Source organism: Gadus morhua, chromosome 3 (genome assembly GCF_902167405.1).
Source record: "Gadus morhua chromosome 3, gadMor3.0, whole genome shotgun sequence".
NCBI lineage: Eukaryota > Metazoa > Chordata > Actinopteri > Gadiformes > Gadidae > Gadus > Gadus morhua.
Genome location: NC_044050.1, coordinates 5,690,233 through 5,762,321, shown reverse-complemented (window position 1 = coordinate 5,762,321; position 72,089 = coordinate 5,690,233). Strand labels below are relative to the sequence as shown.

The following is a 72,089-nucleotide window of genomic DNA, read 5'->3' as shown; positions in this document are numbered from 1 at the left end:
GTGTCCTTATGGCTGACGGCAGCGCAGGGCAAGCCACTGACCCAACTAGGGTATGTGCTAACTGGACTGCGTTCCTTGCCCCGTTTATCCTTCACTTCTCTCTGTGTGTATGAGAAACAGTGAAATAACTTCCTGCATTTAAAGTGGACTGGTCGGATCATGGTGTAGGATTGATCGATAGGACAGAGAAAAGTACATTTGATTGTAGTCTTCGTGCAATTTTGTGTAACAAAAACGATAACAGGACTGTTATTAAAAGGTGTGTTTAAAATATAAATATGAAATGATAGACCAGCATTGTTTTTCGGTATCTATCCCAGAATTACATTCTCACCGTGACCATGTTGCAGGAAAGAAATGTGAATAACAAAAGTATTTTTTATAAAATCGAAATCCAATTCATGAATGGTTTCAGGCAGCATTATCCTCTCATTAGATAACAATATTGTCTAAATTGACTTATTTTCATCTTTACATTTATACATTCAGTTCACCCAGTTTATGTTTAGTCACAAATATAAAAATAAATGTTTATTAATAGTGATCAGTACATGAGCCATTTGTTCAACTTCATGTGTGGTGATATGGCTGTGCAAAAACCACAGCAATACTTAAGCAATATAATAAATTGTGTAGTGACACCGACAAGACAAATGTATGCTTGAGGGAGACCAAACCTCTCACCCATCCTCACTGCAACAAGGCCTCCAGAACTTCAAGCTCCCAACTTGTACTTGTATATTACTGTATGCACTATAACTGAGGAGTGGGTGCCTTTTTGCATTAACTGAAAGTCAGGGAGCTGCAGGCTTACTCTGACCATAGGGTGGTAAATACAGACTGCAGGTCAGGCTCCCTCACCACCACCACCACCGCCACCACCACCACCATTACCCTCACTCTCTCTCTGTCGCTCAGGGTTAGGAATGCCTGTGCCTGTGATAATTAACGTCGGTGGTCGGCAGTGGAATCTGTCATCTCCAACTGCAAGGTTTGCTGTCGCATTAGGCCTAGTAGGACTACCTTATGTGTATTTCTGTCGCAGGGTCCAACACCTCAGCGTTTCAAACTGCCAGATGCATCCGTACTCATTCTCAATTTACATTATGGAAGTACTCGGGTGGCCCTCAAGGCTGCAGCTTGCATTATGCCACAGGCCTGTCGTCGATTCTGTCTCCAAATCCGTTCGATCCCCAACAATCAAATAGATATAGGCCTAGGTTAAGCAATATTTATAGGAGCAAGGTCGTCGACAATAAAGGACTGGCCTTCGACTCAATCGGCTTCAGTAGGCCTACCGATAACCATCTATTGATCCATCGAAATGTGGCATATTCATATAATTTGCATTGTGTGCTCCATGATTAAACCAGCGAACATGTCGGACAAGAACCTGTTCTTACAGCAGCACCTGTTCTTACAACATCGCGGATTCCGGGTCCTAATCCAAGGCAATCTATTACATAACCGGATGACATTTCCTACAATATCGATGATGCCCTAATGATGCAAATGAAATAAAAACACAAAAAATCATGCGTGCTTACTTTCCCAGTTCCTCGAAGAGCTGATATTCATCAGTAAATCTTGTGCAGATCGTTAATGCCATCCTGATAGCAAAGCTCGGGGTGCTCGGAGACGCGTTTAAGGTGCTCACAGAATCCCCTTCTTCAACGCCGCCCGATTTGTCCTGAACCTGCAAGCCAGAACGGAGGGATTCATGCAAAGCTAAATCGCATTGACAGGAGTACTTGGCAAGATGATGTTGAGGGAAGAGGTGTCGGTTTTATGGCTTCTAGCCGGACAGAGGATTTCCAGTGTTCTGCCGTGTATGGGGTTTTGTCTTCACATGCGGTGATTTGTCACAGATCAGTCGCGTAGTATTTGGTTCATTTCCATATCTATCGTATGTACATCCCAGAAGCTCGACTAGTCTCTGTGCGCTCATCAGACGCCGCACCGCCGCATCTCACCCTTGCTGCGAGACAGGCCCCGCCCCCTCTGGAAGCCTCCTCCACATTATAATATTAGGATTCTTATCAATCTTATCATTATCATTATTATTAGGATGTCAAGATCCGGTGAAACGGCGAGCAACCTATTGTAATGGTTTTATTTTTTATTATTATATTACATGCAATCATTGTCCGGTTCTATTTGAAGATTGGTATCCCGTTATTGCGTGGTTTGTTTTGGTTTTTAACTTAAATTGTAGTGGCACTCGCTTTGGATTAAACCAGCTAAGAAATGTCTATGTATGTCAGTTTATTTGTTGGTTTTGTGTCAGTGAAGATTGTCCTAGAAACCAAGTACATTCATCGTATTATGGCATCTCCTTAACACTGAATGTTCACGGTTGGATCAGAACGTTAGCCACAGCTGCAGGTGTATTCTTGGGGAGTTCCATAGTTGTGGTCACTGCCACCGTGCCTCATTTAAACCCAACCTTTGAGACACCTGCAGCCAGTGCCTAATCCAAACTTTTTTAATGGGGCTTCAATCCCCCAAAATGATTGGAAAGTCAACAATTTCAGTTTCAGTGATCGATCAACATGTCGATAGCTCTGGCTTAATAACAATGACAGAATAACTTGATCACAGTATTTTTGTGCGGTTATCAGATCAGATGTTAGTTTTTTTAGGACGACCATCATGAAAGTCATGGTAAGGCGATTACTGTGAAATAACATGACACAACTGATATGTGTCAACTTTTTCTCAATGTCTGAAACATGAATCTGGGACATTTTGGTTATGGGCAGATAAACACAGATGAATACATATAGTTAGTGTGGTTGCAAAGCTAGCCACACTAGTAATCATGTGCCTTATTATATATTTTATAATCTTCCTATTCTTCCCCCTCATTTTGCATTATTATCTAATCCTACATTTTGGAGTTATAAAAATGGAGATCCTACAATTAAGAAAATGTGCATACTTTTTTAATTAGTATTTACAACATTATTATTTAATATTAAAAGAGAAATGGGCAAAAGCACTAAAATCAATCACTCCAACGTGAAAACTGAGTTGTCAAATTAAATAGGCAGATGTAGGACCGGAAGTAAGGAGGTCTCCAAAAATGTTTGTACTTCTGTTACCAGGGGGGCCTCTATAACCGAAGACCAAACCTTAAAGGCTGCACTGCCTTATTTGACATGCTGAAACTTTTTGTCTCAAGGACCCAAGTTTTTTCTGTACCCTTAAACTTTTGGAAAATCTTGAAAGAATAATTTTTTTTGACCCGTACACTCAAGATTTGGTAAACGTACTACCTAATACTGCCTGACCTTGTAGTATATTATCGGCTGAGTTATGGCCGATTTATGTGAACATATGATTATGCAAATGAGATTCAGAGAATCCCAGAGGCATTGTGATGTGCCCATCAAGGACATACCCCTTAGGTAATGTGTAAAGTTTGGTTTGATAGCTAACAAAGTTTCGTCGCAGGGTCAATCTCAAATTATCACTTTTGCAGGTGCTCATTGAGCTATGTTTTCAAATCGGAAGTCAATGGGGATAAAACGCTGACTTTAACAATTCTGACGGGGAGCAATTCAGAGTTGTCAAAGTTGGTATACTTATAGAAACGGAACTTAAACTGGCCTCCAAAAAGTAAAGTAGGCCTACCTCATTGGCGACAGGGGCGCCATAGCTCACAATCAAACACAAACAATCGGCCCCATTATTAAATCAATCACAAGTCTGCTTCAAAGCAGCCCAGGGACTTGAAACTTGGCTTGCTTTTTAGCCTCGCTAGCATTAGTAGGCCTACGTCAGCACTCTCTCAGAATATCGCGTGAACGAGTTCACTTTCTTTTCAAAATAAATCATTTTTTATTTAAAGTAACACCTTCCTGATTATTTACAAAATACAAAGTTAATTTTCTAAGGCCATCTGTCGACTCATTGCATGTATTACTGAACCTATTACTGCAGTATCACTTTGTTCAGGTCAACAGAACTTCCCTCCTCTTCTTTTTAATTGCATATCAAGCGTATGTGCTGGTTAGGCTAATTATCATCTGCAAAGTAATTCCAGTAATTTGTCTTGTGCTGATGGAAGATATGTCACACATTTACATGGAATTCTCATCCCAAAGATGACAGGATAAGTGGCAGTTGCCGTCAGCTTAAACAGATTTAGATTTAATTTCATTAATTCAGTGTTGGATATAAATGAAGTACTATTTAACCATATGTAGGCCTATCTAGACCCCGTTTGACTAGACTGAAGGAGATGGGCACATATCATCGACAGCTGTCTCATTTCCAGGCAAGGTAGTAGGCTGCTACTAGAAATGTAGGTATTTGGTTGTGCCCGCCTGACACCTCAGTAAATCTTTGCTCGAAAATGTGATAAAACTACTGATTAAGTCGTTATGTAGGTCTACTTAATGTTCACAACTGTAGCGCAACTTCACAATCAGCAAACCCCTCCGCAGTTGGCCATTTACATCTTATAGCACGTCACCACCAATATCATCCAGAGGGCGGCAGTATTTCATTTAGATAGAAGAGAAAGAGATGTTGTGTCAATGTGTTCTACATAATGGAATTAATGAATTACTATAGCACAATAAGGAAGGGATAATCACGGAGAGGCAGGGCAATATACAGCTTGATATGCCCGGCTCGTGGACGGCTTACCGCCCGAGAGGAGCCGGGCATATCAAACTGCTAATTGCCCTGCCTTGAGGTGATTATCCCGTTTATTCTACTTCTTCCTTGCCAACATAATAAAACAATTTCAATGCTTCAATAATTATGCTTTTTCTAATTCGTATCGCATGCTTATTAAATGTATACTCTGTTTGAGTTCATCTCCCTCAAAAGTAGTCACATTTAATTACGATCGATCAAACATGTTTTGGACACCTCGAAGGGCATAATCCCGCTTACACAATGGTCACTTGCCAAAGAAGAATTAGATCATTCATTTATATTTTCATGCGTTTTACAATCCAAATATAAAGTTTTTCACATGCCATAATTTAGTTTCCCTGGTAACGCCTGAAGGTTTGACTAAATCCTGGAACGGCCACACCAAACGCGTTACTCACGTTGGATAACGAGTGTAACGAGCCTAACTTGATGCTTGATCATTGTGTGTCACAAAAATGGTTAAACGGGCCTGAAGGTACGGCGGGTAGTGATGCGCGGGTTACCCAATTCCCCCCGGGCACCCGCGGGCCGGGTGGGTTGGGTAGCAGTTTTCTCTAAGTATCGCGGGTTCGGGTGGGCGGGTCAAAAAAGTCAAAACCCGCAACCACGCATTTGTTAACAGTTCTTCAATAAATAATTGCGTAAAGCTGTCATTGTTGTTGTTGTTTGATGTAGACCTGCCGTTGAAGTTTCACAATAATGCGAATTTAGCGCAAATCCTTCTCATTTAGTTACGTGTTAAATTAGGCATAAGCCTCAGCCCAAGGCTTTTTATTTTATTTGTTGTTATTATTATTTTTATTTTTTTGCGGGTCAAATTGGGAGGGTCGGGCGGGCCGCTTCAGAATTCCCCACGGGTCGGGCGGGGCGGTTTGGAAAATGTCTTGGGTCGGGTTGGGGCGGGTGTTAAAAAAACGCCCTCTCGCGCATCACTAACGGCGGGGGCATCGAAAATCTGCATTTTTGCATAGGGAACCATTGGTACAGGCGCGTAGACGCGTTACACACGTTGAAGCGTCGCGTTAGGGGCGTTACGCCTCGTTTCCACATAGCCTACGTATGTTTTTCGTATCCGTGCTTCCGTAAATTTACGGAAGGGGGCGCTAGTGTTTTACGTACGGACATGAATTTATTTACGGTCAGCCAAAAAGATTGGGGAACGTATGATAATGGCCGTTTTTAAAAGACCGGTACTTTGGAACATGAGGATCGACATATAGGCCTACAGAGATAAAAACAAAACCAACCAGGCTTGGAAAGAGATCGGCGAGGAGTTTGGCCTGCCAGGTAGGCTACTTACATGTTTTGTGAAAAACATAAAAACTTTCATACGGTATCTCCGTAAAACGACGGCGAAAGTTACATTTTTTGAACGTGTATTACGGACATACCGGACAGAAATTTTACGGAGGGGAGGAAAAACGGAGGAAAAACTGACATTACGGAGAATCACATAGGAATGAATGGACTTTCGGTCGGAGACGGTTGGATCGCATACGAGGTTTTCAGACCGTAACGCCTCGTTTCCACATACGTATGTTTTTCGTGTCCGTGCTTCCGTAAATTTACGGAAGGAGTCGCTAGTGTTTTACGTACGGGCATGAATTTATTTACGGACAAAAGATGTTAGGAGAAATCAGCGGATTGTTTACTCTGGGTAGGAAATGAGTGCCCAAATGAAGGAGTTCAAGTACCTCGGGGTCTTGTTCGCGAGTGAGGGTACTATGGAGCGTGAGATTGGCCGGAGAATCGGAGCAGCGGGGGCGGTATTGCGTTCGCTTTACCGCACCGTTGTGACGAAAAGAGAGCTGATCCGCAAGGCAAAGCTCTCGATCTACCGGTCGATCTTCGTTCCTATCCTCACCTATGGTCATGAGGGCTGGGTGATGACCGAAAGGACGAGATCGCGGGTACAAGCGGCCGAGATGAGTTTTCTCAGAAGGGTGGCTGGCGTCTCCCTAACTCGGATTAGAGCCGCTGCTCCTTTACTTAGAAAGGAGTCAGCTGAGGTGGTTCGGGTATCTGGTAAGGATGCCCACTGGGCGCCTTCCTTGGGAGGTGTTTCAGGCACGTCCAGTGGGGAGGAGACCTCGGGGAAGACCCAGGACTAGTTGGAGAGATTATATCTCAACACTGGCCTGGGATCGCCTCGGCCCGGGAAAGGGAAGTCTGGGGCCCCCTGCATGAGCTGCTCCCCCCGCGACCCGACCCCGGATAAGCGGATAGGAGACCGGTACTTTGGAACATGAGGATCGACATATACAGAGATAAAAACAAAACCAACAGGCTTGGAAAGAGATCGCTGAGGAGTTTGGCCTGCAAGGTACTTAGCCTACAAGTTTTGTGAAAAACATAAAAACTTTCATACGGTATCTCCGTAAAACGACGGCGAAAGTTAAATTTTTTGAACGTATATTACGGACATACCGGACAGAAATTTTACGGAGGGGAGGAGTCTCGGAGGAAAAACGGACATTACGGAGAATCACATAGGAATGAATGGACTTTCGGTCGGAGACGGTTGGATCGCATACGAGAATGTACGTATGTGGAAACGATGCGTAACGTTACAGATGTTGGGATTGATTACACAGTTAACTTGGTTTTTTGCTATTTAAGCTGCTTTTGTTTGGTAGTGTAAAGCAAAACAAATTCTAACATATGGTTTTGGGAGCCAGCAGCATACTGCTCGATTTATTCTATTGAGGGGGGAGAACGATGAGCTGTTGACCGGGGTGAAATACTCAGCAAGTGTGGCTTGCAGACATGCAAACGGCGCGCTTTTTGGCGCGAGTCGCTTTTTTTATCATACATTCTGGGGACCTGTGGTTCGTGCAGATCCGAAGAGTTTTTCTTTTGGGGGGGGAGGGGGGGTCGATCGGTGCGTCGATCGGTGCTCTGATTGACTGACCCCCGTGCCTTCGAGGTAAAGAAAAGTGATTCCGGAAATGATTTTGTTAGGGGACCAATCACAGTCCTTGCCGTCGCGTCAAAATATTGGATGCGCATGCGCACGGTAGAGCTTGGATCGGGCTCAGAAAAATCAAGCCCGACCCCGAGCCCGTGCACGTTCTGTCCGAGCCCGGCCCGACCCGACACATTAACTGTAATTAGGAGCCCTAGCCCGATTCAACTCGACAATTATTTTAACATATATGTAACTTTGTACACATTTGTTACTAGGCTTACTCAGCTAAATATATATGTAAGGGATAATATGTATAGAACGCCGGTCATTATCGGGAAAATAAGACCCGACAGGGCGAACAGTACACCGACGCGCAGCGGAGGCGTCTTGCTTCGCCCTGAAGGGGCTTATTTTCGATAATGACCGGCAAAGTTCTATACATGATCCCGCTTATTACACGGCTACTTGCCAAAACTAAAAAAATAACTTCACATGGTGCGCCTTTTTACAATTTATTCGTTACCAGCATTCATTCATCATTTTTTCACAATGTCTTGTTTTTAAAAGATTTATGATGACTTTATGCTCTGTAAGGTGACTTTGGGTGCCTTGAAAGGCGCCTCTAAATTAAATGTATTATTATTATTATTCGTAGTGTTGATCAGCAGAGCAATAATAAATTGTCCCCAAAGATGCTGACGTCACTTAGCAACGGAAGACACTGGGGTTAACAAGTCACCGGACTAGCTTCCAAAGTGAACGGAGCGTTCCACGGCATTGAGAAGACCTGTGTAATAAAGGCCTTTATACCACGGTCTGCGGGAATACTCGATTCTGATTGGATGCAGGGTGTGCATTAACTCCTGATACACGGACACCTGGACAAGTAGTTCCGTCAAATTGTCTGTTTACCGTTCTCAATTAATGCGCTAGCTGGCGTATCGTCTCTAAAATAGTAGTAACCATAGCAACGGGAAACAAAACAAAGCTCAGCGGTGTTAAGAGTGGGGTACGGAAAGTGGAGACCCAAGCGCAGACACAGGCACAGACGAGGTGAAAGGGAACGGGGTTTATTGGAATGTAGAAGCGTCAGACAGGCGGGGAGTCAGGAACCAGAGGGAGCGTCAGAACAGGCGGGGGATCAGGAGCCAGAAGGAGCGTCAGAACAGGCGGGGGATCAGGAGCCAGAAGGAGCGTCAGAACAGGCGGGGGATCAGGAGCCAGAAGGAGCGTCAGAACAGGCGGGGGATCAGGAACCAGAAGGAGAGTCCGACAGGCAGGGGTTCGATAACGGGCAAGCAGGGCGAAGGCAGGCGGGTAGTCGGGCAAGCAGGAGTTCGGCGACCGGAGAGTTCTGGGAAAGGAAGGAGAGTGTTACCACGGGGACGGACTGTAGGTAAGCTCGAGAATGCTGGTTGAACCGATACTGACAATGCAGGAGTAACGACGAACTGGCGCCGACTGGCAGGAGATCTCCGACTGAAGAAGGAACTGGTGATGAGCTGACAGCACACAGGTGTGGAAGGAGAGGAACCACCGGCGCCAAGTGGCCACTAGGTGGAGGTAGTGGACCGCGTAGCAGGACGCTGCGTGACAAGCGGACAATAATGCCTCCCGCTACCTCCCGTTCTAAAGTCGTAGCTATGGTCCGTCCTAATTACTGGAGGAGTGAACAACGTTTCCGTTGCATGAGAACCCAACGGGCGTGTAATGGTGGTTAGAGGTATTAATCGGACCCACTTCGCGGAGGCAACCGTCCGACGCGAACGCCTCCACGTCGTCCATTAATTCCTAATAATGGACACCTCGTCGGGCATTATCCCTTACATAATATTTCTGTTTATGGCATAGATTTCTCCTCAGATTAGGCCAATAAACCAATGATACAAATAAAAATCAAAACGCTCGATCAAAGGCCCGGCCTGACCCGGCCCGAGGATAGTGGTGGGAAATATCGGAGAAAGATGCACTTATTGTACAGCAGGACGCAGGGTGCAAGTGCAGTTGGAAGTGGCTAATATTAGAAGGCACGATTAAGGTGAATACAGTGAAGCATAACTTTCCACTGTCTGACTTTTTCAAAAAAATTTAGGAAAAAGGATGTGCTAAATGCACACTCTGCATTAAAGAAATTAATTATGCCAGCAGGGGTGTACATGCCCTGTATGCACACTGTAAGGTAGACATTCATCGGAGGAAAGTGACAACAACAATAAGTACACAAAGTGTTGCACAGCTTCTCCGAAACCCTCTTCCAGAAACCCCCTAAGCAGCAGATAAGATCAGGGACAGTGCCAGGCCTACACTGCCAGTACCTGTACCTGTGATCACATATCCAATGCAGAGGTGTGTGTTTGTGAAAATAAATTAACTTAGTTTAAAAAGTCACTTTAACTGAGTAACTAATATATTTTTTATCTTTCTAGGCATATAACATATAGCATATGTGACCGGTTCGTTCTGCGTTGTGTTTCTTTCTAATTATGAATGACGTGACCCACGATGTGTCTGGACTCGGGCACTCCGACGTCCATTTATTCGATCTGAATACACACATATACAAATAGCTTCCTTAGCCCTTGTGCCCTTACTCCAACTCTCTTCTCAAGGGGATCAGAACAAAGGGCCGACTACATACAATATTACAACAGAAATGATTGAAATAAAAGGAATAAAAGACATACCTGAATACACACATATACAAATAGCTTCCTTAGCCCTTGTGCCCTTACTCCAACTCTACGAAACACACAGGGGGGGAAGGGGAACTAGCATGACTACACGAGAGTCAGTTATATGCTAGTACATCGCAACAAAACACAAAGTTCCCCATAACACAGAAATCTATCTAATAACTATGGATAGATTATAAACCCCAGACTTCCAATTAAACAATATATAATCAAATTAAGAGCACCCAGAGGTTAGCTAAGCCCCTGGGAACACTATAGACAACGTGAAGTGCCATTTACACCACACATACATAGGCCATACTCGGACCGGGCAAATAATAACAAATAAAACAAATAAACAAATAAATAAAAACACTAATAATTCACTCGCCATGAGTAATACCAGGAGACACCTGCAACATAAGCTCAAACATGGATCACAGTGGATACTGGCCGAACACCCAGAATCGTTTCCAGTTGTGCCATGGACTCTATCAACCTAAAGACCGGCTTGATAACTCTCCCAAATCTTGAAGTGAGGCGATCACTTGTCTGAGAACCCTGAGGATGAGCATCAATTACCGGAGACACATGGGGCTCAGAGGAGGGGGATGACAACGGGGTAACACCAACAGCACCAGCAAGCCCATCCAATGCAGGAGGGACCATCAGAATGGTTAAGTCATGGTTAAGTGCCATTGTCATCCTCATCCCTGACTGGGGACTGTTCATGGACCCACGAAGCTGTATGGTCATCACTACCGTCACTGACCCAGGAGAGCGAATCAGCCATAGTGGGATCAGCTGAACCACAGTCCGTCTCAATTGCTGATTCCTCACACTCAGGTAAGTCTGACTTGGGGCAGCCATCATTCAGACTGCCGACGCCCAGGGCATCCAGACTCTCATCCAAGGGGAGGAAGCTGACCTGGAGCAGGAGATTCCGGTGCACCACCCTCTCATGTCCGTCTCGATCCCTGATCTTATAGACGTGGAGAGAAGGCTTGGATGCCACAACCGTGTGAACAACCGGCTCCCATTTGTCAGCAAGCTTACGCTTCCCTCTGCCACCCTTGTTTGCTACAAGAACCTGGTCACCGACGGAGAGAGGCAGACCCTTAACCTTTTTGTTACACTGGTCAGACTGGTGTTTCTGCTCAATAGCAGAGTTCTTCTGAGCCAGGAGTATAGCAGAGTGGAGGTCGCTCGCCAGAGACTTCACATAGGCATCATAGTCACAGACTGTCTCGTCACGGAGGACATTCTTGAACAGGAGGTCAACCGGCAGCCGAGGGACCCTCCCAAACATCAAATAGAATGGCGCAAAGCCAGTTGTCTCATGTGCTGTGCAATTATAGACAAACGTCATCGTCTGAACCATTTGGGGCCACTTCTGTTTGGATCTGGGAGGGAGAGACCGTAGCATGTTGCCCAGAGTGCGGTTGAACCTCTCTGTGCCGCCGTTCCCCATGGGATGGTATGGGGAGGTCCGAGACTTGTTGACATCAGCCAGCTCCAGAAGCTCAGCGATGAGCTCGCTCTCAAAGTTCGCACCCTGGTCAGAGTGGAGACGCTGAGGGAAGCCGTAGACACAGAAGAAGTTGTCCCGGGCGAGAGAGAGAGAACGAGGCTGACCCTGGTGACCAGCCAGGTCATGAACACCAGACAATGCCTGTGACTTCAGGGACTCAGGCAGGATGTATTGGAACCTCTTGTGTTTTGTCAGTGGATCCCTGGTAACCCTGTAGAGGACTCCATGCAGTATAGTGAGCTTTTCCCACTGTTTCAGAACCCTCAGAGTACACTGGCTCTCGTTGCAGCGCTCACGCCTGGAGGGTCTCTGCTTCCTATCTACATAGATGAATACTCTCGAAACGACCGAATCCTGCTGCTGATGGTCTTGCAGGTCTGCCAGTGAGAGAGAGGAGAACAAATCCTGGCCAGGAGGGATCAATGAGCTCAAGCGGTCACTCATAGAAGCAGCCCTCTGCCTCGGTGCTGAGTCCCAGTCATCACAAGAGGAGAGGAGAGAGGAGACGTCATCCTCTGACATGGACACATCGACGGCCGCACAAGGAGCAACGCTCCCTAATGATTGAGGCTGACATGTCAGGCGGAATGAGTCCTGCACACATCCCTCCTCCACTTCACACACCTGTTCCAGCAGCCCGGAGTATGGCTCAGACAGAAGACGTTGGCTCAGAGGCTTCACAAAGGGGTCCCTGCTGAGGTCATCAGCCACCACATTCAGTCTCCCTGGAATATGTTTGATCTCGAAAAAGTATGGTGCAAGCTTAGAGACCCAGCGCTGCTCGCAGGCGTCTAGCTTCGGTTTGGTCATGATGTACGTGAGAGGATTGTTATCAGTCCAGACAGTGAACTTGTGACCTTTGAGCCAGTGGCTGAACTTGTCACACACAGACCACTTCAGAGCCAAGAATTCTAGTCGATGGGCAGGATAATTTGCTTGGCTTCGACTGAGGGACATGCTGGCAAACGCTATGGGCCTGGCCTTCTCCTCGCCAGCAGGAACTTGCGAAAGGACTGCACCTAGGCCATCCAATGAAGCATCGGTGGAGAGGATGAATGGCCTATCGAAATCTGGGTGAGCCAACACCACACAATCGAGGAGCACCCTCTTCAAATCATCAAACGCCTTCTCACAGACAGGGGTCCAGTCCTGTGGAGTCAGCTCACGGAAGGTGCCAGCTCTCCTGGTACCACCAGTGCCTCTCCCCTTGCGTTTCTGGCCCGCTGTCAGGGCAAAGAGGGGCTTTGCGATGGAGGAACACCCAGGGATGAAGTGTTGGTAGTACAAGACCATTCCGAGGAAAGATCTCACCCTCTTCTGTGATGGTGTGCAGCCATCAGCTTTCATCAGATCTTCCCTACTGAAACCAGAGATAACTCTGACTTTCTCCTGGTCAACTGAGATGCCACTGCTGTCCACCATATGGCCAAGAAATTTCACAGACTTCCTTAGAAAGTGACACTTCTTTTGAGCCAGCTTCAGATTGTTGGCCCTCAGCCGGGAGAAGACCTCCCCCAGACGACTCAGGGCCTCGCCTTCAGAGGGAGCAACGACTAACAGGTCATCCAGGTAACAAAGGAGGCTGGAGAAGTTCAGGTCCCCGAAGATGCTAAGCATCATCCGCATGAAGGACGCTGGACTGTTGCACAGGCCCTGGGGAAGCCTATTGTATTCATACAAGCCCAGAGGTGTCGTAAAGGCTGTGAATCTCCTGTCAGACTCATGGAGAGGGACGTTATAGAACCCTGATGTCAGATCCATGGTACTGAAAAAGGCATTTCCCCCAAGGGCGGCAAGGCAGTCACCCTGATGGGGCAGTGGGTGGGCGTCCTTGACGGTCTTTGCATTGAGCAAGCGAAAGTCAGTGCAGATTCTCAGGTCCCCGTTCTTCTTCCACACCATGACTGGTGGAGAGGCGTACTCACTCAGAGACTTGCTGATGATACCTTTCATCTCCATCTCAGACAGTACTTCTCTCAGGTGGTGGTAATGAGCAGGAGGGACTCTACGGTAGGGCAGTCGGAAGGGACGGTCGTCAGAAAGGTGGATACGGTGGACGAAGTCTTTTGCCTCCCCACAGTCTAGCTTAGCCTTGGAAAAGACATCCTGAAATTTTAACAACAGCTCAGCCAGCTCCTTCTTCCAATCAGCAGACACTTCACAGCCACCAATGTCTATGTCTGCTAACCCATGATCCTTCAGCAGCTTCACAGGATCAAGCATGGACTTCGAAGGAGTAGGAGAACCAGAAACATCAGACTGTGTCTGGCACAGACCTTGAGTGATGGGCAGGTCCTCAACAGCCAGACAGGGAGAGACGTCAGCCAGCTTGGCATTGCGGCGGAGCGTCACAAGGCTGTGTGTGGGGTTCAGGACCTTGACAGGAATCCAACGATCCCCCCACATGGGTGTCACGAGACGCCCCACCAGAATATTCTTTGGGGTTGACCGCGCCGAGGTGGGCTCCACGATCACAGTGCTCCCTGGGGACACAGGAGCGTTGCTCGGCAACTTCCCCCAGACCACATATTCCTGCTGAGGAAGGAGAGTGACGGCCTGCCTCAGCCTCACTGTGCCTATCTTACTCGGCAGCTCAGGGCCCGACCACCGTGAAACGCAGCTCAGGAGCTGGAGGAATTGCTCACACTCTGGGTCACTGCTACTGGAGGAGATGAGCTCCCAGTACCTCTCAGTGGACTTCATCTCCTGTACGATAGGTCTGATTACATTGCTCCCAAGTATGAACTCATCTCTCTGTCCAGGAACAAGAATGTCGGCACAATGAACTTAAATCCATAGACATCAACATCCAGATCGTAGATACACTTTGGCCGTGTAGTGAGGCCACCACAACCGATCAGCACCACATTACCAGGCACAGGATGAGGACAAGGGAGAACACCGGCAGCTCTCAATTTGGATTCTGCCTCCTCATTAAGCGTGCATGACATGCTGCCCGAATCTAACATTCCTTTCAATATAGACTGGCCACCGACTGACACTGGAGCATAAAACAACTCACTAGCTCTGTCCACTCTCTGCGACCCCACCATTATGACCGTCTTGTCTTCAGAAAGCTGGCTGCAACTATTTACATAGACAGATTGCAAATCTCGTTCTCCAATGAGGGTTACTCCATCACTGCCCACGCTATCCCTCTCTCTACGTGGGCTGGCTAGTTTAAAGGTGCGCTGGAAGGACGGCTTGTCGACACAGCTGGAGATTGGGAGGCATTGGGGCATTCATGCCTGAAGTGACCCGGTCTGAGGCAGTTGAGACACAGCCTATGAAACCTGCAGTGCGCATTGGTTGTGTGATCCCCAGAGCTACATACTCTACACAGAGAACTCTGCTGATTCTGTGGCCGGGCGTTCTGACGAGGACCCCTCTGACCAGTGGCAAGAGAAGCAGTACACATAGAGAGGACTCTGTCAAACATAGCGACCACCTGCTGAGGACCAAGCGCAACACCAGAGGAACTGGCAGTGACGGGAACAGGGACAGTAGCTGGAGCAGGATAGAGGGGGGACACAGGAGGGGCCTGGGGCGGGTTCATTATCATGTGGGCTGACTGAGGCTGGCAATGGGCAGAGACAGGAGCGATAGAGACAGGGATTGGTGTATCACCGAAGGGGCCTGATGTGGTTCCCTATGCTGGGGACGATGAGAAGACACAGCCACAGGACTCTGGCTGCACACCGACACATTCACTGCATTTTGGGCATGAGCTGTATTTCTTCTCAGACACGTCATGTGATCATCCAGTCTCTCCTGAACCTCCGCTGCGGTCCACAGTTCAGGGGACTTAAACTTAAACGACATGGCGAGACCGGGGTCAGAGCAGTGGGTAATGAACATCATGACCACCTCAGTACTAGGATCCTCAACGCCCTTTCCACGCCTACGGAGGCACTCATCAGCGACATCAACAGCCTTGTTAAGGCGGATCCAGTAATCCATCATGTCCTCACCAGCCCTCGGGGCAGTGCTGTAAAAGTCTTTCATAGGGAGGCTTGAGAACGTAAGCTCACTGAAGTTGCGCTTTAGAATGTCGAATACAGCTGTTGGGAATTCACTAGAATCTAACTCAGGGTGGCTGCGAAGAGATACCTTCACCACGTCTCTCGCTTTACCAGTCAGTCTCGCCATAATCAAATCCACCACCTCAGTGTGCGTATTGCACTTCATCCTACCCAGATAACACTTCATCATGTCTTCCCATTCATGAATGGAGAATGTATCCGTGTGGTCACCCCTGAAGTATGGTGGAGCTCTAGGGTCACAGCTGAACAATCACCTTCAGCTGTGATGGATCAGTAATCCCAAGGGATTGGTGGCCCGGGGACTGGGGCAGAGTGCTACTGGGCTGGTGCATGGTGTTAAGGCTGGCTATGATGCTATCGCCTATCTGTTTGGCCAAATCAGCTACTAGGCCACCCAATGACTCTACGGTAACAACCTGGGTAGGCTGAGGGGCTATGGGTGCCATGGGTGTAGAGCTGGCGGCGGGACCTACTGGTAAACTAAACTCTGACTGGTCAACAGAGTACTCCTGATTACCAGGGGCTACCGGCCTACCCCTCCCAAACCCAAATGGAGTGACCCTCTGGCCCCTCCCCAACCCAAAAGTGACGTTACGCCCAACAGGGCCCTGACCAGCCAAAATATCTGCACTGAAAGAATCCCCACTGGACATCTTACAAAACGAGATATTTGACCCTCTGACAAAAAAAAATCAATAAAATAAATCGAACAGAAAATAATAGTTTTGGTGACTAAAACAACTGCACAAAACACATAACAAAATAAAAAAATAAATAAAAACCTCTACAATCAATACCCTTCCCCAATACACACAGTAAGAGAGACTAAACACGACAATACACTTCCAAAGAATAACCCCAATGTAAAACAGAAGACAGAAAAAGAATATATATATATAAAAATATATAATTATTTATTTCTTACGCACCCAACTATAGCAAAATAGCGCAGTATTTACTTCCCCTTTAAGCACTCTTAACGACTACCGTGTACCTCACGCGCACTCAGCGCTTATAATACCAGGGGCAGGGGCAGGGCAGACAGCGGCGACCACGGCGAGGAGACGATGGGGATAGGGCCGAGCAGCAGAGCAGGGCAGGGGGCGCGGGAAACTTATCGGGTTCTCTGGAATGTGGGCGGGAGTATAGAAGGAGGTGGAGCCAAATCAAAAAAATAAATAAAATAGAGCTTAAGGCGGCATGGAAAGCTAAACTTCAGGTAATACAGAAAAACAAAGGCAATTGTGTAATTATAATTTAAAGGATATAACACACCCTGTTACACATAGGCCTTCTCATGATAATAGGATATCATGCCGTCATATTTTTTCAGACTTCGGGTAGCTCTCTTTTTTTGTCATACATGTGTTTGCATCCCTGGGCTTGGGGGTAAGGAAACAATTGTTTATTTATATCGTAAGTTAGTTTATAAAAATTATTATAGGCCATTTATCTATCTACATTTGACCATCTTGTAAAGGTTGGTTAAATTAGCCCTCATTAAACAGCAGGACAGATACAACATCCCCAGAAATCGTTTACTACGATGTCCTATTTTGGGTTATTAAAGAAAGAGAGACAAAAAAAGTCACAGCTCGCATCAGTACTAGACAGCACTAGAAAAACACACAAAGAAAAAGTGTGTTTTGACTTCTACTGGTTGTCTTATTATTATGGGCTTCATATAGGATGAGGGCTAATTTAAATGTAACCTTTACAAGATGGTCAAATATATATATTATAAATGGCCTATTGTTAACATGGACTATTAACATGATTGATAAATGTGTCTCTCGTTTTCTCTGATTAATAATGTCTCTGTGTTTAGGACAATTCTGGAGAAAATAGGCCTGCAGGAGAAGGTGACTCCCCTGCAGGCAAAGAAAAAATGGGACAATTTAAAAACATATTGAAAGTATGTGCATGTCATTTTAAATATACATTATTTGTTTTAACCATGCAAGTTAACCATGCTGAAATTTGTTTTGATACTGCTGTTGTTAACTGCCATGATTGATTTCCTCTGCCTTAGGATTGCAAGTATCCAGGGTCAGGAGAGGGGGTAGGTGGGAAACCCACTGCTGCCACTTGGCCCTGGTTTGTCCCCATGGATAAGGTATTGGGACAGAGGCATTCCACCAACCCCCCTGTCCTAATTGCCTCCATCCCTGAGAACACACCAGAGCCATTTCTTTCTCCTAAAATAGAAACCTGGATTAGAATCATAATTTTAAGACTGCATCAATTTAGTTTACATCAGTAAACAATCTGCTAGAGAGCAGTGTTCTGTTGTTCTCCTCATGCCTCTTCCTTTCTTGATCTCTACAGTCGGACCTTGATGCTGTGACAACGGACAAGTCTTCTTCCTCTGTCCTTTTCCCCTGCCTCTGTTCAGTATGTTCAGTGTTGTTAAATCATTTCTTTTTTTTTTATTAGTTACTGTTCTTATTGTGTTCTTGTTAGTGTGATGTTTGAATAAACTTGCCTGTTGCAATGTTGGTATAATGTTTGTATAATTACTGTTATACAACTGTTACTGTTTCAATGTGACCCAGACCATATTTCTCATTTAACAAACATGTGTATCTTATAATGTGTTGCATGGCAGAGCAATTACGGTATATTCAATGGCTTAAAACAAACCCATCTGTAAAGATCAGTGAATGCATAGAAATCAATGACAAGTGGTGTAGATGGTTTTCCCTCTGTGCAAGGTCATTAGCCCAAGTCCTACAAAAAAATAACGACTGTAATAGCAGATGTTGAAGTTGTTAAATCGTTAACTAACCATTTGTATGGAACAATCGGTTAAGGTAGTTTAAGTGCTTGAGTCTCGACACTTTAGAGAATGTCTAGCGCGCAACTTGAATAAGCCATGTGCGATATTACCCGGGCTCCAGCGCAACTTTCCTTACCAGGTGAAGCCTCAGGTAGCTAGGACCATTCATACAGGAGCAAGCAAGAACGTTACATTTTTCTGTCCTTGGTAAACGAAAAGACGGACAATCCGTTTCCACTGTAAGTGCAGTTTATCATTGCACATTTACGAGGCATTTCTTTTTTAAACTATCTTTATTTTCGAAAAATAGACAATGACAGATTAAATGATATTGAGCGGGATATTGACTGTATTATTTAAGGTGGTCATACCGTACCTACCATGTATATAACACATTGAACATTGAACACAAGAAATGGAAGAAATTCCATTTATGCCCATGTACTTTAACCATACTTTAAAAGCATATGTTTTGCATTGCAAACTGCACCGCAATGAACCCCGACATATTTTTAAATGTGTTGGAGCAAGTTGTAAGCAGGTGTTTTCAGGCTATACAGCTCTAAAGTCGCACTTCTATCGCCAATTCGCCACCACAACAGTACATCAACCGTTGCTCAGAATGTGACCGTAACGCCATTAAAATGCACCGTCTCACTTTGTGAACGCCAGTGTGAGGGAACTAAACTGTTGGTTGCTCACTTAAAGGAGCACATAGCAGAAGGGCGTCATGTCGCTTGCCCAGTGAGAGGATGTAAAAGTGTGTTCACTGGAAAAACGTCTTTTACCTCTCACATGTCCAGAAAGCACAGACATTGGACAGAAAATGTGATTTGTGCATCAATCCAAGCTACACACTGTGAGACTCCCACTACAACTGCTACCATACAGGAACCTGCCAGTGTGTCAGATGCTGATGACACTGTAGGGGATGGGTCTAATTTCTGTGACCTGTATCTGAAAAAAATATATGCATGTTTTACATGAAACTACAGGGACAGCATCTTCTTCCAGTGTCTACCATTCAAAACATTGTTGAAGAAATACAGAATATACATGAGTTGGGACAGACATATACTTTGAATCGTCTAAACTTGCTTCTAAAAGATATGTCAGTTTCAGATGAAGACATTGTAAAAATTAGTGACACAATCAAACAATCTGACCTGTTTACAGCTTGCCACACAGGGCCAATGAGAACTGCTTACTCAAGAACCCAGTGCTTTAAAGACATGTTCAAATATGTGGAGCCCAAAAAAATCTTGTTGGGCAGAGATGAGAACAGGATAGAGAGGTGTGCCTATTATATTCCTGTGCTTAAGACTTTAAAGGGTATGCAGGAGTCCAATTTTTGGCAGGGCCTCATGTCATTGGATCATAATAATGTTTCCAAAACAGATGTTCTCTCTGACTGTTGTGATGGTAAGGTGTTTATGTCAAACACATTTTTTCAGGAAAACCCAAGTTGTCTCAAGCTGGTTTTGTACCAGGATGCATTCGAAGTTGTGAACCCATTGGGATCTGCAAAAAAGAAGCACAAGGTTTTAGCTTTGTACTTCTCTCTTCTCAACATGCCCCCCCATGTACGATCAAATGTTGACCACATGCTGCTGGTTTTATTGTGTAGAGAGAAGGATTTTAAGGAATTTGGCCAGGCCAAGGTTTTTTCTGAACTCCTTACTGATCTGAAAGAACTGGAGGAAAATGGGATAACAATGGGAGATGAATATGTGGTAAAGGGAGCTCTCTACTGCATTGCTGGAGACAACCTGGGCTCTCACGCCCAGGTTGTCTTCTGCAGATATTGTTTGATTTCTCGAACTGAACTTCAGGGTGCTGATCCTAACATCTGTGGACTGGATCAGACTCCAGAAACGTACAGTTCTGCCATTGAACAGCTGGAGACAGAGGATTCTCCACAAGTACAAGGGATAAAGTTTAGGTCACTGTTTAATGCTCTACAAAACTTTGATGTTTGTTCACCTGGCCTGCCCCCCTGTCTCGGTCATGACATCTTTGAGGGTGTCCTCTCATACGATGTTGCTCTTTACCTCAAGTATTCCATCAAAAAAAAGAAATGGTTCACCTACACAATTTTGAACAGGCGAATCAAGCAGTTAAAATACAAAGCAACAGATGCTTCCTCCAAACCTTGTGAGGTCAGTCCTCACACACTGAAACTGAGTGGACATGCTGTCCAAAATTGGAACTTCTTGAGACTGTTGCCTCTGATAATTGGAGACAAAGTGCAGGACCCCGAAGATAATGTGTGGCAGTTACTTTTGCAGCTTAAGGACATTGTTGACCTGATTTGTGCTCAGCAAATTTCCAAGGCTCAGGTTGCCTATCTAGATGTTCTCATCCAAGAATATTTGGAAACCAGGAAGGCACTATTTCCAGAAATCAACTTGAGACCTAAACACCATTTTTTGCGGCATTATCCAGGACTGATCCTGAAATTTGGCCCACTCATGAGGGTATGGGCTATGCGTTTTGAGAGCAAACATAGTTACTTCAAAAGATGTACAAGGCATCTGAAGAATTTCAAAAATCTGTGTTTGACTCTTTCAGAGAGGCATCAAATGTTTCAGGCCTTTCTTTCCGCTGGGTCAGTGAGTCCTCCAGCCTTGCAAATTAAAGATGGATCACCATTTTACTCAGAGCTTTACAGTGAGCAAGTTAAAGGCACAATTCTCCATTTTGGCTTCACTGAAAGAAATACAAAAAATCCTGGTGATGTGCAGTATAATGGGATAATTTACAGAAAGGGCCAATTTGTTGTCACTAAGAATGATGATTCAGTGGAGTTTGGTGAAATCATCCTCATTCTTGTGAAAGATGATTTTGCACTTCATTTTCTGATGAGAGTGTATGATGGGGAATTTCTTTCACACTACCACATGTACTGTGTAAAAAACACTGGAAGATTAGAATGCAGACTTGTTAGTGAACTAATTGACATGTGGCCTTTATCATATTACATAAACAATGGATACCATATTGTCCCATTGAAGCACAGTCTCTTGTCACACTGAATCAGCAGGCCAGATTATTTTGTCTGTCTTTACAGATATGGCTGAATCACTTCAGATAAGCAATGCCATAGCAGCAGTGCTTCCAGATCTTCCTGATCAAGTTGTCAAGTCAGTAGAAGATGCTTTGAAGACACTTGGTGCAGTAACAACAGATGATTTGAAGTACATTGCAGAGGGAGACTTGCTGCCAGTATTAAAGCCCATACAAGCCAGAAGACTGGTTGCTGCCTGGGCCCAAAAGGGTGAGTGTAAAACATTGACACCACTACACAGCACACTTCTCTTACAGGACTGCACAAGTAATGCAATAGTTTAATAATTTCTTTAAGAATAGAAAAACATTAAAGGTTTAATGATTTCTCTTTTGTCTCTTTTGTTGTACTTTTACAGACTCATTCACTCCAACTCCAGCCCCGGCATGTTCCCCTCCAGTGTCTCTCCAATCCTCTCTGTCTTCAGTCACTCCCTCACCAACATCATCCACAGCTACATCATCACCCTCAGGAAGTTATCGACCTGCGCCAAACTGGATAGACAATTTTCAGATACCATGGCAGAAGCTCTCTGAAGAGATATTACAGAGTTTGGAAAGAGAGAAAAGACCAAGTCCAAAACTATGACGAGAAATGATAAGGATTGTGGTCTCTGAGATGATCAAGATTTGTAAGAATCCAACCAAACACAACACCACAGAGATAGCAAAAAGGATGGTGGCCAGGTATCCAAAGTCTCTTAAAGATGTGATTGATGGTGATGTTATTGGACTTGGATATCATTCCCTGGCAAAGCAACTCCAGTCAAGGGTTGAAAATGTCAAACGACCTGACACACCAAAGATACAGAAACGCAAAGCAGCATCAGATGATGACACAGATGAAATATCTGCTGAACAAAGAGCCAGTGTTCAAGACACCTATGGCTGTGTCAACTGGATGCCGAAACATCTGCCACTCCCTGAGACTGTGGAGAGTCAGCTAGAAAAAAAAGAAAAAATGAAGACATTTGAAGATATGAACTACAATTCAGATGTTGTGAAAGACTTAATCAAGTCCACATATTTCACGCAGCGTAAAGAGATCAATAATGGTGCTAGCATCCAGAAATTAGGCCAGGATTGGCCATTTTTGTTTAAGGAAGTTGGTATGGCAGCACACTCCCAGGAACTGACTGGCGTGAGTTTGATTGTGTCCTTCCTTGCCAATGTGGACAAAAAGGGGGCACGTCTCTTAAACTTCTTCAAACGTGTTGATGCACATAAACACAAACAAGTTCTGGATGCTCTTCTTAAGCTTCAAACTGAAAGAGGCCAGTCCACTGGTTGCTCAGAAGAGTTCATACAGATGGTGCTTCTTTTAATGGCTCATTTTGATGAGAAGGAACAGCATCTGTTCCATTACGTTGAGAAGAAAAGCCTTGCTGAGGAGGTTCAGATGGAGAATGTGCCACCGACACCCTGCCTTATTGTGTGTGGTAAGTAAACTGAACCAAACCTGCAAGCTTTCTCTATCGGTGTACTAACACCCACTTGTACTTGGCTTGTTTATTTTCATGTTAGCTTTTAGCCCACTTTGAGACACTGGCTAATTTGAATTTATGGCTGTTATTGAAGCCCTTGTCATTATCATTAAAGTAAAATTTTTATTCATGTTTATTCTTAGGGTCCTCCTGCTTTGCCTCTGAGACATTTATGTTGTTATGTCATCGACAGAAAGGTTGTCAATGACCACATCACTTCCTTCACATCTGCCATCTGCCTGATGTTTGGCAGTTACTACTGCCTGAACATACACTACCCGGTGGATCTACGGTCTACACTGGAGTTCCTCCAACGGTAACATTTCTTTCTTTGGTAACACTTTACAATAAGGTACGCAAAAACGTGTGTAGTAACTGAGGAACGAATGAGTAATGAATGATTAACGAATGATGAACGACCAGGGCCCTAACGGGGGCCCTAAGTGACAGTTACTCAGTAACTACTGAGGAGTTACTGGTTAACAGACTAGGGGACTACTCTATTCGTTACTGAGTCTGGGTGTGTGTTTGGATCAGGCATTTGGGCTGTTATGTACTTGCTGATAAAGTCGTTACTGTGAATGATGAACCAGGGCCCTAACTGAGGCCCTAACAGGGCCCTAAGTGACAGTTACTCAGTAACTACTGAGGAATTACTGGTAAACAGACTGGGGGACTAATGTATTTGTTACTGAGTAACTGTCACTTAGGGCCCTGTTAGGGTTCCAGTTAGGGCCCTGGTTGTTCATCATTCGATACTCAGTAACAAATACAGTAGTCCCCCAGTCTGTTTACCAGTAATTCCTCAGTAGTTACTGAGTAACTGTCACTTAGGGCCCTGGTTGTTCATCATTCGTTACTCACTAACGAATACATTAGTCCCCCAGTCTGTTTACCAGTAACTTAGGGCCCTGTTAGGGCCCCGTTAGGGCCCCAGTTAGGGCCCTGGTCGTTCATCATTCGTTACTCATTTGTTCCTCAATAACTACACAAGTTTTTGCGTACCTTATTGTAAAGTGTTACCCTTTCTTTTTATTTAACATTAGAAAATGCAAGGCATAAGATATCCCACCTGAGATGTTTTCTCTCTCTTTTTCTTAAAGGTGTTTCTTTTCAATAAATCCTGAGAACGGCACCAAAGTCGAGTGGAACAAGAAGAGAAAAGTGTTCTCAGTCCTCACTCTGATATCAGACCTGGCTGACCATGAGTGGACCTTCCAGTGAAGTTGAGGGAAAATATGATAAAAGGTACACTCGATGTTATACACGCTGCAGATTTAGTGTTGTGTTTTTGTTGAAAGTTTTACAAGAAAAATTGTCTGGTACACTTTGTACATGTTCAGCGTTACTGCACTGGTTTTTTACTTTCACTTAAGTGTAAAGGTATCTTGTTACATTGTGTAAGTAAAGTGTGTTCCGCTTACTAAACTGGTTTTGAAATTGGAACAGTTTATTATGATACATTTAATTAACCTCACTGTTTTGTTCCAATTGGGCTTGCTGTAGATGAAGTATGTGGATTTAACACAGCGCTTTCAATTGAACGCCCCATAGTACTTGGTACATAGTACTTACGCTGGCCAACCATCAGTAAATGGAATTGATTACAATGTTACTCTTTTTTTTTCTATGCTTTTTCTTTCTAAGATAGTTACAATTTTGATTCTCTTTTTTGAGCCATGCTTGCTTATACATATAATCCAAATGTGCAACCATGCAATTTCAATTGCATGAGAAATCAGTCAAATAAGATCAGTAAATCTATAAAAAAGAACACACCATAGAAACAGATGGCCGATAGCAATAATCCACAACGCGTATCATTACTACAAATTGCTTTTGTGCTGCTCTCCCGAGAGCATGGGCTCTCCTTCATGACCCACCCGTCATTCATATATATTTTGTTATATGATCAACTTAAAATACTTGATGTTTACAACAAATTTCAAATAAAGAGCATATATTTGAAATGTTTAAGGTGGATATTTTTTCTGGCTGTTTTGGTACATATAGTAATTTGACAATATTAATTCATGCTCTGTGTATTAACTTTACAGAATAGAATGTGGCACAGAATACACTACTGTCTGGCAAGTTCTGCATACTCTGCCAACAATCGAACTGCTAATTTGTCTGAATATTTTAAGTATATTTACAAAATATCTAAAAATAAATATCTGATATTTATAAAAATATAATAAATATAATATATAATATATCGATTTTTTTTATAGATTTTTTTTCCCGGAATTTCAGTTTTTTTTATTGTTAAAAAAACAAGCAGATTCTTTAACCGTAAAATCAACAGTATCAATATATTTTTTACCATAAAAGAAGAAAAAGTTTTATCGTAATTTAACAGTAGAGTTCTGGCAACCACAGCTGCCGGTATTTGACTGGCAACAATTACAACTTTTCATGTACATTTTCAGGTAAAACAATGTTGTTTTTTAAATGTAAAAACTTTATTTTTTACAGTAAAATATTGAATTAAGCACTTTTTTTAAACTGTAAAATACAACAACTTCTCATGCACATTTTCAGGTAAAACAATGTTTTTTTAAAATGTAAAAACTTTATTTTTTACGGTAAAATATTGAGTTAAGCACTTTTTTTAACTGTAAAATAAAAGAACTTTTCATGTACATTTTCAGGTAAAAAAATGTTTTTCTAAAATATAAAAACTTTAATTTTTATGGTAAAATATTGAGTTAAGCACTTTTTTAAACTGTAAAATAAAGCAACTTTTCATGTACATTTTCAGGTAAAAAAGTTTTTTTTTATGTAAAAAATTTATTTTTTACGCTAAAATATTGAATTGAGCACATTTTTTAACTATAAAATCAACAGTATCAATACATTTTTTTACCGTACATGACAAAAATGTTTTACCGTAATTTAACGGTACAGTTTCGGCAACCACAGCTGCCGGTATTTTACCGTAAAAACAGCATATTCTTTTTTACAGTGTAGACTGCGTCGGGTTCTCCGACGCTCTCCCTCTTGGCCTGCCATAACAGGTTTGAATATTAAGGGCTGCCTAATATTTGTTTGAATTTTGATTTATTTTTTAATATTCGTGTAGCGGTTGCGTACTCTCTCGTTGCGTTGTGTGATTGAGACCACGATGGAACCATTGGCAGCCAGCCGTTTATTCTGGTGGAATATTTAACGTGTGAAATGCTCTTTGAGAACCCTCACAATGGCAGCCTCTCCCAGCCGCGATATACGTAGACTGACCATTTACATGAAAATAAATATCACATTAAACAAATGACTCACAAAATATTTGAATGGGCGTTTGGTGACATACCTGGTGGAATATTTAACATGGGAAATGCTCTTTGAGAACCCTCACAATGGCAGCCTAACATGGGAGAAAGACAAGCTGAAGTACACTTTCATGGCGAAGTCGACGCTAGCTAAGTAGCTAAAACCAAAGCACATGGTAGCCAAGCTAGTGATCCTAAGACTAAAGTCCATTTAAAAGTAATTACAGATTCCAAGCAACACAATATATATGTACAAGCAACCAAGTATTAAGACAGTATTATGTACATTTAGACTCCCGTAATACATCGCCAAAGTGTGGATTCATGTTTAACTGCTCTGACTACCTACCTCTCCCAGCCGGGATATACGTAGACTGAGGAGAGGAGGCAGCAACGTAAAATACAACCCCCGCATTCCGCTAGGGGGAGCTCTAGCACTCCAACCAAGGCTCCCACTACCACAGCCAGCGCAAGGATCTCGCTGGCAATGGCAAGTGGGAAGCATTAACCCTGCTACATTCCCCTCTACTGATTTCCACTTGCCCATCCAAAGAACAACCATACAAGTGCTGTGAGAACCCCTGAAACAAACCAAATCAGGCACAGTAAACAACATACAAATACACAGTGAATAAAAAATTCAGTTCTGTTCATACTACAGGTATCAAGCATTCCAGTCAGTGACCATCCCTGAAGAATTAGAATGAGGAAGGCTGCAAAGCCTCCCAACACCCATAGGAAAACATGCCCGTTTACATGTTAGGCTACCTGATACCACATAATTTACACAGTACAGTCGACGACCACCTGGACCCACAACATTCTATGTCACACAGGTCCCTGCACCATTCAGAGCTTTACCCCTTCTGAGGAAGAAAGGAAAAACAACCAAAAACAAAAAAATAAAAAAATAAAAACGGCACTTTAATATACACCAAAATAAATAAATAAAATCAAATAAATAAAATCAAAAAAATCAAAATCCATAAACCTTAGAACCCAGCAAAAACTCTGGTGCATATTTTGGATGAGACTGACCACAGGTCTAATAATCCTCCCGCATCTAGATCTCACACCTAGCATTATATCACTGCCAGCAGTATCGGGCTGAGGATGCTGTACCCTATATACAGTCAGGGAGCCTTCAACAGAAGACTGCAAAACAGGTGACACAGGGTTAAGTCGCAAGTCAGTCTGGTCCGAGGGACAGTCAACGTCAGCCGTCAAGTCAGGTGGAACTGTCCAATCGTCTGCATCCCCAGGTAAGTCACAGGAGGTAGTCTGACCCGGAGGGTCAACATTCTCCTCCAGGTCAAGAGGTGCGTCACAAGAGACAGTCCGAACAGGTCTGTCAGCCAACAAGGCATCCAGCGGATCTCCATTAGAGTCTGAGAGTCGTGAGATCCAAGAAACAGTCCTGTCCTCTGAATCACAATCAGGCAGGACGGCAGAACCCACATCACCATCCGGAAAGGAATCATCTGTAGCAAAGTCACTCACACAGGAACCGTCATTTTCGGACCCAGGTGGGATAGGCAAGAAGTTGACATGCTTTATCAAATTTCTATGGACCACCTTCTCTCGATCCGTTGTACAGTTCTTGATCCTGAAGGTGTGTGTGTTTTCATGCTTCTCCACAACAGTGTGCAGGTGACTGTCCCAGCGATCAGCCAACTTTCTCTTCCCACACTCTCCTTTGTTGGCTTAAAGAACCCTGTCTCCAACTTCCACAGCCGCGCCCCTGAACTTCCTGTTGTATAAGGCAGCTTGTCTCTGCTGCTGTTTAGTAGAGGAGGTCTGAGCGATTTTTATGGCCTCTGCCAGATCATGCCTGAGACCCTGCACATAGGCGTCATAATCCACCAGCTGATCATCCTGAAGGACAGACCCAAACAAAAGGGTCGACTGGCAGCCTGGGCGTCCGCCCAAACATCAGCTGAAATGGAGCATACCCTGTGGTCTCGTGCACTGTAGCATTATAGGCGAAGGTGAGAGATTTCAGATACTGCGGCCACCTGTGCTTGGCCTTGGGAGGCAAGGCTCTTATCATTCCACCAAGGGTGCGATTGAATCTCTCAACAGCTCCATTGCCCATGGGGTGGTACGGGGTGGTGCGCGATTTCTGGACACCAGCAGCAATGAGCATCTCGGCTATAAGACTGCTTTCGAAGTTGGCCCCCTGGTCCGAATGTATGCGCTCAGGAAAGCCGTATACACAGAAAAAGTTGTTCCAAAGTTGATTTGCAACAGCTTTTGCTGACTGGTTTGGACAGAGGTATGCCTGAGCCAGTTTGGTAAAATGGTCGGTAACCACAAGCACATCAAGTGACTTGTTGGAAGAATCTTCAGCCGACCAAAAGTCAATACAAACCAACTCCAGAGGCCTAGATGTCACTATGCTCTCGAGTGGCGCCCTGCCCTCCGGCTCTGGAGACTTGCTAAATACACAGCAGCGACAACACCGCACATATTCCTTCACTTCACGTTGTTTTATTGACAAAATCAATCACATTAGGCAGTCTTTCACCCCCTCATCACCAGTCACTTCCCTGCATCACTTAGGCGTTAGGCCTTCAGCTCTTTTGGACCATTTCCTACCAGTGTCACTAGAGGAACTGAGGGACATTGTTAGGGTCATGAAGCCCTCAACTTCTCCTAACGATGCTGTCCCCTCCAAAATAATAAAAGACGTCTTTGACTCCATCGGCCCAAGTATTCAGGTCATCCTCAACTCTTGCCTGACCAGGGGTTTTGTTCCTGCAAGTTTTAAGCAGGCGGTTGTCCAGCCATTGCTTAAAAATCATAACCTGGATGCAAAATGTCCAAGAAACTACCGTCCAATCTCTAAATTACCTTTTATTTCAAAAATCCTGGAAAAGGTGGTTTTATCACAACTATATTGCCCTTTTTAAACCATGCCGAGATTTTAGAACCCTTCCAATCAGGTTTTAGATCATGTCACAGCACTGAGACAGCCTTGTTGAAAGTAACAAATGACCTGCTCCTCACTCTAGACTCTGGAGAAAATGCCATTTTGATCTTACTAGACCTCAGTGCCGCCTTCGACACTGTCGACCACAACACCCTCTTGTCGCGCCTAGAGCAGTGGGTTGGTATTAGTAGCACAGCTCTTCAATGGTTTTCCTCCTATCTCACCAATAGATCTTTCACAGTGTCTATCGGACAGTTCTCCTTACCCTCTGCCCCTGTGTCCTGTGGGGTTCCCCAGGGGTCCATCAAATGGACCCCTGCGTCAAATCCCACTCCAGAAACCTGGGTGTCATCTTTGACTCTAATTTCTGCTTTGACAAGCAAATTGCTGCTGTAGTCAAGAGCAGTTTTTACCAGCTCAGAGTCATTGCCAAGATGAAACCCCATTTATCACTTCACAATCTGGAAATAGTAATACACGCCTTCATCACATCACGGCTGGATTACTGCAACTCCCTTTACCTAGGACTCCCTCAATCACTCCTCTCTCGCCTTCAGTTGGTCCAGAGCTCCGCAGCAAGGCTGCTGACTGGATCCAGAAAGCGGATCATATAACCCCCATCCTAGCATCCCTCCACTGGTTGCCCATCCAGCACAGAATTCATTTTAAAACCGTACTTATGGTTTTTAAAGCCCTAAATGGCCTGGGCCCGCCCTACGTCACAGAGCTCATCCACCACCACTCAGCACCCAGGTCCCTTAGATCAGGTAGTTTGGGTCTCCTACACGTTCCACGCACTAGGCTAAAACAGAGGGGTGACAGGGCTTTTGCTGTGGCTGCCCCCCGCCTTTGGAACGAGCTGCCGCCTGCAGTCAGAAACGCTCCTTCCATCACCATTTTTAAATCTAGGCTTAAAACACACCTTTTCTCCCTGGCCTTTCCTCCCCTTTTGTGATATCTCGTTTATTTTATATGTTTTTTATCTATGTCTATGTATGTGGTATGTGTTCCTTTATATGCCTCTTTGCACCATGTACGGCACTTTGGCCAGTGAAAACTGTTTTTAAATGTGCCTTATAAATAAATTGTACTTACTTACTTACGTCTCTCTCCATGCCTTGCCAGTAGAAACTCTGTCTAGGGAGGTAAAGCGTTCGTCTTTGGCCTTGATGACCAGCTTCATCATGCACACCTCTGAGGACCTCTTCCCTCAGTACCAAGGGTACAACATACTGGTACGTCTTCCGCTGTGTGACAACATCCTTCGAGACACGATAGAGAACGCCTTGTTTGATGGAAAGTTTCTCCCAATGCCTGAGGAGCCTCAAAGTGTCAGCTGGCTCATGCCCACGCTCACGCCTTGATGGACGTCTCTGCCTCTCCACAAAGTGAAGCACCCGACTCAAGCAAGGGTCTGCACGTTGTGAAGCCATCAACGTCTCTTTAGGCAAGGGACGGATGTCGGAATGCTCACGTGGTTGGATGGATTGCACAAGCTGAGGAAGGAGAAAGGCTTGGGGAGGCACATGCTCTTGGCCCAATGACCGCTCTAAGACAGCAGAGACGGCCTGATTGGAAACGGAAGGGCCCAAGGACACTGCCACAGCACTGCTGAGAGATGGCATGACTCGCGGATTGCAGGATTGACGGAACGCATCCTGCACACTGTCAAGGTTCAAGGCGTTCGCCTCCTCCATGAGTGCATCATACGGGACCCTGGTGAGACGATGAAGCATACTGGGCTGCACAAAAGGCTCCCGGCTGAGGGCGTCCGCCACAACATTCTTAGGACCGGGGATGTATCTTATTTCAAAGTCGAACGGGGCGAGCTTAGCCACCCATCTCTGTTCACAAGCATCGAGTCTGGACTTACTCAGAATGTAGGTCAACGGATTATTGTCAGTCCGTGCCGTTAACGTGTGGCCTCTCAGCCAGTGGCTGAATTTGTCACAGACAGCCCATTTGAGCGCCAGAAACTCCAACCTATGTGCTGGGTAGCGAGACTGGGCATAGTTGAGAGATTTGCTGGCGAATGCAATCGGACATGCTACATTATCCCCCTCAGTCAGTTGAGATAACACCGCACCCAGACCATTGGAGGAGGCGTCCACCGAGAGCAAAAAGGGCCTGCTGAAGTCTGGGTGAGCCAGAGCAGCATTATCTAGCAAAGCTAGTTTTAGCCTCTTGAAAGCCTTTCCGCATTCCGCTGTCCAGTCAGCAGAGGTAAGTTTCCTTGTTACAGGCGTCTTCCTCTTCCCCTTACTGTAACGTGGCCTCTTGACTCCAGAGGTAAGTGCAAAGAGGGGCTTGCTGATCTTCGAGTAGCCCTCAAAGAATTGCTGGTAGAACCCAACCATACCCAGGAATGATCTTATCTTGGTGGGAGTGAGATGGAGCCAGCCGACGATACGGCAGCCTGAAGGGTTTGCTGTCACTCAGGCGGATGCGTTGGACAAACCCTTTGGCTGTACCGCAGTCCATGCTGTGGCGAGAGAAGATGGACTCATACTTTGTCAGCAGATCAACCAGTTTGGCTTTCCAGATTGGAGACAAATCAGCTGAGTCAATGTCAATGTCCTGCAGACCCAAGTCGTGAAGGGCTGACCTACAAGGCCTGGGCATAGAACGCTCAGAGTCAACTGTCAAGCTCTTCTCGCTACCCGTGTCAGTCAGGTCAGTACTCTTGGCTACATTACATTCAACACTGTCAGTCTCGTCAGTCCTGTACAAATAGTCATTGTCAAAGTCCTCAAGTGCGACACAGGGGGACGCGTCAGCAATCTTGCAGTTCCGTCTTAGAGTCACAGGTTTATTGGAGGGGTTGATAATTCTCACTGGGACCCAACCATCGCCCCATAGTGGCGTCACCAGTCGCCCTACCATGACGGTCCGTGGCACTGTTCGTAACTGACTTGGTTCCACTACCAGTGTGCTTCCAGCAGAGAGGCACACATGACCAGGCAAGCGCCCCCACACTAAGTGTTCTCGCATAGGCTCTAAAGTCACAGCATGCTTCAGCTTGACTGTGCCCACTTTTTCTGGGATTTCACTGCCTCTCCATTTCTCCACAGTTGCCAACAGCTGCAGAAGACCTTCCTCCTTACCAGACGCCTGAGGTGAAAGAGATGCTGTCTCCCCGAAACTCCCAGAGTGTTTAGCCATTCGAATGAGGTGTTTTATAACGTTGCTGCCCAGAATCAGGTCATCACTCTGACCATCCACAATGAGTGTGGGCACGGAGATCTGGCAGTCATGGACTTTCATCTGCAGCTCGCAAACACCTACAGGACATGTCCTCAACCCTCCACAGCCAATCAGCACAACTGATGTCGGGGCAACAGAGTGAGGGGAAATAACACCTGCGTCCTGCAGCTTTGGAAGTAAGCGTGAGCTCATAGAACAGGCCATTGAACCACTGTCCAACATGGCACGCATCTCCACAGCATCATGAATCATCACACTAGTGTAGAAAAGATTGTCTTTCGCAGTCAGTCGCTGCGTGTTCTGAAAAATTAAAGTTTAATCACTGTCCGTCGTTGCACAAGCATGTGAAAAAACGGACTGAATATCATCGTCATATGGGGATGCGCCAGCTGACCCTTCACTAGACCCCTCCTCGTGCGGGTCAGCTAGTTTCCCTGCTGCGTGGGTGAACCAGGAGCAGGTGGGGCTGAGCAAATGGCAGCTTGATGCCCAGCAGCATGGCAGCGGAAGCATAGACGTTCGTTCCGACAGTGGGAAGCAGTGTCATGGTCGTCGCAGCCACAAATAGCGCATGGCCCCCGAGCCCGGGTGCGACCGACAGGTCTCTGTCTAGGCTGCCCGTAACGCTGAGGAGACTCCCGCTGTAGCAAACGCTCCAGCAGAGTGACAATATGCCCAAGAACGTGACTCTCACCTGACGCCGGCCCGCCGGCCATGGCAGGTTGGGCAGTAGGAGTCACTGCAGTCTGCACGTGACTATGCACAGCATCAACAGCCTGAGAACATTGCAGGTGGTCTGTTGGACGTGCAGCTGAATGGCGCTGCTGAAGACATTTTTTGTGATGGTGCTCATCAAGCCGTACCTGCACATCCATTGCAGTCCAATCCTCCAGTGGCCTACAGCTGAAGACCAGAGACATTTCTCGATCGGGAAAGTGAGTGATGAACATGACAGTCACTTCCCTAGAGGAGTCATCAATAGTTTTACCTTGCCTTTTCAGCCCATCCGTAGCTGTGTCAAGTGCCTTGTTAAGCCGGATCCAATAGTCAACAGCACTTTCATTCTCTAAGGGCTTTGTGTCATAGAAGTCAGCAAGAGGCATGAAAGAAGCCACAGACTCACTAAAGTGTTGCTTGAGTATGTCGAAAATAGGCTGAGGACCTAACCGTAAGACCAAACTAGGCTTGCTACGCACCCCCACTCTCACAACATCACGTGCTCTACCCTGTAGCCTGCCCATTACTTCTTGCCCCTGATCACATAACTGAACATCCCTCTTAGTCAGATACACTTTAACACAGTCTTCCCACTCAGAAACCGAAAGTTTGTCAGTCTTGTCCCCCCTGAAGGGATGCGGTTCACCACTATGCTGGCTAACAGTCAGGCTCATCTTAGAGAGATCAGCAATGGTCGAAGGGGCCAAAGTAACATAACCAGTTGGGGCGGACCTAAGACAAGAGGCAATGTTCTCCCCAATACTAGTCCCTATCTGCTTAACTAAGTCAGTTAATACATGCACAGGGACATGGTCCACATCCCTACCCTCGGAAAATGCAGAAGGACCAGCTAACTGATCAGCACCAGAAGAAACGTCACCACCCTCAGCACCATTCACTTTGGCCTGCTGAGGAGTGGATGTCAGGGGCCTCCCCCGAAAACCTCCTTTCTGGAGTGATGGGCTTAACATAAATGTCTGACCCCTGCCTAAAGCAGAAAAGTTCAGCTCATCCATTTCCAATGAGTCACAATTTCCCAAAACCCAAAATGTACGGTTATGCAGTGACAATAGTAAAGAAATAAAAACACATACACAACTAATGACACGTCACTGTTCAAATGTCACGTTCAACTCAAAAGCAAAATAAAAAAAAAAAAAAAAAACTTAATTTCCATTATGTGCACGAGAAGGAGAAATAAAAATAAAATAAAACATATCTTTACAAGATGGTCGGCTGCAACCATATCCCTTGGTTCGAATTATTCCTCTTTATTTTTATTACTGAACCTGTCTACTCGAAGCAGCACGGGCGACTCACTGCACGGCCACGTCGTCGGTGCTCACGTGCCACGTGTCGAATGGCGATCCTCAATGACGCAGCAGACAGGCAGAGAAGAACGGGTCACGGCACCAATTGTAGCGGTTGCGTACTCTCTCGTTGCGTTGTGTGATTGAGACCACGATGGAACCATTGGCAGCCAGCCGTTTATTCTGGTGGAATATTTAAAATGGGAAATGCTCTTTGAGAACCCTCACAATGGCAGCCTCTCCCAGCCGGGATATACGTAGACTGACCATTTACATGAAAATAAATATCACATTAAACAAATGACTCACAAAATATTTGAATGGGCGTTTGGTGACCTGGTGGAATATTTAACATGGGAAATGCTCTTTGAGAACCCTCACAATGGCAGCCTAACATGGGAGAAAGACAAGCTGAAGTACACTTTCATGGCGAAGTCGACGCTAGCTAAGTAGCTACAACCAAAGCACATGGTAGCCAAGCTAGCGATCCTAAGACTAAAGTCCATTTAAAAGTAATTATAGATTCCAAGCAACACAATATATATGTACAAGCAACCAAGTATTAAGACAGTATTATGTACATTTAGACTCCGGTAATACATCGCCAAAGTGTGGATTCATGTTTAACTGCTCTGACTACCTACCTCTCCCAGCCGGGATATACGTAGACTGAGGAGAGGAGGCAGCAACGTAAAATACAACCCCCGCATTCCGCTAGGGGGAGCTCTAGCACTCCAACCAAGGCTCCCACTACCACAGCCAGCGCAAGGATCTCGCTGGCAATGGCAAGGTGGAAGCATTAACCCTGCTACATTCGCATTATATTCGAATAAGGAATTTCGGCTTCAAAGCGTGTGTGTGTGTGTGAGATCACTGTCAGCCGTGTTTACATGGACACATCTGATCCGCATAGATGTGGAAGAACAGCTCAATCGGAATAGAAAAGGATCATATAATACGCCTCAATCGCAATACAATTATCTGTTCGTAATATAATTCTATTCGGCTACAAAAGAGGTGGTGTAGTCTGCTATAATCGACATGCATGCACTTATTCCGATTAGTTTGGGGTTTAACTTAGGAAAGCTGCAGTAGTTCGCATTTGGTCCACTCCGCACTCCAAACTTGACCGCTGTCAAGGACGGTGGATTTATTGCCTGATTCATGTCTTTGTTATCACTCCGTAGTAGTTACAGTAGTCCGGTAACATATCAACCCCAGCGTGTCTGGTTGCTAAGCGACGGGTCATGGGTGACTATGGGTGACACGGGTGGGTTAATGTGTTTGCGTATCGTCGTGTCCGCGCGCTTCCGAGATAACTTTGCAAGAGTACTACTACTGCTAGTACCACGGCTACGGTTGATGTGTATAAGTGACTCAATTATACACACCTTTTCTATCAAATAATTTTTCAAACATTTTTTGGGTCTTAATTTGTGTATGTGTTGGTCTTAAAAAGTCTTAAAAAGTTTGACTTTAAAAATGGTGCAAGAACCATGAGGTATGTCATAAAAGATGTCTGCCTAGCATAATGTTCTTTTATTACTCTTTCGTTTTATTTGTGACGTCTTGTTTGGCAATCCCTTTCATTTGTAAATGTACATACTACTGTAGTAAATGTATCTGCCCAGAAATGCTGGTATTTTAATACTCCTTTTTTGTTTTTGTGACAAATGCTATACGATGTATAACATACATTTCTGCCTACGATGTATGTTGTAAGGTTAATTGTTACAGAGCAATTACTGTATTTTGTCTTTATTGAAAACCTTCAGTGGGAAAAGTAAGTGAACACATTACTTCACATTCATTATTTAATTTGGGCATATTCTTAAACAACTGTGTATCAAACATCTCACTTATACCTAATACCCTACCTATACTAACCCAGAATATAATGAACATGTAGGCATACTGCACAACCCAAACATTCTCATTAGATTTAGCAATCATGGAGCCTCCCTGAAATGATCGTGTAGTAATATCAAGTTTGATGCAAAGTTTGGGCCGAGATCCGACACATAAATGTAAGCTAACATTCTGTAGGCTTAGCTGGCTGATGTACCCGTATTACGAGATCGAAGAAGAAGGGGGCGCTAACGTCAGTTCTATGCTTCCCATACTACTAGATCGACGAAGAAGAAGGGGGCGTTCCAGCATGCGTAAACGAGAACGCCCACCACACGAGAACGCCGGGGGGGCGTTCTAGTCTGCGTAAACGAGAACGCCCACCACTCGGGAACGCCCATTTGTGTCTGCAGTCGGATGATATTGGAGAGCAGTGCAGCGTCCACTGCGCGTAACCGCGCATTTGCCATTACCTCAGAGATCAGCAAGATGGCGACTTTGAGTACTGCTACCTCTGTTTCCCTGTGAGTTCAGCTAGCCCCAAATTCAGTTAAGTCTTTGCTTATGAATCCCTTCGAAAGAGGAACATTTGCAGGAAAATTGCAAGTAAAAGAACTCAGGGCAGAAAAGCCAGAAGTGAACATAACCCAACAAGCAAGAGAAAAGGATAGAGCCTACAAGAGAAGATTTTCCAGAGTTTGGTTCAGGCTTGGCTTACTAGCTGTGGGTATGCCAATGCAATTTTTTGCTTTCCTTGTATACTTTTTAAAATAAGTGCGTGTGATAGTTCGTGGACACAGACAGGGTTGACAGACCTGAAACATCTGCCAGAACGGATAAAAAAAACACAAGCGAGCAAGAGTGCATTTGAACAACTATGTGAAGCTAGCCATGCTAGAGGTAAGCAACTTCTATTTATTCCACTAGCCTATATGTATTTCCCTTGAGATGGACACTGGTTGCAGACCCTCACAACCTCCCCCCACCCCTTTCAAGTGTACTGTATATAGTTCTCTGCAAACCTATGGTGGGACCAGGCCTTCATTGTGCATATTGTATATGGTCCTCTGCAAACCTATTCAGTGTACATACTGTATATAGTCCTCTGCAAACCTATGGTGGCATCAGGCCTTCAGTGTGCATATTGTACTGTATGTAGTCCTCTGCAAACCTATGTTGGTATCATGCCTTAAGTGTGTCTTCAACAACCACACACTTTACATGAATTTTGTGGAATTCATATTTCATTGTATTTGTCTAAATGCTTACTAATGCAGGCTGTAGATATATTTATGAGTGACGTTTACCAACCCAATGGCTTGGCCGTAACACCCTCACCCATTATCTCTATCTCTCTCTCTCACTCACACACAGAGAGAGAGAATGTTACTTTGTGTGTAATTCAAAGTTATTGTTGATGTATCTGCACTAGGGGTGTGAATCTTTGGCTTCAGACGATTCGATTCGATTAACGTTTCAGTAGTTGGCGATTCGATTCAAGGACAATTATTATTTTTTGGAACGATTCGATTCGATTCTGTAAACCACGATTCGATTCAGTAACTTTGAACAAAAATTCTATATCCGTGAAATAAACATGCAATAATGTGACACCCTGTCATGGGTAGATGTGTTGGTGCTTCTTGAACTAGATGGAAAATCACTCAGGAGCCGACGAGAAGTTTGGAAAAATATGGGATCTTTTATTTTCCCAATTTAAGGCCCATAAGGCAATAAAAATAAAACGAAAATCAACAAAAAGAAAAATACTTTTCACTAAACAAACTGAATGGGCTTGAGAGTCACAAAAACATCAATTCGAACTTAAGCATACTGGACCTTTATATTATTGCTAGATTTTGGCGAAGCCAAAATATACAAAAACTGCAATAAACATAATTACAAAAACTCGGGGTCACTTCCGGTTTACCCGGAAGTTATGACGTTAATTTAAACACCGTTGACGCGGCACGCATTCCCGAGCGCCCCGTGCCCACTACCTCCGTCCGTTGACTGATCCCCATTGACTTTGAATGGGGACGGACGCGCAATGCATTGTGGATCCGTCCGTTCCGTTGGAGCCTTCGGCTCCGTCAAGAAGTTGAAAAATGTTCAACTTTTTCGGCAGCAACGGATCCGTCATCCAATCAGATCACGTATGCAAATTTAAGCACTGTGACGCGACTCGGGCTCTGATGATACTGGAAAGCGGGAAATCGGGTAATCTTGCCTCGCAACAAGCAGGAAGAAGCGGGAAGAACCCGGCGAAGCGATTTGATTGGCTGACGGATGCCTCTGCAAAGACTACTCCCCCATCAGTCAGCCACGCCTTCCCACGTCCGTTGACTGACGGAGGTAGTGGGCATGTAGGGTAATACAAAGTCTAGACGAGACGCTGGTAAGACGAACATTTATGCTGTGTTAACATGTAACTTTTAAACTGAATAAACAAACCTGGAATTTGACAACGACATACTTGTTTGAATGGTTATTGCAACAGAACAGGTGACGTTAAATGTAAATGGTATTAAACAGAACGTTGTAATGATGGTACTTGCAAGATTGTATTAAACTGCCGTAGCGCGCATGATAAATGACATGGTTGATAAATTATTTTAAAACAGTATGAAGGTAACGGAATACATAGTCAAACAAGACAAACACACACAGGCAACATTGACGAAAGCTATGCGCCCCGTCACACACCCCTTTTTGTCAATTTTACCATTATTTTTTGCGAAGCCAAAATGCTTCCACACTTTGGATTTCCAAGTTTGCTTGTGCATTAACAATCTCGCTGCCGCTCTCTGCCATGTTTGAAATGCACCAGTAGAGGGTGAGGGAGAAAAAAAACTTGTGGGACTTCCTTGCAAGCTGACTAGCTGATGACAGAGTTACGGATTACCGAGCTGCACTTCACAAAATAAACGTGTAAACTAAGTCTTAAAACATTAATCATAATCGATTCATACGATTTAAAGCATTTATATCGATTATTGGTGAAGCCAAAGCGATTCATTCTATTTATTTATTTTAGCAGATCGATTTAGTTGAATCGGTAGGACAGGACTGACAATCAATTCATCGATGCATCGCATGAATCGTTACACCCCTAATCTGCACTCTTAATGTTGCTGATTTCTACAAGGCAAAAAATTAACTTAAAACTAAGTTCCCTGGCCCCATTCGTCTTTGTAAGTAAATGTTCTTTTTTTGCCTTTACTATTTTGTCAGAATGCACCAGAATGCTTAGTTTGTTTGTGAAAATCACAAAAAAATCTTGTGGGGGACAATGCCCCCACACCCCCCTACAGAGGTTTGGAATGCAAACGTTCATCCCCCCCTCAAATAATTTCCACCTGCCGCCACTGAGTGGACCCATACCAGCAGTTGACAGAGGAATAAACAGATTCAGTCGTCTACTACATGGCTTTCCAGAGTCTGCAATGAAAGAGGGAGGGGCTTTATTGACAATTTCAACTTATTTTGGGGGCGCAAATATCTTTTCAGAGCAGATGGCCTGCACCCAAACAGGTTAGGCTCAAAACTGTTAAGGGACAATCTTCTCTTCTCGCTTTCCCACAAATCTCCATGGTCTGACGCACAGGCCACAGTCAGAGCACAGGTTGAGAAGAAGCAAGACTACAGCCTCCCCCATGGTTCTTGCACCATTTTTAAAGTCAAATTTAAGACTTTTTAAGACCAACACATACATAAATTAAGACCCAAAAAATGTCTGAAAAATTATTTGATAGAAAAGGGAATTTATTGAGTCACTTATACACATCAACCGTAGCCGTAGTACTAGCAGTACTCTTGCAAAGCTATCTTGGAAGCGCGCGGACACGACGATACGCGAACACATGAGCCCACCCATGTCACCCATAGTCACCCATGTCCCTTCGCTTAGCAACCGGACACGCTGGGGTTGATATTAGGGGTGTGCCAAAATATCGATACTGCGACATATCGCGATATTTCGTCTTGCGGGACGTTATCGATATGCTGACGCCAAATATCGATATTCAAAGGTCCCATGACATGAAAATCTCACTTTATGAGGTTTTCTAACATAAAAATGAGTTCCCCTAGCCTGCCTATGGTCCCCCAATTGCTAAAACTTGCGTTTGGTGTAAAACGAGCACTAGCTGTTCTGCTCGCCTTTGAAAAAACGGAGGCTCAAGTGCGCTGATTTGGAATGTCTGTATTCTTGACGTCCTCAGGAATCTCAGCTCCTCCCCTTACTCTGCCTGGCCCGCCCAGAGACGTTGGCCCGCCAATGAGACTCGACCGTGCGAGCGCCACATGTGTGTGTGTTTGTGTGAATACACACACTGTAACGCAAGTGTTTCTTGTCGGTTCTTTGACGTGTCTTGTATTTCCACAACGAGACTGTTGTGGGGGTTATGTTATCTCAGCCATGGTTGAGAAGGAATTGGGAGAAAGGAACTTTGGCTTTGACTGGCTGAAGTACATGAACTGCGTCATGCCGCCGGTTGCCGCGAGGCACCATCGCCCGGCAGCGGGCAGCCGGCAGCCGGCAGCGCGCGGTTCAGTCGACTTCAGGTTGATGTGAAAGTGGAAGAACCAGAGACGTCGCAGAACCCGACAAAGTCGTTTGTGATTCATTATATCGTCTCGAGGCGCACACCGCTTTTGGCCGTGATAATATGTATTAAATGATATAGATTTCTATGTATTATATGATATTATTTAGATATAGAGCTCCAGGACTGTATCGCAAGTATTGTACACTTCTTTGTTATTTGGATAACCGTTCTGTCGGACTCTCGTCTCTGGTATTTCTACAACGAGACTCGTATTGGGGGATATCTCAGCCAAGGTTGAGAATGAATTGGGGGGAAGGAACTTTGGCTATGACTCCCTCAAGAACATGAACTACGACATGGAGGAGAAAGGGATTGTTGGCGGCGAATGTCTCCAGCTTGAGACCCGCTGAGGGACCACCGCCGGAGGCGGAGGTGCCTAAGCGCTGCTCGGGAACAATCCCTTTCTCCTCCTTGTCGTGGTTCGATCTACTTCACATTGATGAGGACGTTGAAGAACCAGGAACGTCGGAGAACCCAACGCGGTCGTTTGAGATTCATAATATCGGATCACACATCTTTTGGCGGAAGATATCTATGTAGGCTATATGATAATATTTTGATATAGAGCTCCAGGACTCCCGTTTGTTCTAGAATATTTACAGAACACGGCTAAAGGCTGTGTGCGCCTCGCCATTGCGATACATCCACTGTAAACAGAGCGAATGAAACTAAGCAATGAAATGTTTTCTGCATTTATTTTGTTTTCTAATTTTCTGTTACTTTGCATAAAATGTTTTTGTAATAAATTCTGAATTTCTTCAGTGACACAGATATCGTGATGTATCGTGGGTGAAATTTCTTGCAATATATCGATAATCGCAGAATCGCTGTACAGTGATATTATCGTTATCGTGGGTAAAATATCGTGATAGTATCGTATCGTGGGGTACCTAGTGATACCCAGCCCTAGTTGATATGTTACCAGACTACTGTAACTACTACGGAGTGATAACAAAGACATGAATCAGGCAATAAATCCACCGTCCTTGACAGCGGTCAAGTTTGGAGTGCGGAGTGGACCAAATGCGAACTACTGCAGCTTTCCTAAGTTAAACCCCAAACTAATCGGAATAAGTGTATGCATGTCGATTATAGCGGACTACACCACCTCTTCTGTAGCCGAATAGAATTATATTACGAACAGATAATTGTATTCTGATTGAGGCGTATATATGATCCTTTTCTATTCCGATTGAGCTGTTCTTCCACATCTATGCGGATCAGATGTGTCCATGTAAACACGGCTGACAGTGAACACACACACACACACACACACACACACACACACACACACACACACACACACACACACACACACACACACACACGCGCGCTTTGACGCCGAACTTCCTTATTCTAATATAATTTGAATATCAAAAATTAAACAAAAATTCAAACGAATATTAGGCAGCCCTTAATATTCGAACCTGTTATGGCAGGCCAAGAGGGAGAGCGTCGGAGAACCCGACGCAGTCTGCTCATGATATTGTAATGACCACGGAAGAGGCATTGAATGTAGTATTGATTAGACAGCGATTTATTAGATACCTAATAAATCGTCGGAACACGCAGGACCGGTAACCATAGCAACGCCGGTAAACAAACCCTGCGAAGCCCAATCCAGGTCTTACTGAAGGAATTGAATGGAAAAAATATTATTAATAAATATTCGAATATATTTGAATATTAATATTAATAAACAAACAAACTTCGAATATTATTTTTGGGCAAAAGTCAAAGCCTGTCACACAATTTAATTTGGAATACTTTGGAATTTGGAATACTTACATTAAAATGATCATTACGTTACTAATGTCCTCGTTCGATTTGAAGGAATTATGTCTGCTCACCGTGTGGAGAACCCACAATACCTCCGCCTTCTGGGTTTCTGATGGCGACACAAAGCCGGTTAACGCCGTCTGATGTGAAGTACTAGCCACGGATGCTGAACTTTTCATTCCACTTCTTTCAAATAATACGGGCATCGGTGTAGTCCCGCTAGAGTATCGGATATATTTCTGCGACCTCATGTGGGACTCAAGAGCTTTTGCTCCCATGGTCCCTAATATGAATGCCTTTCGGGATAAACGACACCTTGCATCGTAGTCACCTGCCTTCTCCAACCACCCCCGAAACTTATCCTCCTCAAACCATTTCTCATTGAATTTGAACCGTCCCATCCTGAAAGTAGCGCAAGTTGGCCTAATGATGTCAACCGTCACTAGCTAAAAGTAGCGCCAGCAAAATGAAAATGCCGTAATTAAAAGACGCACTAGGTGATTTGTTGTGCGCGACAATTTCCCCTAGTCTTAAAAAACCCTCTGCAAATTTAATACCTAGAGCAAATTTACAGTAAATTTAAGACAATTTATGGCCTTAATTTCACACAAAAAAAATTAAGACTTTTTAAGGACCCGCGGGAACCATGTCCCCCACACATCTACTCTGCAACTATCTGACACACAGATAGCAGACAGCCCACAGACCTTGAAGAGGGACAACAGCCCGCCCGATGCCATCAACACTGTGCCTTCCCCCATCGCTGATGCTGGCTTGGCGAGGAACGGCCACCCCCCTCCTCTGCATTACCCCATCGCTATGACCTCCAGCCTCATCTCTCCCATAGCCACAACAACAACTCCAGCCCCAATGTCTCCTCCCTTTGCGATTTTCCAGCTGAATTTAAGAAACTGGAATATGTTGGCATCAAACTTGCATCTGTGAAACTGATAGCATCGCCACGTCATGGCCACAGGCAACCGGCTGATAACACCCAAGAGGATGGCGCCCCAGTTCTCCTATTAAAACAACCTTAAAGCCTATCAACCACACCATCAGGATGGCTCTACTTAATGTTAGGTCTCTTAATAACAAATCATTTTTAGTTAATGATTTTATTACCACTTCTAAACTGGATTTTATGTTTTTAACTGAAACATGGCTGGAAAAAATAACCGTTCTGATAGAGACAGTTCCTCCCAACTATAACTATTTTGATGCATGCTCTGGAAAAAGAGGCGGAGGGGTTGCTGCTGTATTTAAAAATGTATTTCAGGGGAAACAGATGTTATTTGGTGATTTTCCATCATTGGAATACCTTAGTGCTGTATTGAAATGCTCCCCCAGAGTTCTCCTATTAATTCTTTACAGGCCACCCACATACTCATTTTTTCGATGACTTCACAGAATTATTGTCTAGCATCTCCACAGAATTTGACTGTCTAGTTATAACTGGTGACTTCAATTTTCATACTGATGATTTGAAGTGTGAAGTGTGCAAAAAAACTTTTTACCATTTTGGACACATTTGAACTCTCTCAACATGTGAAAGAGGCTACTAATTTTAAGGGGCACACTCTAGACCTGGTTATCACAAAGGGCCTCAATGGTTCTGATCTCTCTGTGACTGATCCTTCCTTGTCTGACCACTTTTGTGTTTTCTTTAACATATCTTTTATTCCCGACATACAGACAATATCAAATACAGTCAAAAAACGGTATATCAATGGAGATTCTAATGTACTTTTTAAAAAGGCCATCTCCTTGCTACCACCTCTCAACCCATGTTCTGCTGATGATCTTGTAGAAAACTTTAATTTGAAAATTTTGAAAGTCATAGATGTCATTGCACCTTATAAGGTTAAAACGATATCTGGAAAGCAAAAGGCACCCTGGAGGAAAGCTGCTTCTGTAACAGCACAGAAAAAAGAATGCAGGAAGGTTGAACGCATCTGGCGTAAAACAAAACTTCATATTCACCATGATATCTACAAAGAGAGCCTCCGTGCCTACAATTTAGACATAAAAAATGCTAGAGAAACATTTTTCTCCAATATCATTAAAACCAACACTAATAATGCAAAAACCCTATTTGCAACTGTTGACAGACTGACCAACCCCCCAACACAAATTCCCCCTGATCTCCATTCCACGCAGAAATGCAATGAGTTTGCAGCTTTTTATACTGATAAAACAGTATATACAATTTTATACTGATATTGCAGATAGTTAACGATAGTTATGTTATTATAACTCTAGTTCTATGATTGTAGGCGTAGCCGTCTAGGCTTCGCCTTATGGGCTTGTCCCGTGCGTGCGCTTGCGTGCGCTTAAAATTCAAACTATGCACCAATCAGCGTCGGCACCGCCCACATTTCCCACGGTATCGTGTCCGTATCCTCCACGCTTTTCTTTCAGCATTTGGAGGGTACAGCAGGTGGGAAACTAGACGGCTACGCCTACATCATAGAACTAGAGTTATAATAACATAACTATCGTTCTATTTCATGTAGGCTACGCCATCTAGGCTTCGTCTTATGGGCTAAGGTGAAGCTGCAAGGGGAGCCCGAACGACTTAAGTCACCAGAGCACATCAAGACTCAAAAAGCCAAGGAAACGTAAAACACAACAGCTTAATAAAAAACGAATTCCTCCTAGATCAAGCAAGGCAATGATCAAGAGAGAAAAAAGTGAGTCTGTAAAGACTCCGGCTCTAATCCATGCTTCATGGAACCCATGAAAAGGAAAAGAAAAACCAGAGCAACACGGTTTCCATTAAGTCCGCTACCACGGGGGGTGGAGCTACGGAATCTGGCTCTCCAATAGGGGCCTGCCCGTAATTCCGACGCCTCATTGTTCCGACGTCTCAATGTTCCGAAATATTTCCCATTAGATCGACATGCCACTATTCCGACGGTTCAATGTTCCGAAGACGAAACCCATTGGTCCGAAGGTCCGTTAGTCCGACTTTTCAAAAAGGAGGCGCATTAGGCCGACGGTTCAATATGCCGAATAGGAAAAAGAGTTTTATACCTCGCTCGCTCTCTCTCTCTCTCTCTCTTTCTCTCTCTCTCTCTCTCTCACTCCCTCACTCACTCACTCACTCACTCACTCACTCACTCACTCACTCACTCACTCACTCTGTGTATGTGTGTGTGTGTGTGTGTGTTCGTGCCCGTGTTGAGAATTAGACCTCCGCTCTCTGTCCATGGTGCTGCAACACCGTGTCGAAATGAAGTGAAGCGTTGTCTTTTTGCCCTCCAAAATTCATCGTGAACGTGATATGTAGGCCTAGGTTGTATTTTGGAGACAGAGAGAGAGTGAGAGTGAGATTGAGAGAGAGAGGGAGAGGGAGCGAGCGAGGTATAAAACTATTTTTCCTATTTGGCATATTGAACCGTCGGCCTAATGCGCCTCCTTTTCGAAAAGTCGGACTAACGGACCTTCGGACCAATGGGTTTCGTTTTCGGAACATTGAACCGTCGGAAACAGTGACATGTCGATCTAATGGGAAATATTTCGGAACATTGAGACGCCGGAACAATGAGGCGTCGGAATTACGGCATGGCACCCTCCAATAAGGGGTCTCTCTCGGCCGTTTCTTATTTAAAAGAAACGGCGGGAGTGCCATACTGGCAAACAAAATCACCTGACAATTGGCGGGCCAATAGAAAAAAAACTCCTAGCCTGTTTTTCATTTGAAAAAAGGTGGGAGAGTAAGACTGGTAGTCAATTCCAACTCGCCAGCCGGCGAGCGGAAATCCAACCACGCTGCTTTAAAGAACATGTCTATATTCTTTTAGCCGTAAAAGGGGTTCCGGACTCCAGCACAGAGTTGCCGAGTGAGCCCCTGGACACGTCTAACCTGTAAAAACTGACAAAGGGGCCGGGGGAAGACCAAGACGCAGCCGCGCAGATGTCTTCCACCGAAACGCCCTTGAGAAGAGCCGTTGAAGCGGCCACGCCCCGTGTGGAGTGAGCTTTAACGCCCAACGGTGGCGACAAGCCCTGCCGAGAGTAGGCTAAGCAAACACCCTCACATACCCAGCGAGAAAACCGCTGCTTAGAGAGAGCGCGGCCCCTGCTAGCGTCGCTATAACACACAAAAATCTGTTGTTTGGAGCGGAACGCGGCCAAGCGATTCACGTACATAGCCAATGCCCGAACCGGGCACAGGAGATGCAACTCCGCCTCCGCCTCACTAGAATGAGGCGGGGGGTGAAAAGCCTTAAGCACAATATCCCTCAACCGAAAATAACTATTAATGGTCTTCGGGAGGAACGCAGGATTAGGTCTGAGCAACGCGAAGGAGCTGTCCTCGTTTAGCAACAAGCAACTCGGGCTGACAGACAGAGCGGTTAGCTCACCGGCCCGCATGGCAGAAACAAAGGCCAACAAGAGCGCCGTCTTAAAGGACAGGGCATCCAAAGGGGCCTGAGAAAGAGGCTCGAAAGGATCCCTGGACAATCCGCGCAACACGGTGGGGAGATCCCAGCGTGGTGTAAGCATGCGTGAAACAGGCCTAACCCGTCTAGCCCCACGCAAGAATCTCTTGACCAGTGGATGGCTGAAGATCGGTCCACCATCACAGCCTGCATGGCCAGCCGAAACGGCTGCCGCATAGACCTTGATAGTGGAGAAGGCCAAACCTTTCTCCAATAAGTTTTGCAGAAACGAAAGCACGCTTCCCACCTCGCATTGAATTGGGAGAGCGTGGTTCCTCCCACACCAATTAGAGAAGGCGCACCACTTCGCCTCATACAGGGAAGAAGTAGAAGGCGCACGAGCACTCTGAATAGTGTTGATAACCGTCTCAGGCAAACCTTTGCCCTGCAGGATCAACCTCTCAGGAGCCAAACCAACAGCCGTCCCGAGACATAGGGCGGGTGGTGCACCGTCCCGTTGGCCTGTGAAAGCGCATCCGGCCTGAACGGTACCGGCCACGGCGCCGACCGTGAGAGCGTGGCCAGCTCTGGAAACCACAGAGCTGAACGGTTCTCCGGGGCCACTATTATCAGGGACAGTCTCTCCTGTCTGACCCGTTCCAGAAGAGGAAGGATCAGCTGGAGCAGGGGAAACGCATACAAGAGAGCCCGCGGCCAAGGTGTGTGTGCCAACGCATCTACCCCCAACGGGGGAAGATCCCGAGGGCTGAGGGAGAACCACCACCTGCAGTGCGTGTTCTCCCTGGACGCGAAGAGGTCCACCTGCGCCGTCCCGAACCTCTGCCAGATCAGTCTGACAATGTCGGGATGTAACCGCCACTCGTCACCGCGGGGACCGCCTCAAGACATGAGGTCCGCCCATGGATTAAAGTTCTCCGTCACTACGACGGATTTCCGTCATTTGGAGTTCACAGAGGCCACTTCACATCTCCGATAACGTTGGGACAAATTTACAAACAGGCGTCATTTGGATAAACTAATCGCATATTAAGGATCTAAATAGGTACTTTCTCGCATAAAAAAATATTAAAACTTAAGAAAGTGATGTATTAACAGCACTGAAGCGAGAATTAAAACAGCTTTTAGCAGCTTTACCGCTACCGCTGCCGCGAAATGCATTCTGGGAAACTTGCATACTGTATACTGCGGTGCAGTCGGTCTGCTGTATGCTGCATACTGAATCCCACATTCAGTATGCAGTATACAGTACATACCGCGCAGTATGTAGTCGGCAGTACGGTAGTATGCAGTTTCGAACATGGACATCATACACGCGTGTATTATGTTCTGCACAAGACGGGAGCCCAGGTTAAACGGTGACGCAACTCTCGTGCCTCATACACCGCACGATCCCGAGAGCTGCCTTTACTTAACACACACCCGCAACACACAGCGCACCGCACACCCAACCAACGGACATGCAAGTCTCGGTAACGGTGGCGGCAACACTACGCACAATAAACAACACACAAACAATAAAGACCCCAAACCCGTTAACCCAACTTAACCTAACAGAAACAAATTGACAAAAGGCAATAAACCCCTTTTTCCCAACTGGCATCAGGAATACCCAGACTCCCCGGGGGGTAGTGTCGAAATGCGCATGTGCACCGTAGTTGGCCCAGCCTCAGACAGAGTCTGACTTAAGGCCGATATATGCTCTGTTTTAGACGTAACGCGTAAGCACGTAAGATACATAACCCCCCCTTGCGCGGTAAAATATCCCCCCTTACGTGCTTAAGTGCGTCGGCCCAAAAGGCCGATATATGCTCTGTTTTAGACGTAACGCGTAAGCACGTAAGATACATAACCCCCCCTTGCGCGGTAAAATATCCCCCCTTACGTGCTTAAGTGCGTCGGCCCAAATTCCTGACTATGCGACTAAAACACTACGGCCCTACGCAGCTCGCAAAGACTGTGATTGGCCAGCTAACCACATCCTTTCAGGAGTCTCACATTTCCGGTTTTACAGCATAATAGCGCCATTTTTAAAAGGCCGTGACAGAAGCGAATGAAGAATTTTGAAGAAGGAGAAGAAGAAAACACAAGAACGAATTATGATAATTATAAACAGTACCGCGGGAAGTAGGGGTGCTGGGGGTGCTGCCGCACCCCCTGTCTGAGGCCCTGTCTTATCACAGAAAACAATTATTTCTAAAAACTCCGGCCAAAGTGGAGATTTCTGAAAACGCCGGTTATGAGTTGTGTCAACGGGGAGAAACGGGATTTTAGGTTCTGAAGCGTCACATTATGCACCAGGAAATGCTTAACGTCATGTGGGCGCCCGCTGTACCGTATTGGTCCGAATATAAACACAAACCCGACCTATGTTTGGAAAAAAGATTTGAAGACCAGATCTTGTTTTTATAAATAAATAAATTGTATTCATTGAAATAATATACGAAAATTAAAAGGCATAGAATAAAACACTGCATTGCCACTAAACAGTAGTGCAAATAGGCCGTACTGATGTGTACACAAAAGACTATTCCTGACACTCCTCTGCCCCGCTGTGTTCGCTCTGGCTGTGGTCGCTCCGCACTGTTTCGGCCCCTTGGCAAAGCGGGTCATCGTCGCTGCTGTCCAAGGCATTTTGAGACGCAGCATTTATTTAATGCTCATATGACCTAGTGCTGAAAAAAAGTTATATGAAAAAGTGTGAGGGGAGCGGTGGCGCGCTAAACTTGTTCTGTGAGCAGCTGGATGTGAACCATGGTGTAAACACAACGATCGATTTTCGACTGTGCGCGCATGCACTGGTGTAATTGAGCTGCGCTGCTATATATCTTTTTTATCAATGTAGCGAGTTGCGAGTCTAGTCCAGGCTGAGGTTTTTTTTCCAGCACCCCCTGCTGAGAATACGTTTCCGCGGCTATGATTATAAATATAAACAAGCCAGCGATTTCCACTTCCACGCCCACAGATTCGTTCGTTGCTCCCCCTACTGTTCTGGCGGAGAATCCCCTTGCAACACGCGCAGTCCTTAAGGAACCTTACGGGAACCGTAAATCAAAACTTGTCTAAAACAAGTCCCTTGTGTAAATTACGTGCTTACGTCTCTGCGTCTAAAACGACCCTAAATAGGCCTTTAAACCCGTGTGTCTTGCTAACAAAGAGACTTCAGTGAGCCCAACTCTTGACCCAAAACTCAACATTGTTGGTTGCACTAAATTGCATTGCACAGTTGACATGAATACTTAATGTTTTATATTCATTTTACTCAGAAATCATAATGAGACCAACAATTTTAAGTTTTCGTTTTACAGTGCAGCAATCCCCACACTTATTAGGGAGAGATTTTCTACATGGCAGCATGGAGCACCAGGCCCTTTATCATTATCTGCAAACCGGCTTCAACATCTCCACCCTGTGTCATTAGTCTAAAGGAGAACAAAAAAGTCACTCTCATGGTCTCTTATCCTGTTCACTCCTCTCCTAATTGACCAATATAGCAAGCAGTGTATATTTGCTTTTATTCTGGATAAGACCAGACTGAACATACAGAGAAGGACAATAAAAATCACTGTCTTATAATGATAGAACAGATAAATAAAAACGTATGTAAGGCCAACTGAATGACCTTATTCATAAATAAACAAAACATGCACGGTATTTTCATTGTTGTTATATTTTATTTTAAATAGATACATATTTCTTCAAAAGCCTGCACGTTTAATAATAATAAATTGATAAATAAAACGAATAAATAGGTCTTACATGTCCACCAACAACAACAAAACTGAACCGGTACTTGAAGAATTTTCAAAACATTTTCCAAGATGTACAATTGAGAAAAGAAGGGAAGACTACTTCAGAGGTAGATAAAACAATTCTCTTATAAAGAAATATGCTAATAATGAAACACAACATCTTCATGTTTCATGCAACAATTATAATAGGTATAGCATAATAGTGCAGGGCACTATTTCACCATGAACATAACATAAATAGTCTGACAACCACACAAGCAACTCAGTGACCTTGCCTCCTCATGGTAATACTACTTCTGATGGTGTTCGTCCACAAACAGCCCATCATTGAACAAACCATTGAATTCTGGAGATTTCAATGCCTTCTGCTGTTGAGAGAGGTGGAAAATAAATGATTAGTTTGAGCATTCAAAGAAGCTTTCAACATATTATCCTCTATGTTCAAAGGGTCAAGTTACACAATCCAGGATCTACAAGTAAAGCGTCACTTGTGCTGATAATTCAGGCGTAGTTCTGGACCTATGAAACAGAGAGTCTGGTTGCCTTTAGGAGAGAGGGATCTGGGCTTACCTTGAAATCATCCTCTCAATGACATTCTTGACCCATGGAGCATCAGCATCCAGACAGACCTCTTGGCCCGTCCTTTTCAGAGTGGCACTGCAACACCAAACAAGAAGCAGACAATGAGTAAGAACGATCACTTCTCATATCCCAACAAGGTCCAAGGAAAGATCTCCATACCATTTGAGAGATTAACATCACTGTAGAGGGAGGTATTGTGAACTAAATATTTCTGAGGAGGACTCACATGATCTCAGTTTCTTCACAGTGTGAATTGGCCGGAATGATCTCCAACTTCCCGATGTGACGACCAATCTGACGGCTCTCTGTCTGGATGCAGCGGCAGCGCAGTTCCATCCCCAACCCCCTCAGACTTATTCCTGTTAGGAGATAAAAGTTAGGGTAGAGTTAGATCACCTCAAGACACGTGTCTATTGCATACCCTCTTACTCTTAACAATCACATGAACATAGAAGCATAAGGACCTACCTTCAGTAATGGTCAGCAAGACCAGGAGAACCAGTAGGGAGCTGATGGGGATTTTGCCGCTTGTCATCTTCATTTCCAGAAAACAATCAAACTTAAACAGAGGTTTTCTGATCTTCCAATGTTTGACAGGTCCTTCGCTACTTTTCTTCTCTCTGCTTAGACAGCTCTTGTCACTTTCACTGCTGAATAACTCTGGCACTGAGGAAGAGAGTTCCGCCTTTTAAAGCTGTCAGATGACTCACAGCGAGCTCTTAAGGAAGCATGGCGCAATCCAGCAATGTCATGAAAGGGAATTTACAGACATGGCTCATGTGCCGGCTTCTGAATCAAGATCAGCCTCAGGTTTTTTCCACACAGGATGTACAGTTATTGTGACAAGTAATTTTCACCATACTTGTGAGCAGTACTTCTTACTACAATACTACAATATAAACTAAAACTATTAAGCAGTGAAGAAAATAAATGTTTTTAAACTTGATTTAGTTCAACATTGAAGTCTGTTACCACAAGGGACATGGCAGGATCTTTCCTCTATGAGAGGTTTGAAACCAAAATGAAGACTGATGTCTTTTTCAACTATTTATGATAAGGTAATCTTTTTATTATGAATCAGTATGAGGGGTAGAAGTATATTAATTCACAACTACGATTAATGCTTATATAACATAAGGTCAAATGTACTTTATCAAACCCAGAATATTTTTTAGGAACTACCACTATTACTACTACCCCTACCAATACTCATAACAATAACATTAATAACAAAAGCTTTATCCTTTTGTTGATGTTGTTTTTAATAATATTAGTGGTTTTAATAAATAAATATAACCGCAAGCAGTGACTAACGAGGTCTGAGCAAATTAAAAGCACACTAATGGAAGATATATAAATATGACATATAATTATGAAGGAAAGATGTTCCACCTAATGCAGTACTGTGCCTTTCAGGTGAGCTGCAGAGCAATAGCCAAATGTCATGCCCAGCTTTTTCATAATGCTCTAATCGGAATTCGAAATCTCAATCAAAGGCTCACCTGTACAAGGCATTATCCCATTGAGCCACTTATAAACCTGAACTGCAGCCTCATTCACATGGTAAAAATGTCTATTGATAAGCACACACAACATCCAGAAAACTCAAAGCACACATTTCTCAAGTGAATTAAGGGCTTTCTTAAAAGCATATACCTTAAAAATCTTTGAAACTGTGGGGAAATTAAATATTTGTAGTCAACAACACTAACAGAAGAAATATAAATATGACAGAGTTAATTAGGAAGGAAAAATGGTTAACGCAGAGGTTTCCCTTTAATACCATACTGTGTCTTGGCAGTCATATTCTTTCAGGTGCTGTTCAATGTTGTTTCTTAAATGAGCGGCAATGACAGAATGTCATGTTCAGCTATGTTCATATTGCTGTAATCAGGATTCAAACTCTCATCCTAGGATCACCAGTACAAGATATTATCCCATTGAGCCACTGACATTCCTGAACTGCATGAAGCCTCATTCACATGTTGAAAATGTATATTGATAAGCACACAACATCAAGAAAACTCCAAGCACACATTTCACAAGAAAATTAAGGGCTTTTTAAAAGTTTGCACTGTTAATGGTATCCACCTAATGATACAACCCGGTATCACGCGATTGCGTGCTCATGCGCACAAACGTTAATCTATTGAAGCGTGTTCCAGAGTACGATAGTCCGAATTTTTGCGTGCTACACAGAACGAAATGTAAACCAATGCTTTCTGAATGGGAGTGTTGTCAGACAATGAACGTGCTCCACAAAACGCTACGAGAGAGAGAGAAAGAGAGAGAGGGAGGGACAGAGAGAGAGAGAGAGAGCGAGAGAGAGGCTTCAGAAAGGGTGTGCGCAGATAGTACAGTGCACCCTAGTTATGTTTATGCCAACACCACAAATGCTATATGTATATATATATATATATTGCCTAATTATATATATTGCCTATATATATGTATAGGCTATATATATAATTAGGCTATAATTATATTATTTAGCGTGCAATGAGACAATCTATAGCCAAATTGTCGAAGATGCCCAAGAATCTCCGGGGATATCAGCATGGGAAATCGGCGAATCAGACCCATGAACCTATAAAGAAAGACGTCATCTCAAGCGGGAGAGAACGTTTGGGGTGCTGGTTTGTGTCACGTAAGTACAGTGCCGTGTTCCAATACCCGTACTGTCCGTACTTACTAGCCAAAATTTGAGTACGCAGTACGTTCCAATTCAGATCCGGCGAAAAGAAGTATACTTCAAGGACCCGGATGCCGTACTCAAAACGGGCTAATCGTGAAGTGTGGATCGAAGGACACTCCCCGTACTCAACGGCAGCCATCTTAGCTACGTAGCGAAAGAGGCGGAGTCAGGCTGAGCCAAAGTCGGCGCATTTCCCACATTAATAGTCATTTTGTAGTTTTTATAGTTTTTATAGCTTTTTATAGTTTTTATAGCTTTTTATAGCTGCTAGGCGTAAAGAGTTCACCGTTCAAAGCGGGATGTTTATGCGGGGGAGGAGCCACGGCGGCAAACGTGATCGTAATTTCCGGTTAGTGCACCACGGAGTACTCGATTTGGAACAGCACTCACATCTGAAAAATTAACATAGTAGACAGTGCGGATAGTATACTTCCTTTAAAGATCCCATGCCATTCTATTTTATGATGCTTTAATATAGGTATTAGTGGGCCACAAACACAGTATTCAAAGACGTCCCCGAAATTCAGCCGTGGTGCAGTGTTACAGTCACTCCGAAACAGTCGCACATTGAGCTTCCCCCAAACGCGCTGTTTCAGTGGGCGTGTCAAGGCAGGTCAAGGAAGGGGGTGGGGGTGTGGCCCTGAGCAGCTTGTAGCCACTACCATGCGCTCTGTATACGGTGGGCGTGTCAAGGCAGGTCAAGGAGGGGGGTGGGGGTGTGGCCCTGAGCAGCTTGTAGCCACTGACAGTACCATGCGCTCTGTTTACGGTGGATGCATCGCAATGGCTCGTAGAAACCCATATTATACATAGATATCTATATCATATAATATATAATATATATTATCACGGCCAAAAGCTGTGTGAGCCTCCAGACGATAGGTTATTATGAATCTCAAACGACCGCGTCTACTTCAGATTGATGTGGAAGTGGAAGAACCAGAGACGTCAGAGAACCCGACGAAGTCCTTTGTGATTCATTATATCGTCTGGACGCGCACACAGCTTTTGGCCGTGATAATATGTATTATTTGATATAGATATCTATGTATTATATGATATTATTTAGATATAGAGCAGAGCTCCAGGACTGTAACGCAAGTGTTGTACACTTCCTTGTTATTTGGATAACCGTTCTGCTGTTGGTGTGATGGCGCATAACACGTCGGACTCTCGTCTCTGGTATTTCTAAAACGAGACTCGTAGTGGGGGTTATCTCAGCCATTGTTGAGAATGAATTGGGGGAAAGGAACTTTGGCTTTGACTCCCTGAAGTAGGCTACATGAACCACGACATGGAGGAGAAAGGGATTGTTGGCCGCGAATGTATCCCGCTTGAGCCCTGCTTCCCGCCGCCTCGGCAGCGGTCAGCGCTAATCACCGCATCCTGAAGCCGAGGCGGTGGTCCATCGGCAGCGAGGCTCCACCGGGAGACGACCGCGGTCAACAATCCCTTTCTCCTCCATGTCGTGGTTCATGACTTCAGGGAGTCAAAGCCAAAGTTCCTTTCCCCCAATTCATTCTCAACCATGGCTGAGATAACCCCCACTACGGGTCTAGTTGTAGAAATACCATAGACGAGAGTCCGACGTGTTATGCGCCATCACACCAACAGCAGAACGGTTATCCAAATAACAAGGAAGTGTACAACACTTGCGTTACAGTCCTGGAGCTCTGCTCTATAATATCATATAATACATAGATATCTATATCAAATAATACATATTATCACAGCCAAAAGCTGTGTGCACGTCCAGAAGATATAATGAATCACAAAGGACTTCGTCGGGTTCTCCGACGTCTCTGGTTCTTCCACTTCCACATCAATCTGTAGTAGACAAAACCGTGCGCTGCCTGCTGCCGGCGCGAGGCACCACCGCCCGGCTGCCCGCTGCCGGGCGGTGGTGCCTCGCGGCGGTGGTGCCTCGTGGCAACCGGCGGCAGGCAGCATGTCGCAGTTCATGTAGTTCGATGTCGTTCTGCCATTGCATTCAAAATTCTGTAACTAGCCTGTTACTACGAACTAAGCAACTACACGTATTAGCATTTAGCACTAGCTCAATCACGACTCCTTCAGAATTCTTGTGGGTGGTTACGAACCAACCAGGTGGGCAGGGCCATGAATAATAATTTGACAACGCTACGTCACAGTGTCACCTTATCCAGATCGGCTCATTTCTTCTGCCTTTTTCCTTTCATTGCCTATTGCATTCAGCAGACAAACTGCATAGATTTCAAACTTACCACAGCTCACAACCTTATTCAGACCTATGTTATTTAACAAACAATAGGAAAAATGTGATTTTAATGGCATGGGCTCTTTAAAGGCCCACTATGCAACTTTTTAAGCCAAAATTACATTAAGTATGCAGGTTGAGAGTTATGCTGATGGTTCTGCATCCATTTCTGGGTCGATTGGTGGGTGCGTCATTCACCCATGTCGCCTCTCCAGTGAAAAAGCGCATATGCAACTTGCTCTGTTCGGACCGACAAAATCCGGATGTGACGCAGCGGAAGTATCCTCGAAAATGTAGTCAGATTGTAGTTTCGAAAATGCTTTACGGCACAGACACACACCCAAACATGGCACCGGCTAGATATAAACAGCCAGTTGCGAGGCAATTGTTGCATTCATCATGGATCAATCGACTGATAAGGGACCCAAGAGGCGACCGTCGGTGGAACAAAAGAAGAATGGACCAGAAAAGAGATCAGACACGAGTGAAAGGGGAACTATGCAACTTTTTTGGCTTGATTTACCTTAATATAACAGGCTAAGAGTCATTGCGATGGTTCTATTATGCATTTTTGTTTGATTGTTCGTTGTTTCGACTCACCCTTGCGCATCTTGGCGGAGAAAAGGAATATGTTTCTGCCGGCGACCCGCCGCCCACTCTCGCGGGAGTCTCGGGTCTCGCGAAGTAACGAATTGCTTTACGGCACAGACCCCCAAACACGGAACCGGCTCGATATAAACACAAGTCACTAAGGGATTGTTATATTCATCATAGATCAGCCGACTAAAAAGAGACAGAGAAACCCAATGTCGGAGGAACAGAAGAAGAGAAAAGGGAGACTGACCGGCAGAGAGGCCAGACACGACTAAACGTTGGGCAAGCTTTTCAGGAATAGCGTGAACTGAAAGAAAAATAAACTGCAAATCAGACGCCGACTCGGCCGTGTTGCTTTTGAAATTGAAAGTACCCTTGGGTGGCCTTTGTCTTCGTGGTATTCTTGATGTTGATAGTCTCTGTACAAATGTGTTTTCTCGACCGTTTTGTTGTGAGCCATGTATGTTTCTAGCTTGGTTGGTTGTAACCATATAAACACCTTGGTTTCCATGGGTGTTTTGCTGTTCGTCTGTCTCGTCCCCCAGATACAGACTGAATCCCCGAATCCAGGTTCTTGTTTATTTAGAATTATTATGTTGGCCAAACCTTTTACACTGATTGTTCTGTTCAACCTAAGATAAAATAATTATAACCTAGGGTATAAATTCTCCCCGTCAACTATAAAAAATGATGGATTTATGTTTATTGCAATGCAAATACACCATTTTAAAAATGTATAACCTTGCCTACACTTTATGAACATCTATTTCGGACATGGCTCCGCGCATTCGCTGGCTTCTTTGAAAACAAATGCACATGGCTCGCGTAGAAGAGCATGGGGAAGGGACGTCAACGAGTTGTTACGACAGTGTTGTGAAATATCTACTACGAAGCTTTAGGGGGCGCTGTGTAGAGAAATGTGCGTGCCAAAACCAAGAAAACAGCGAAGAAATGCCCGAAGTTGCATAGTGGGCCTTTAACTGTACTTATGGGAGAGAGCCCGATTAAATCCGGATATTTTAATAAATTCGATGTTATAGTTTTTAAACAACATGTCCGAGTTATTTGAATGACAGAAGCTCCGCTAGCTCGATGCTAAATAGCTAACCGGAGCTAACGGCCTGTCCCCTCCCGTCCTATTAACTGTATTTATGGCTATGCCTTTTTCTCTTTTCAATATGACCAAACACAATGGCCAGAGGACCAGCATCCTTTCTTAACTGATAAACAAAATAATCTTTGAGTTCTACATGTTCTAGAAATGTTCATTAATTGACAGTCCTAATGTTTATTTTCTTGCCTTCTGATTCTTTATTACAGTATGGAAGGGGAGATTTGGAGGTACCTGGTCAGGTCTTGGTCAGCCTTCAAATCCCAGATGTGGAGACTGCAGGGATACCTCACAGAGAAGACACTAAAGAGTCATCTCTCATTCATCGAGTGGACTCATTGGTTTGCGAATGACCACAAAGATGCTCCCATAGGCAGATTGCTGCATGGCATTCACCACTTATTCAAATTGTAGAGGTTGAAGCAGTCTTCCTTGTGGTCACTTGCCATAACACTGTCATGTGTTTTATGAAAACACCATCAGTAACATTTAAATTGAGTAAATGCAGACGGCTCTTTTTTTTGTCTGATTTCTTCAGTGTTCAGTGCTTGTTTGTGAGATATGCATTGTTTGAAAGATAAGCCTTTGATTTTGTTTAATTTTAATATGCCTTTCATCAACAGTGGATTGGGGTTTTATAACAACAATTAAAGTGCTTAACTACTGGTGAACGATGTTGCAGAACATATATGGTTTGTGTTGATTGCATGGAGAAGGGAATAACCAGTTACAACTTGTATGGTAAGAGCCTGGTAATACCATGGAAACAAACGAGGCTTCCTTTTACAGTACAGTTTCAGCTAACTTACTGGGTAAATTGTCGTGTTTTACTTGGTAACGTCGCAGAACGTACATGGTACAAGTTTGTGTTGACTGCATGGAAAAGGGAATAATGTATTACAAATTATATGGTAAGAACCTGGTAATACCATGGAAACAAACAAGGCTTCCTTTTACAGTACAGTTTCAGCTTAATTACTGGGTAAATTGTCGTGTTTTACTTGGTAACGTCGCAGAACGTACATGGTACAAATTTGTGTTGACTGCATGGAAAAGGGAATAATATATTACAAATTATATGGTAAGAACCTGGTAATACCATGGAAACAAACAAGGCTTCCTTTTACAGTACAGTTTCAGCTTAATTACTGGGTAAATTGTCGTGTTTTACTTGGTAACGTCGCAGAACGTACATGGTACAAGTTTGTGTTGACTGCATGGAAAAGGGAATAATGTATTACAAATTATATGGTAAGAACCTGGTAATACCATGGAAACAAACAAGGCTTCCTTTTACAGTACAGTTTCAGCTTAATTACTGGGTAAATTGTCGTGTTTTACTTGGTAACGTCGCAGAACGTACATGGTACAAATTTGTGTTGACTGCATGGAAAAGGGAATAATATATTACAAATTATATGGTAAGAACCTGGTAATACCATGGAAACAAACAAGGCTTCCTTTTACAGTACAGTTTCAGCTTAATTACTGGGTAAATTGTCGTGTTTTACTTGGTAACGTCGCAGAACGTACATGGTACAAGTTTGTGTTGACTGCATGTAAAAGGGAATAATGTATTACAAATTATATGGTAAGAACATGGTAATACCATGGAAACAAACAAGGCTTCCTTTTACAGTACAGTTTCAGCTTAATTACTGGGTAAATTGTCGTGTTTTACTTGGTAACGTCGCAGAACGTACATGGTACAAGTTTGTGTTGACTGCATGGAAAAGGGAATAATGTCTTACAAATTATATGGTAAGAACCTGGTAATACCATGGAAACAAACGAGGCTTCCTTTTACAGTACAGTTTCAGCTTAATTACTGGGTAAATTGTCGTGTTTTACTTGGTAATGTCGCAGAACGTACATGGTACAAGTTTGTGTTGATTGCATGGAAAAGGGAATAATGTATTACAAATTATATGGTAAGAACCTGGTAATACCATGGAAACAAACAAGGCTTCCTTTTACAGTACAGTTTCAGCTTAATTACTGGGTAAATTGTCGTGTTTTACTTGGTAACGTCGCAGAACGTACATGGTACAAGTTTGTGTTGACTGCATAGATAATGGAATGTATCTATTATGAATTATATGGTAAGAACCTGGTAATACCATGGAAACAAACGGCTTTGTACCCAGTATTTAAGAAGATGTACCATGACACTAGAGGAAAACAGATTCCTGCAGAGGTTGTTACCAGGTAAGTAATTCCATAGTGGTAAATCGAATAAACCCTTTCTAAATGGGTGTAGCCAATAATAATAACTAAGAAAAAGTATTTTATTTTAAAGTACTATGCTAATTTCCAGATAGTACATCATTAAATTTGGGCTGTTACCAACATAAACCTTGGATAATGGGTGTTTCTAAGAATTGGTTGCCTAATTTCCTAGGAAGTACACAATATCGGAGTTATTACCAACCTAAAACAGTTACAACTACACGCTACTTAGTTGAGTTGATGGGTAATAGTGAAGGTTTTACTTGGTACATCAGCTGTAATTCCTCTGTATTTACCCTCTTATTACCAGTGGTAATTACACAGTAATACACTATAATTTACCGGATAATTCCTCTGTATTTACCTTCTTATTACCAGTGGTAATTACCCAGTAATACACTATGATTTACCATGTATTTACCGGGTAACTACCTCTGTATTTACCTTCTTATTACCAGTGGTAATTACCCAGTAATACACTATAATTTACCATGTATGTACCGGGTAAATACCTAGTAATTAGGGGACTGTAAAAGGAAGGGTTACCTCTAAATTTTGTATTTCAATTGGAAGTAGGCTATTATTCGTGTCACTAAGCATGACTTCCAAACTAAGGTTCTGTCCGGGAGCGTTCTCCCTAATGTCCCTTATCCGTACAGATCATTCGTTGTTGAAAATTGTCTGTGATAACTAACAAATGACAGCTTTTGGCCACCCGTTTCTACTTAAAATTGTCTGTGATAACTAACAATACGACAGCTTTTGGCCACCCGTTTCTACTTTCACCTTTGATGCTGAGAAATTGTGACAATACAAGGATATTGTGGAGTATGTAAATGATGAGACAAGAGACGGAGATGGGTCGAGTCAGCTTTACTCTCCACTTCCAAACAAACGAGTGATACTCGCACATGAGTTCAAATCGAAACTGACGTAAACCGGAACCGTTTATCTTAAAGGTACAGTCCCTTGAATGTGAATGTCTCACACAGTAATTGTGGGTCACCACACAGGCCCCCCCAGAATTCACCCAAACGAACAGGGCCAGACCGAACAGGTAACACACAGAGAACATCGGACACCCACTAGCGTTAAACAGAATACACTAGTACAAAACAGTCCCTAGAAAAATCAACGCCTAGGGGGGCGGACCAGGCGGCCAGAACGGCTGCGCCTAACAGGAGAAGGGCAAGAGGCAGGAGCAGGTGTCGAGGCCGCCGCAGGATCAGGGGTAGAGGCTGCCGCAGGCGGGCGCCCCCGCCGCGGGGGCTGAGCCAGCTGGAGCGGTTCGCCAACATCCACATGAGCAGGCTTGAGCCGGTCTATAGCCACCCGCTCAGGCCTGCCCCCCATATCCACAACAAAGTTCTTAGGCCCACCCTCCAAGACGCGGAAGGGCCCATCGTAGGGGGGCCGCAGCGGGGTACGGTGGCCATCGTGGCGGATGAAGACGTACTTGGCCGACGGTAAATCCCTGGGAACGTAGGACCGGGGGAGGCCATGGCGAGACGTCGGAACGGGAATGAAAGCGTCCGCAATGTCCCGGGACGCAGCACGATGGGAGGCAGCCGACCACGGGGCCGTGGCGTCCGGAAGAAACTCCCCAGGGACGCGCAGGGGCTGGCCGTACACCAGCTCTGCCGACGAGGCCTGAAGATCGTCCTTGGGGGCGGAGCGAAGGCCCAGCATAACCCACGGGAGGCGGTCAGCCCAGTCGCCGCCCGTAAGGCTGGCCCTGAGCGCGGCCTTCATGTCCCGATGAAACCGCTCGCAAAGCCCGTTGCTCTGTGGGTTATAGGCTGTGGTGCGGTGGACCTTCACCCCCAGGACCCCGGCGACCGCAGTCCAAAGCTCCGACGTGAACTGCGGCCCCCGGTCTGAGGAAATGTCTGACGGTGTGCCGAAACGGGCCACCCAAGCCATAACGAACGCCCGGGCCACCTCAGCTGCTGTAGTGGAGGACAGGGGAACCACTTCTGGCCACCTGGTGGTCCGGTCCACCATGGTGAGGAGGTAGGTGTAACCACGGGAGGGTGAAAGCGGGCCCACCAGGTCCACATTCACGTGGTCGAAACGCCTCTCCGGCACTTTGAAGAGTGCCAAGGGGGCTTTGGTATGCCGAGTCACCTTCGCACGCTGGCACGCCACACAGACAGCAGCCCAGGCCCTGACGTCCTTCCGCAGGCCCGGCCAGACGAACTTGGCCCCCACGAGCTTGGCAGAGGCCTTCACCCCAGGGTGGGAAAGGCTGTGGATCGTGTCGAACACCTTACGCCTCCAGCCAGCAGGCACCATGGGGCGCGGTTGGCCAGTAGAGACGTCGCAGAGGAGCGCAGTGTTGGCCGTGCCAAACACCACATCCTCCATAAGGAGTGCCGTGGGGGCTGTCCTGTAGGCCTGCACCTCAGAGTCAATAGCCTGATCCCCAGCCATAGCTGCGTAATCGAGGCCCAAGTGGACGGAACCAACAACCACCCGAGAGAGGCAGTCGGCTACAAAATTGTCTTTGCCGGCCACATGCTGAACGTCGGTGGTGTACTCCGAGATGGCGGAGAGCTGACGCTGCTGTCGACCAGACCATGGCTCCGAAGATTTCGCCATGGCGAACGTCAGCGGCTTGTGGTCAACAAAAGCCGTGAACCGACGGCCCTCCAGCAGGAAGCGGAAATGACGGGTGGCGAGGAAAAGAGCCAGGAGCTCCCTGTCGAAAGCGCTGTATTTCCTCTCGTTGTCGCGGAGCTTCCTGCTGAAAAAGGCTAGCGGTTGCCAGGCTCCGCTCACCCACTGCTCACACACAGCCCCCACGGCGTAATCAGAGGCGTCCGTAGTAAGGGCAACAGGGGCGGCCGGAGACGGGTGCGCCAGCAGAGCAGCGTTGGCCAACGCGGTTTTGGCAGCATCGAAGGCAGCCGTCATTTCCGTGGACCAATCCAACACGTCTGCAGGCTTCCTGCCCCGCAAGGCGTTGTACAAGGGGCGCATGAGCTGGGCCGCATGGGGAAGGAAACGGTTATAGAAGTTCACCATGCCCAGGAACTCCTGCAGGGACTTCACAGTGCGCGGACGTGGGAAACTGGCGATGGCATCCACCTTGGCCGGGAGGGGAACCGCCCCCTGCGGAGTGACGTGGTGGCCGAGGAAGGTAATGGATGACCGGCCAAACTCGCACTTGGCCGGGTTGACAATGAGACCATGCTCACTGAGCCGACCGAACAGCTGCCGTAGATGCGTCAGGTGGTCGTCCGCGGACGCACTGGCAACAAGGATGTCATCCAGATAGACGAACAGGAACGGCATGTCCCGCAGCACAGAATCCATGAGGCGCTGGAACGTCTGCGCTGCACCCTTGAGGCCGAAAGGCATTCTCAGGAATTCAAAAAGTCCAAAGGGCGTGATGACCGCCGTCTTGGGGACATCCTGCGGGCGGACGGGCACCTGATGGTAACCGCGCACCAGGTCCACCTTTGAAAAGACGGCGGCGCCAGCCAGGTGGGCGGTGAAATCCTGAATGTGCGGTACCGGGTACCGGTCGGGGGTGGTGGCGTTATTCAAGCGACGGAAATCACCACACGGACGCCAACCGCCATCAGCCTTGGTCACCATGTGCAGGGGGGAGGCCCACGGACTTTTAGAACGGCGTACGATGCCGAGGCACTCCATGGTGGCAAACTCCTCCCTGGCGATCGCGAGCTTGGCAGAGTCCAGGCGGCGGGCCCGTGCATAGACCGGGGGGCCAACCGTGGTGATGTAGTGCTCCACACCATGCTTAGCCACAGCCGATGAAAACGTTGGCGTGGTGATGTCAGGAAACTCAGCCAGCAGGCGTTGATACAGGTCCCCGGTGGCAAACGTGTTCGCAAGACAAAGCCCCCCCACCCCCCCCAGCGTGCAGGGGAACGAAGCAAAAGAGAGGGCGTCGATCAGGCGGCAGTTCGTAACATCCACCAGCAGTCTGTATGCGCAGAGGAAATCCGCCCCCAGGAGTGGCGTAGACACGGCAGCCATGACGAAATCCCAACCAAAACGCCGGCCGCCAAAACACACATCCACATACCTCGTGCCGTAGGTACGAATGGGTGTGCCGTTGGCGGCGTCCATCGGGGGGCCATGGCCGCCAGCCATAGTGTCTACAGGCGTTGCCGGCAGGATGCTGCGCTGAGCCCCAGAATCAACCAGCAGCCGCCGGCCGGACAAGGTGTCAGTGACGAACAACAGCCTGCAGTCCCGACCAGCGCTCACAGCTGTTAATGAGCGCTGGCCCGGGCTTTTCCCGGGGCCCCAAAACTGCAAGGCTGGCGACACTGCTTGGCTTTGGCCCCGAACCTGGCGTGGTAGTAACAACACCCGTCGTCATTCTGTCGGCGGGCGGTCACAGCGGCTGCGGTGTCCGGGTCGTATCCCTGCGGCGGAAACGGGGCCGATGTGTGCTGGGGGGGCAACAGCGCATGAACAAACTGCTGCCTGTTGGCGAGGAAAATCCTGTCGGCCTCTACAGCCACCGCCCGGTAGTCCTTGGAGGCAAAGAGGGGTGAGCTGGCCAGTGCGGTGCGCACGGGTGCTGGAAGCTGCCGCAGGAAGATGTGGGCGAAAAGGAAGGAGGGATCCGCCGAGCCCAGCACAGCCAGCATCCTCTCCATCAACTCGGACGGCTTGCCGTCGCCCAGGCCGTTCAGGGAAAGCAGGCGGTCCGCCTTCTCCAGCTCCGACAGTTCAAAAAGGTTCACGAGGAACGCCTTGAGCGCGTCGTACTTGCCGACAGCTGGAGGAGCCTCCAACCGCGCCATACACCTGGCCGTCGTCGAGGCATCTAAGGCTGCTACCACGTGGAAATACTTAGTCACGTCCTGTGTTATTCCTCTCAGCTGGAACTGGGCTTCGATATGCTGGAACCACGACCGTGGGTTGTTCTGCCAGAAGTCCGGTAACTTGACGGTGGCAGCATAGATAGCGCCGACGTTCGCCGCGTCGATAGCCGCACCGCCAGCGGCGGCCGGCGCCGCGGCGGGCGCGTTGTTATCACCGTCGATGTGAAACATTTTACAGTCGTATCCAACTCGCGTCGGGGGTCACCAATTGTGGAGTATGTAAATGATGAGACAAGAGACGGAGATGGGTCGAGTCAGCTTTACTCTCCACTTCCAAACAAACGAGTGATACTCGCACATGAGTTCAAATCGAAACTGACGTAAACCGGAACCGTTTATCTTAAAGGTACAGTCCCTTGAATGTGAATGTCTCACACAGTAATTGTGGGTCACCACAATATATTAAATGCAGGTGCGCTGCTCTGTATAGGCAAACCGCGAAGGAAAAAAGGGTAGCTGCTTCATCAGTTCTTTTTTGAATTGTATGTCTTGATGTTTATTTTATCTAGCCATCTACTCTCTTGTTTTTGGCTATGTGAATGAACGTCCGCTTCGATGCCTCGATCGCAAGTCCAGTGTCGCGAGCGGACGTTGCCATGACATCTAGAAATCACACCGTATTTAATGGGTTGTAGTGAGTGTAACATAATTCACCTACAGTATTTTGTTATGTGTTGTTCTTTCAATTGTGTTGGGCATGTCGTTTACTATCTTGGTGGTTCAGGGATCGCTGTCCCTTTTAAGGATTACATGCGTCTCATGACGTCAGAGCCCATGCGGGATTTGTTTACCTTCAGCACGTTTTGATTTCCTGTTTCTCTCTTACTAAATAAACGAGTCACACAACTGTGTGCTCAACGTGCGAAATTGTATCTCTCACTTATGGCAATTTCCACAGGGTTATCATTAATATTGATGTGTAGGGGTTGTTTATAACTCGTGAATAATATTGTTTAGACCACGGTCTGGGGGAATACTCTGATTCTGATTGGCTGCAGTGCGTGCATTAACTCCTGATATAGCCCTACAGACACCTGAGGGGTGTTCCACGAACGGAGGTTTAACAAACACTGAGTTAACGCTGAACTCTAGGTTGATTGACCCTGTGCCGACCAACCCAGAGTTTTCGGTTCCACAGCAGCGGTTATGCATTAGTTAAATCAACTCGGGGTTGGTTAACACAGGGTTGTGTGCGCGTCCACGCCAAACTTAAAAAGACGTGATGTATGGATCATGGAAACCCTGATCGATATGGCGAAACGGGCCGCTTATTTCAATGAAATGGAACTCCAGGTTCTCCTGGAGAGCTATGACGAGGAGAAGGACATTATCGCAAGAAAAGCGAACGCTAAAACCTCTGGAACCCGGAGAACCAAAGCCTGGCAGCGGATCGCTGACCGCGTAAATGCGTTAGTTACACGTCAAAAGCATGATCCTTAATATTTGAGCCATGAATATATAAATATCCCAGTTAAGCATTCTTAAAGATCCTACCACATAACCCCTTTCTTCTAAAACAATATGTAGCCTACTCCGATTGCTTCCAAGCGGTCAGAGGATATATAAGTATAAAGTATAAAAAACATACAAACTGGTAAGCTTTTCCCATCGTATTGGTATAAATTTAAATAAGCCATTTTTTTAAGCCAATCGTGAAAAGGCCGGTACCTGGAGGTAGGCCTACCTACCACCTCAGAGAGTCATCATGGGCCATACCCCACACTGGTTGAATGTAGGTTTTTGTGTTTTCTTGTAGGCCTGTTTTAGATTTTTTTTGCCTTCGAAGTAACACATGCAAACCGTGTGCTTGCCACAGCGCATACTATTCCAAATGTTTCTTTTTTTGGTAACTGGGTAGAAAACCTAAAAGTGACAATTCATCAACTTCACAGATCAAGATGGATCAGTGCTTGTAATGAAGCCGCCGGCTACGATCGAACATTCTCCAGTGGATGCAAGTCCGTTAGGACTATTTTATACTTTATGTTGTAAATGCCTCTCGGCATAGTACTCAGACAATATTGCTCTTTGTATGATAGGAGGCCGATACAAATCTTGGATGGGTCATCTGAAACGACTGTGATGTGCTCAGCATCTCCAGCATTATAGCCTAGATAAAACTACCATTTGAAAAAAACGGAGGGCTACGCAAATAGTCTGGAGTGAACTGAGGCCAGGTCCTCGATTGGTAGAGTTGGCTATGTAAGGCTATTTAAATATATTAAAGATTTGCGCGAGAATCTATATCTCTCCACTCCAGCAAAAAGTCATCCAATATGCCAAGATGTCGAGCCGTGGTCTTATCAATCGCTCCCGGTGGATTGCACGTATAATTTGCGCTCTGATATCAGCAGTTCTCTCATCAAAAGGGCATGCCATTGTGAACACATGAAATCTGCGGTGAACGCCGGTTGAAATACCCAAAACCGGGTTATGTTTCAAACTTAACCTGCGCAAAACCTGGTCCGACCAGGTTTGATTCAGAGCATATGTTGCGATAGCAACTAACATACCGTGATCCTTTTGGAACGGAAAACCTAGGGTTACCGAAAACCCTGGGTTAACTTACCCGGTTATGTGATAAAACCGGCTTTGTGGAACACCCCACTGCTAAGTAGTTCCAGTCAGTGTTTAGATTCTCTGCCCGAGCCCGAGCCCGACGCGGGCCGGGTCGGGCCGATATTTCCCACCACTATACTCGGGCCGGGCCTTTGTTCGAGCGTTTTTATTTTTATTTTACCATTGGTTTATTGGCCAAATCTGAGGAGAAATCTATGCCATGAACAGAAATATTATTTCTCTGCTGATCAACACTACGAATGGCCAAAAGACTTGTATCCCCCCCCCCCCTTAAATAAATACTATGGCAGAATTATTATTATTATTATTATTCTCATTCAACTTGAACATGTGTTTTTACAGTAGAGTGGTGGAGGGATGACGTATGTTGGCCATCCCGGAAGTGAGCGTCGCCCTGGATTCCCTCGACAAAAATCCAACGGGTTTTGCCATTGGATTTTGGATTATTGCTGAAACATTTGCATCTTTGAAGCACCTCCTCAAAAACTGAAAATATATAAATAGATAAAAATAACCGTGCTCCAAAGAACGAAATGTAAACCAATGCATTCTGAATGGGAGTGTTTCTCTGATTTTTCCATGCTACACAGAACGAAATGTAAACCCATGCAAATAAAGACTTCATGGTCATAATAATTTAAATATCATTAATATCCTGAGTATGTAGGGTGGTATTCAATTTCTTTCAACGGGGCTGCATCCAGTCACTTGACCGTTATGGTTGCTATGGTGGTTGCTATCGACCGCCCCCTCTAATCCTTACATGGCTCTAAAAACCATGCGGCAAAGGAGCTGCCGTCCATTGAGTTGTTTTTGTCGTAAACTAGGGTCCGATGGTTAGAAAATAGGCAGATATTCCAAGGTATCCTTAAAAGGCAGCTTGGATGTTTTTATTTTCTGCAGTTTAGACTTCTACTATAACCTATTTTGGAAAGCAAAACACCAAGCTCATTGATTTAACGAGGCAGGGTCATTTGAAACAATTTATCAAATAAATATTTGTGAGACGTACTTCTCCTGAGTTTGCTTCCTATTTATGTAGAGTATACACCCCTACTGTCCACAAGCATCCCTCCCCCCTCCCCATATGGATTTGGAGAACGGTATCATATTTATGAAAGAGGGCATTCAATTATACTATAATGATAAATTAGGAGGCCGAAGCCCTAAAGGAAATGATGCAATAGGTGACTGAGGGTCAACATTTGAGAACCCCTTTTATCAAAGGGGGTCTCAAAGGACACGCTTCAACCTGTGGCTTCAGCCCTACAGGAAATGACTCAGCAAGTGCTCCATCTTGTTGCACCTGCACCCAGCGGCTCGCTAGCAAGATTTTGGCCTGAAGTTCTTCCCAGACCTACACCCTAGCCATCCAACATGCATATCTGAGAATCAGGCCTCTCTTTAATAATGAAAAAAAGTTATGAGAGAAATACACATGAACTTTTGTTATCTCATAAGCGGCGTGGTGCCGGCTCCTTTTGACCTTTTGACCCCAGACTTCTGGGGGAATAGCTGAATCAATTCATTAGTCAATCAGAAGTATGTAAATATCTTCCCGGTGGCGTAAGAGGGAGAACAAGGTGTCCTTCAACATCTACGCTTCCAGGCGATTGCAACGGTGCCACACATGAGCATATTCAAACATGTTTAATGGTAGTAATTAGCTGTCGAAATTGGAGGCCTTAATCAATGATGAGCAGCTATTGATTTGCTTCCCGATAGAATGATATGATCATGTGTGGCACTGTTGCAATCGCCTCGAAACGTAGATGTCAAAGCACACCTTGTTTGCTCCGTTAAGCCACCGGGAAGACATTTTCATACTTCTAATGGATTGATTCATATTTTAAGGTTCTCGGAGTGAGACTTTAAGCGGCTGCAGCAGAAGTGTTGAGACGAAAGATGATATCAAGACATTTATAGAATATTCCCATTCACATTATGATTCTTCGTCATACCATCCGACCAAACAATCCTTCACATTCACCAAGCGAAGATTATGAAAGTCCAGGCCCCATCTTCCTGCAATCGGGGTCCGACTGGGCCAAGTTTCAGGCAGGAAGGGCCTCCCCTTCCTGCCCTCGGTGTCCGACCGGGCCAAGTTTCGGTGCGGGGGTCCCAGTTAGGCCCTAGAATAAGGTATTCAAATTTCAGGGCGGTAGGACCTTCCTATCTCAAAAACTGTTTTTCCACCACATTCTGAACCATTAGGTCTTGCAGGCAACACTTCTGAGGGGCTTTGTCCAAATGACAGTCCATTTGGGAAAACTTTTTTTCTCTAAGGGCTAGAACTCCAAATCTCGGATATGTCGTTCTCGGGGCCCCGGAAAATGTGTGTAAACATTTAAGTATCCCTGGCTATCTCGAAAAGGCCGGAAAAGGGGCGTGACCTCCAACAGTACAGTAAATGTAGATAAGACAGAGGTTAGTTTCTAGTCCCCATTTTTTGTGGGATGGAGGTGTACATTTGTGGCTTAAGGTGTGTAGACACAGCTGGCCTGTGGCCACGTTTTTGAAGTCTGCTTGTGGACAGTAGGGGTGTATACTCGACATAAATAGGAAGCAAACTCAGGAGAAGTACATCTCACAAATATTTATTTAATAAAAATAGGTCCAAAATAGGTTATAGTAGAAGTCTAAACTGCAGAAAATAAAAACATCCAAGCTGCCTTTTAAGGATACCTTGGAATATCTGCCTTTTCTCTAACCATCGGACCCTAGTTTACGACAAAAACAACACAATGGACGGCAGCTCCTTTGCCGGGTGGTTTTTAGAGCCATGTAAGGATTAGAGGGGGCGGTCGATAGCAACCACCATAGCAACCATAACGGTCAAGTGACTGGATGCAGCCCCGTTGAAAGAAATTGAATACCACTCTACACACTCAGGATATTAATGATATTTAAATTATTATGACCATGAAGTCTTTATTTGCATGGGTTTACATTTCGTTCTGTGTAGCATGGAAAAATCAGAGATACACTCCCATTGAGAATGCATTGGTTTACATTTCGTTCTTTGGAGCACGGTTATTTTTATCTATTTATTTATTTTCAGTTTTTGAGGAGGTGCTTCTAAGATGCAAATGTTTCAGCAATAATCCAAAATCCAATGGCAAAACCCGTTGGCTTTTTGTCGAGGGAATCCAGGGCGACGCTCACTTCCGGGTTGGCCAACATACGTTATCCCTCCACCACTCTACTGTAAAAACACATGTTCAAGTTGAATGAGAATAATAATAATAATAATAATAATTCTGCCATAGTATTTATTTAAGGGGGGGGGATACAAGTCTTTTGGCCATTCGTAGTGTTGATCAGCAGAGAAATTCGTCCGCAAAGACGGTGACGTCGCTTAGCAACGGAAGACGCTGGGATAGACAAGTCACCGGAATACTACCCATGAACGGAGCGTTCCACGGCATTGAGAAGACCCGTGTCATAAAGGCCTATAATATTTCTGTTCATGGCATAGATTTCTCCTCAGATTAGGCCAATAAACCAATGGTAAAATAAAAATAAAAACGCTCGATCAAAGGCCCGGCCCGAGTATAGTGGTGGGAAATATCGGCCCGACCCGGCCCGCGTCGGGCTCGGGCAGGGAATCTAAACACTGACTGGAACTACTTAGAAGGTGTCTGTAGGGCTATTCGCCTTATTCCGCTCTAGACAATGGGCGCTGCCATGACACCGACTCCGGTTTCTTACTTCCGGTTTGAGGTGATTGACCGTGATTAAATATGAGTTCAGGCACCACCTGTGCGGTTGTTGGTTGCTCAAATAATTCTAAGAAAATTAAAAACCTATTAGAAACTGAGTGCTTTGATCATAAAATAAGAAGGAGAGAATGTCCTTGTCCGGTTCCCTATCGGCTACATTCAATGCCACAGAGCAGACGTTTAGACTGGCTAGCTGTGCTTAAACTGAAACATCTGCCGAAAAAAGTTTATGTCTGTTCGCACCATTTCGTTCACAAACGACCCACCGAAGACCATCCCAACCCGGAATTATTCCTTGGATACGACAGACCAGTAGTGAAGAAGAGACGAACAATTGTTTGTGTCGAAGCGACAGGTAAGCCACTTTCAATGTTGAATTATGTAAGCGATCGCATCACTTTACAGGTAAACTCCAGTTGTTTACATTTTTACGAGCTCCACCAGCCAGTGCTACAAAAATATTTGGGCAGTCTAACCTACATTTTTATGAATAA

At 45.2% G+C, this 72,089-nt stretch overlaps 2 protein-coding genes across 21 annotated transcripts in view; both read right to left on the bottom strand.

Moving 5' to 3' along the window:
* Window positions 1-1,981, bottom strand: part of LOC115540711 (calcium/calmodulin-dependent protein kinase type II delta 2 chain) — a 42,642-nt gene extending 40,661 nt beyond the window's left edge. For all 20 annotated transcript variants that reach the window (XM_030352217.1, XM_030352219.1, XM_030352224.1 and 17 more), the window contains exon 1: window positions 1,548-1,981. In XM_030352217.1, coding sequence (XP_030208077.1) covers window positions 1,548-1,609 — 62 coding nt within the window. In that variant the 5' untranslated portion in view covers window positions 1,610-1,981. The remainder of the gene's footprint in view (window positions 1-1,547) is intronic.
* Window positions 1,982-50,883: 48,902 nt separating this feature from the next.
* On the bottom strand, window positions 50,884-52,231 carry LOC115541028 (permeability factor 2). The gene is made up of 4 exons (XM_030352738.1): window positions 52,032-52,231; window positions 51,790-51,922; window positions 51,552-51,638; window positions 50,884-51,349 (listed from the first exon to the last, which is right to left on the bottom strand). Exons 1-4 carry the CDS (start codon window positions 52,102-52,104, stop codon window positions 51,337-51,339), a joined length of 306 nt encoding a protein of 101 aa, XP_030208598.1. The 5' UTR covers window positions 52,105-52,231; the 3' UTR covers window positions 50,884-51,336.
* Between the last annotated feature and the right edge of the window lie 19,858 nt (window positions 52,232-72,089).

Coding starts and splice junctions, on each gene's coding strand:
- LOC115541028 (XM_030352738.1), bottom strand. CDS start 52,104: ATGAAGATGACAAGCGGCAAAATCCCCATCAGCTCCCTACTGGTTCTC. Junction 51,923..52,031: donor CTTGCTGACCATTACTGAAG/GTAGGTCCTTAT, acceptor ATCTCCTAACAG/GAATAAGTCTGAGGGGGTTG. Junction 51,639..51,789: donor TGTGAAGAAACTGAGATCAT/GTGAGTCCTCCT, acceptor TTGGTGTTGCAG/TGCCACTCTGAAAAGGACGG.